This window comes from Medicago truncatula, chromosome 3, assembly GCF_003473485.1.
Source record: "Medicago truncatula cultivar Jemalong A17 chromosome 3, MtrunA17r5.0-ANR, whole genome shotgun sequence".
Lineage (NCBI taxonomy): Eukaryota > Viridiplantae > Streptophyta > Magnoliopsida > Fabales > Fabaceae > Medicago > Medicago truncatula.
This window is the reverse complement of record NC_053044.1, coordinates 54,671,429-54,742,672: the sequence shown is the minus strand read 5'-3', so window position 1 is coordinate 54,742,672 and position 71,244 is coordinate 54,671,429. Positions and strand designations below refer to the sequence as shown.

Sequence of the window (71,244 nt, the reverse complement as noted above, 5' to 3'; positions counted from 1 at the left end):
ATTGTGTGTGCAATCGGAAGGAAGGAAGCTTAAAAGAGATGTTGGACAGAGTTTGTCAATGACAGTTGTTGGTTGTTATAGATCATTATACTATACGGCTACTGCAAGTGTAGATATGATATGATGAAGTGAAATAAATGGAGTTTGTATATGATATATAATTAGCGAGCGTGTCTTATGCAATTGTATAAAGAAAAGTATATAGTGCGTGGTAGATTGGGATTGGGATAGAGACAGACTGTTGGGTTACTTCTCAGTGAAAAACCCCTAATATGCCAACATCTTTTTTCGTTTTGTTAATTTTCACATCATTTTCATATCTTCTTTTACCTCTTGCTTTTCTTGCACTACTACTTTCTTTTTCCACTTTCCAACACTCCAAAAACTCTCTCTATTGTGAGAGAAAAGATAAATATGTGACCCACATACACACTAATTCACGACGCGTGCCTTTTAAATAAATATTCATAGTGGACACATTCAAATATTATATTCTACACTAATTCACCAAGTAACATGATACAGCGCCATCTTATTTTTTTCACTATGTCACAGCGACTGTGAATGTGTGCCTTTGCATACATTGTTTTGGTTTCTTCATATCAAAATCTAATCTAATTTATGTACTACTTCTGCCCACGCTGTATTTAATTGTAAGGAAGTAATTAATAAATAAATTGTACTGGAATTTGTTCACGCTCCAAAATTATATCTGTTTTGTGGGTAAGGAAGGACACATTACAAGCATTAATAGAACTGGCAACAATATGTGTCAATTTACACTAACTATATCATGGGTTTAGTACATGTGTCAGAATATATACCTTAAACTGATGATGACGTGACTGTCATACATCACGTGAACTATACAGACAAGATGAGAACGTATATTTTTTGTTGTCTTCGGATTAAATATTTGCGCATGCTAGTGGAAAAAACAAAAAAAAAAATAGGAATTTATAGACTATAGTAATACATAAATCTCAGCAGTTAGGACTGTTTTTATTGTTTAGTTTAGCTTCACTTCCACCCTTGGAATAGACAAAACTAGTTTTCAATATGTAAATTTAATTTTGATATGTTTGGATATTTTTCTGGTATAGTTGATTTTAACTTGATGTTTTTGTCACTAAAAATTTACTTGTATCATATTGTGATTTCTTCAAAAATAATATATAATTCAAATTCAAAAATATATTTCATGTGTGTTTGATATCAAATTTACTATGATATCATGATTTTGTCAATATTATAAAGTATACCCTAATAGATTACCGTGATTTTATCAAACTCGTTACAAATCCAAAATAATTCGAATTCAAAATGCGATTTATTGAGCTGGCTTGATTTTACCAAACTCGTTACAAATCCAAAGTAATTGGAATTCAAAATACAACTTGTTGAGCTGATTTAATTTTACAAAACTCGTTACAAATCCAAAACAATTTGAATTCAAAGTGCAACTTATTGATTAAGTGCAAGTTTTGTTCTATTATGACTCAAAATTGAGTCTTTTGAGTTTGTGAGGAATCGTGACACGATTTCGTAATTATGTTTCGGTTTTTGAGGCAGAATGTGATGTTGCTACTGGAGGCAAATCGTGACACGATTTATGGACAAGATTTGTGTAACTTGGGTCGTACACAAAAATCGTGACAGGATTTTGACAATCGCGACACGATTTTGACAATATCAGGGCACTATATAAGCTTCACAATTTATTTTCGAGGTAGATTAATTTCAAGAGAGAGAAACTTCGGAAATCAAAGGAGGTAATTTTAGGGTTGAAGGTTTTTTTATCAAGGTTCTCTTGAGAGGTTCTCTCGGGTTAGAAAACATTTGTAAACACCTAAGATAAGTAAAAATCATCATTGAGTGTCTTGTTTATTGGTGAGATTAGGAAAATGATAGAAGTTAGGGTTTGTTCATTGTGAGCTTTTTAAAGTTAATTTCTTGTAACCATTTGTATTTCTTTGTAATAACTCATTGAGAGTGGATTTGAGAGATCAATCTCTCTCACAATGGGTAAACATTTCTTGATGTGTTTGTTTCTCTTCTCTCTTTATCTTTTACTTGTGGTTTTGTGTTTTTCATTTGATTCCTAGATTAGATCTAGGTTTGTTATTGTTGCTGCTGCTTGTGATTACTTTGATATTGGTTACCACTTTCCTTTGCTCCACACATCGTAGTATTATTGATGTGATTTTGAGTCCGAATTCACAACAAATTCTTTATTCATAAACGTGATCACTAATTTGGATTCTATGTATATAATACTAGTAATATACTAGTAGATGATATTGTTGAGAAATATATTCTCTCATAGTTACCGACCATAAAGAAAAGGGCTCGCCATTTTTTAACCCCGTAATTATGTCTTTGTCACCTAATTTTTTTTTTTTTTTTGCATGCTTACAGTTACATTCGCAGCATAATTAAGGTTCTTTGCATGCTTATGCGGGAGAAGTTAGGTTAATTCCTTTTCAACCACGTAGTCCACCCCGTATTATATACTCAATGGTATTGACAATTCTTCCTAGGTACCTCAAGCCATCTCATTAAACACAAAGTATGCAGCACGTAAGTACTTTGGCCAAGAAAGAAAAGAAAAATACTTCACACTTTATTAAGCTAGAAGACGTTCAAAGTTTAGTCGTGTTTGTTGTGGGATTCTCCTCCTTCTCATCAATAACCAGTCCTTAATTTCTAAGTAGAGACAGTTTAGGAGTACTACTTTATAAAAAAGGGAAATGTTGACGGATGCTTCTGGGACACTCTTTAAGCACTTTAAAAAGTAAGTTTTTAATGAAAAATTGTGTATTAAATGTATTGGAAATTATAATACTAAACTTTTTAAAAGAATAATTATTAAATTTAGAATGCTTAAAAAGTATTCCGCAGACACTCGTTAACAAGATCTTAAAAAAATCAACATAAATTAATAGATTCGTCAACACGCTGCCACCAATTGAGTCTAATAGTAAGACTCCGCATTAATTACTAGAGTAAAACACATGTACATTTGTATAGTTCAAATTTAAGTGTTTCATTGACTTTAGAAAAATCATCTTTAATTTATCTTGAGTTGGAGCCAACTTTAACTTGCTTTACAACTTAAATTACAAGGCAAATTTTATGGTACATCCAATATATTTGAGTGTACTAATACATCCGTTCTTTAAATTAATAGTTAAATGAGTTGTTTTTTGAAGAAAAAAAAATATTTTTTTATCATTTATAATTATAATAACTAAATCTTATTCATCAAAAGTGTCAACGAAATAAATATATTTTTTTTAAATTTTATCACTCATAATTGAGAACATTTATTATTTTTTACGATAATATGTAAAAAAAATTACTATGATTCTTATAAACAGTCAAATGATGTTTTTTCTTATGAAATGTTGTTCTATAAAATATAAATATTGACAATATAAAAAATGATCGTTAATTTATAAAATTAAGATACAAGAGTACCGCTCATATTGTGAGTTACCGTAGAATTTCCCAAATTACAAACATGAACACGCCTGTTTTTTCGTTCCTTGCCTCTTTTTTTTCGTTCAAACCTTGGCATTTTTTTACTAGTAATAGTACTAATAATAATATGATGTGATATAATTATAAATGTAAAAGGGGCGATTCCTTTTCTCAAAAATTTACTTAAGAACAAAAAAAGACTATGAAGTCAATGTAATCACCGAAATTGAATCTCCAAAGTCAATAAAAAAGTATACTGTCCCACCATGTTTGCATTTCCTTCTTTTATAAACTTGTCCACCATGAGTTAAAAAAGTTAACCCTATATTAATTAATGCAGAGTTGAAATAAAACAATATTTTGGCTTTTTAAACTTTAAAGAAGAGGGATCGTATTAGTGGCAGATCAATGGTAGTGATCGATGGTTTCTTCAACACCCCGCAATATTCTTAATTAGACAAGGGGTCTTAATTAGACAATGCCTCTTAAACAATGGGTCTTAATCATTTAATCAAAATCAATCCATAATCGACCCTCCTGAATCTGTTAGCAATATAGATTTTTTAATTAGTAACTAATATAGTTTAGGCAAAAAATAACAATGTTGATTAGCTTCTGAATCACAAAGTCATGCATGCATCTTCAAGTTTTTCATTTTCAAAACAAAAAAGAGAAACTAATAATAGTAGTATTGCTTTAGCTTTAGTTTGGATATAATGGAATCAATCAAGGTAATAAAGTAAATAAACAGCATAGCTTAAATTATAAGCACGCAATACAGGTATGTCCCATCAAGGGACACCACCAACCGCATCACAAAATCTCAACTTCTTCTTCTTTTCCATCGTATTATTATTGTGACGAAATGTATACTTACAGTTTTATATACTAGTACTGCTAGTATAAGGATTAAAGATGATACTACTATAGTATATCTGAAAATATACTACTGGTACTATAAGAATAAGAATATAGTATATGGAAATGAGCTGAATTTTCACTTTACAGATAAAATCTGATTATAAGGTGAGGGACCAGACACAAGGTGCGACACTATGTGAAATGGGACCACTGCCAACGTTACGCGTGTAGCCTCTTGTTACCACCTTTCGGCGTGTGCTGCCGCCGTTATGGGAATAAAGAGAAAAACATTCTCATCGCCCACCGTGCCACTTTCCCCTCTCCCTCTTGCTACTAATCTTCTCAATTCTCCCACTAAGCTTTACCAATTTTAATTTCTCATCATGTGCGTAAATGCCATGGATGTTAAAGAATCATCTCATATTGAATAGGAGGGTCCGATAATGTGTTTTATAGAATTTGAGTTAAGTTCAATTCTAACGATTATTAGATCAATCAATAAAAAGTTTACTCATTTTCTGCAACACAAATATAGTTTTTATTTATTTTAAAAACTACAACGTTTTTGTGAGAGAAAAAAAATAAAATGCGCATATAGAATTGTATGTAAATTTTATCCTAATTTTTAAATACATCTTCAAACGTTTGAGTTTGATTAATGAATATTCGTTCCATATTTTATTGTAGGTCACTTTAAAATATATATTTTTTTAACTCAGTTTACAATATTAAGACATCATTAATGATTTGATCATGTAATACTATTTATCATTCATTACTATATATTATTTTTACTCATTTAATCTCCTTTTCTCATGTTATTGATATGAGATAATTTTATAAAATCATTCAAATTTCTCTTTTCAATATAAAATTAACTACATTTCTTAATATATGAAAATGTCAAAATAACTTGTAATAAAATTCTGTTAAATTTTATCTTCTTTGCTATTATTACTTCAAAATGATGTATTGTTCTCAAATTAAAATTAATTAGCAATAACTTAGAATGTTGTGGCTGGTAATCAAACTAAAGAATAGGTTGGGAAGTTCAGTTACTCGTATAATTAACCTCTTGAGAAGAGAAAGCATGCATGGAATTCTTGTATACGGTAAACATGGAGGGCACAGCCACAGTAAAGAGTCGTTCCTTTACCCTACATCCTCAAACACGAGTAAAATAAAAGTTATTGGGGAACGGGAGTGCTCAGATAACATAACAAAAATGAAGAGATGCATACAACCAACTGGCGTGGGAGGACAACCAAGTCCCACATACATACATACGGCCCCAATTCTCTCAATCATCATCATTTTATTCATTTACATCCTCCCATTTTAACTCCTACTACTACTCTTCCCCCCAGAAATCGGTTCCTCCAACTTAATCAACATTATTTTCAAAGTATATGTTTGGCTGTGTCATATGTTTCAATATTAGTATTAAAAAAGTAAAAGTGCACTTTTCCCCCTTAAATTTAAAAAAGTTGTAATTTTGGCCTGAACAAAAATGATAATTTTGATCCCCTAAGATTTAGCTCATTTACAACTTTGATCATTTTAGTCAATTTTAACCTAGTCAGCGCATATGTGGTGGCAGGCCACGTGTGTAATTACTATTTTTTTTTAAATTAAAATGCCACATAATCATTTTCTAAATTAAAATAAATGAAAAAAAATAAAAAATTTGCAATATTTATGGGTTTTATTATTTTTCTGGGTTTTTATATCATCATCATCCACACACCAAATTTCATCTTCTCAATTTCACACTTTCACTTTCAAATTGCAGCAACCCAATTCTATTGCAGCCACACCCTTTTTCATTTCCACTACTATAACAACAATCATTACAACAGCAATCTTCATGAAGAAGAAAAAACCCTCCCTTTCTCTTCTCCACCGTCCCTTCATTTTCCACCACACCCCCAAATCCTCTCTTGTTTCTTCCTCGTTTTTGTTTTTATTTGTGTGTTTTTATTTTTGTTTGTTCCAACCGTTGGATCATTAGTGTTTTCGATTTGCACTTTGGTCGCTAAGACATATAGCCATGAATGCTACAGATCCAAGTTTCTGATACCCAGATTCAGCCATATTAGCAAACATAGATTCATCATAATCTCATGGGTGTTGAACATATTTGGTTATGAGATAGAAGAATAAAGAGGTGGGAAGATAAAGGAGTGAAAGGAAAGGTTACAAAGAGGACAAAGAATTTAAGAATCCAAGATGTTTTTGAAAAGAAGAATCCTCCATCCGCGATTCATGTTTATATCCTTTTATTGTTTTTAATTGTTTTCATTTTTTCTGATTTTTTTAATTTTTCTTTCATTTATTTTAATTTAGAAAATGATTATGTGGCATTTTAATTTTTAAAAAATTAGTAATTACACACGTAGCCTGCCACGTATGCGTTGACTAGGTCAACATTGATCAAAATGATCAAAGTTGCAAACGGGTTAAATCTTAGGGGGTCAAAATTGTCATTTTTGTTCATAGAGGACCAAAATTGCAACTTTTTCAAACTTAAGAGGGGGAAAGTGCACTTTAACCTATTAAAAATGCGATCATGCTAGTATTTTGGGCACCAGTTAAACAGTTAAAAATAAAAAGAAAAGACCAAATTAACATTAAAAAGAACATATTTTGGTTTCTCATAACTTTCTTTTGTTTGACATAATCAAGTTGAGACGTTTTCAACCAAAAATTAATATGTATTTCTTTCATAACTAAAATTTAAGGCTCCATAGGTTGTGGAAGTCTAGATACCTCATACCTCCACTAAATTCAACATCGTTGATTTGCAAATGTTTCATTCTTTTGTGTAGAGTTGAGATTGTTGTTTAACACTTTGGCTCTTTGTTTAGATAGGCTGGGGAGAAGGAGGTGAAGCTTGGCAACGGAGGCGGGGATTGTTTGCGTGGGAGGAGGAGGCGGTGGGGGAACTCTGTTTATTACTTCAAAATATGACTTTGCAGGTTGATAAGGAGGACAAATGGCTTTGGAATTTGGAATCGAGCAATGATTTCACAGTTCAGAGTGCTTATAAAATCCTGACTCATCATCACAATGTTGATACTACGGTTTCTACAGAGGCTCTTTGGCATAAGGATATTCCCTTGAAGGTTGTTCTTTTCGCTTAGCGGCTGTTCCGTGATAGGTTGCCAACTAAGGATAATTTGCTTCGTCATGGAGTTATAGCTTCTGATGATAGATTGTGCGTTGGTGGATGTGCCTCAGTGGAATCTTCTCCTCATTTATTTTTACAGTGTAATGTTTTTGGGGAAGTTTGGGACTTTATTCATCGTTGGTTGGGCGTCTGTTCGGTTCTCCCAAATGTGCCTGCAAATTACCTCAATCAGTTTGATTTTGTTGGCTGCGATTGTTCTAAGGTGCGACAATCTATTTTGCATCTTATTTGGTATGCTACTGCGTGAGAAATATGGAAAGAAAGAATTAACAGGTTATTCAATGGTAAAGAATGTTCTAATATATCATATTGCTGAAAAAGATTAAGTCTCTTTCTTATTCGTGGTTGAAGACGAAACTTCCTAATCTCTCTTTCAATACCATGGATGGTGGCTTAATCCATTCACTATGTTGGACATATGCTAATGTTATTTCTTTCTCTGTTTTCATTCACTATTTATTTGTTTCCCACTTTCTGTAAATATGTTTGTGATTCTAGTTCTTTTCCTGATACGCCTTGTATTAGGAAGAACTTTTTGATTGAGTGATGTATTTCATTTTAACCTCTTAAAAAAAAAACATTTTGGCTCTTTGTTTCTAACATACTTCATTCTTTCTTTACCAACATGGCGTAGCATGAGTTAAAATGAGTTAAATTTTACTTTTTTGTTTTGATTAACTAATTACTTTTTAAGATAAGCTAAGATCAAGCTAAAGTACGGTAAATCACAGTATCACATTTGACACACATCGAAGCTGTTTATAAGTACATCACATGTTTTAAGATGACGTGGTAACATTGTCTTTGTTGTTTGACACTTGCAAAAGTTATTTTTTTGGAGGGAACTTCTTAAAAATATCTTGAAAGTGTTCTCTTTGGGTACATAGTCTTAAGTTAAATACTAACACTATTAAAATGAAAGAAACAATTAAATCATTGTCACCGAAAAAAAGAGCATACAATAAAATTTTGCAAAGCAACCTCTTAGGGCTGGTTTTGATAAGAGTTATTTTAAGTTTGTTTAAAATAGTTTATGCAAATAAATAAACTTTTATATTAATTTATAACTTTTCATTAATGAAAATTGTTCTTCTAAAAAAAACTACTAGTTCTAATGTTGATGATTTGTCTCAAAGATAATTATATGTAGTTCTGAACGGAGTATGAGTAGAAGTACTTAGAGTTACTTGTCCGTCTCTTCGTATAATTATTTGCACATAAAGTATTTATAATCCGGATACATGTAACACGTTTTGCAATTTCTTTTTTACACCTCCGGTGTATACATACCGGATCTAATAACTTTTCTTATTCTGCAAATAACTACCAGAATGTTGATTATATATAAAAGAATGCAGTTTTTAAGGAAAGGTAAATTTGGTTATTTTAAGGAGCCTAAAGAGATATGAGAGGGTCTAAAAAGTATCTTTCTGATTAAAAATCCTAAAACGATAAATGGGCCAAGTAAAGCCCAATAAAAAATATATTTAAGTTCCAAAGGAGTCATAAAATAGAAAATTCTTTTTCCACCCTCCAGCCTTCTTCTCACATGTCCTCCATATTTATTTTTTTACATCTTTTTGGATTGTATAATCTTAATCAAGAAAACTAGAAACCCTCATCCATTCTAACACTTTTGGTCTTTGCCCTAAACTACTCTCACACCATCCAAAATCTGAACCACCCTATATTGTGTGATTCTAGTTTTTCGGTTTAAATTATCATATTTCAAGTTTTTTCAATTTGTTGGCATTTGAATTTTTGATAATTTTCATTGAGATATCAACATATGGTTGTTTATTTCACGCGCTATCCAAACTTCACCCATATCCTTGCTGGACAATTAGTTTCGGGGAACTTCTACGGTACACTTACAAAGTAAGGTGTACCGGTACTCCTGCTTCATAATTTTATAATTAACGATCATTTTTTATGTAATAAATAGCTATTTGTCAAAATTTATATTTTATAGAACATCATCTCATAAGAAAAAACATCATTTCATTGTTTATAAGAATTATAGTAATTGTTTTTACATATTATCATAAAAAATAATGAATGTTCTCGATTATGAGTAATAAAAATTCAAAAAAATAATTTTATTTTGTTGACATTTTTGATGAATGAGATTTAGTTATTATAATTATAAATGATAAAAAATAATATTTTGCTTCAAAAAACAACTTATTTAACTATTAATTTAAAGAATGTGTGTACCTGTACACTCAAATATATTGGGTGTATCGTAGAATTTGTTTTAGTTCCGACCTTTGTTCTCGGCTTGATTGTTTTATAATCTTGTTCGTTTGATTTTCATAAGCCTTCTCTACGACAAACAAACTTGTAAGAAGGTGCTAAGCCGTTTTTCTCTTATGTATATATTGTTTTCTTATTCCAAATCTAACTCCCCCTCCATAATCAATCCAAAACTTCCAAATATCCTTAATGTTATAAAAAATTACGCCATTGTTTTTTCCTTCCAATCTTCTTGCATTCATTTGGTATAAATAATTCTTCATTTTTCAAAATAATAATATATATTTGTATAATATTTATATATGAATAATAAAATCAATAATTTTTGTGTCTTTGACTACGTTTGAAATTAGTTGCGGAGATGAGGAAATCCTCTATTGAAAGCAAGAAACCCCGCAGGTCACGTGACAGTTAGGCACGTTATTATTCTTTCTTAGTATGGGATTCTAGGATTAGGATAGGATATGTCCGAAAAAACAATGAAAGAAAATGAACAAGCATTGATTCTCAACACGTGTCATTGACCACCGTCGTTTAGGCTTTTGACACGAGGGTAGCACTCACTCACACACGTGACACATGCAAGCTGACACTATATCCTTCCTTCACTTGACAATCACGTGCCCCTTGTGCCTCCGCCACTAAAATAAGGTTACAATGAAAATGACAATAATTCTACTACTATTGTTTAATTAGCATTATAGTCTAGGCTTATTTAATTTATGTCATAAAAATTCGATAAAGTTTTACGTCGGTTAATGAGACCTAACATAATTTTTTTAAAGGAGTGTTATTTAAACAACTAATTTAGTTGACAACTTATGTGACATTTATAATTTACAAAGAAAATATAGGTATTTGTACAAAAACTAAAGCAATAGAGAGATAAATTAAAAGATAATGTAAGTATGAGAGAGAAAATTGTCACAAAAGTTGTCATCAAATAGATGTTCAAATATCACTTCTCAATTTTTTATTCAATTGGGCATAACATCGACTATTCATATCACATATCCGGTAAAGACATGGTTTAATAAAGAAAAAAATTGAAGATTGATGAGTTAGATCAAAATATAATTTATGATATAATATTATAGTATAATTTAATCTATATATCAGATTCCTCTTAATAAAAATCGGGTGAAGACGATTTTCAAAGTGATGTAAGTTTAAAGGCAAATTTCAATTTTCGAATAATAAATTTAGAGAATTTTTAAAATTGCGAAATATTTTGTCAAAGAAAAATTAAGAAATTCCAAATACACCTATAAACTATGAACAAAAAATTTCTTTTTGTTTTGTAAAATAAATTTCAAATTAGTTCTTATAATTTTTTCAATCCAGACAAATTGTTTGCTATATGTTTCAAAATTTACGATTAAGTCTCCCTATAAATTTTCATATTTTCCTCCCTAAAATTTAAAATTACTCAAAAAAAAAAAAAACGTATCATCACTCAATTAAAATTTGCAAATTTCTCTATTTTTCATATTTCAAATTTGGTTCCTCAACTTTTTCAATATTCTTTACCTAAATCTTTTAATATTCTCATTTTGGAAACTATATTTACGCTTTGTTCCAAAACTTACTAATTTATAAAATAAGATTTGCTACAGTAGATCCACTCATTTTTATGAAAATTTTAACAATCAACACCTTTTTATTTGGACAAAAATATCCACGTTTTTGTTTTTTGGACCAAATAAAACTAAAGGACAAAAATGTAATTAACTTTTCTTTTTTATTTTATCTTTTTTTCACTATCCCTTCTTATCTCCCTCTTCTTCTTCTGAGTTCTTGTTGTAAGCTCTTTGTCTCACCACTTTTTCTACCTATAATCAATAATCCCTCATCTTAAATCATGTTTTCGATTTCAGTTTGACAGAGAAAGGAATCGCTGAAACTGTAAATCTCAAAAGCACAGAGAAATCATGTTGACAATGTCAATTTCAGATTTTAGTTTTCAATTCGGATTTCCACTGAAACCCTAATTCTTGTTCTTGGAAAGAGGTTTAATTCCGCTGAAATCCTTTGATTTTGGACAACATTGCTTTGGTTGAATTTTGAATCAATTTCGGTGCTGCATATCAACAAGAGAATTGCAGAAATCCTTTGATAGGGAAGCAAGGTTGATTTCAATAAAACAATTGTGCAGCATGTTAATTTACTTTTGCCTCTTCAATTAAACATTTGTGGCATATGAATTCACGTGAATGGAAGTAATTAAGCAAGGTTGAAGCACATCATCAATTCATGGATACAATTATAGTGGCAACAACAAAATACAGAGAGAGCAAAAGAGAAGTAAGAAAGAGAAGAGGAAGATACGAAGAGATAGTGGAAAGAAAGAAAAAAAAACATAAAAAAGAAAAGCTAATTACATTTTTTTCCTTTAGTTTTTATTGGTCAAAAAACAAAAACATGGGTATTCTTGTTCAAGTAAAAAGGTGTTGGTTGTTAAAATAGACCTTCATGAGAATGAGTAGGTCTATTGTAGCAAATCCTTTATAAAAATAGTCCAAAAAAGAAAAGAAATATATTGTTAATCTATAAGGGTAAAGTATTTTCTAATCAATGTATCCATTTTTTAGTCCTACAAAAAACAAAATAATATATTTTCAATCCCCAATGAGGAACTAAAAATAAATTGTTTTGTAATTTTTAGAGACAGAAAAGTGAGCACATAAATTAAACCAAAATTCAAGATACTTACAGGATTTAATAACTTATCGTATCATTTGGTTATTTTATGCTCTTGCCTCTTCTAAAACTATTAAAATCGGAATTTATTATTGGTTAATTTAATTTTTGTAAGAAACAAATGTTGAAACAAAATATGTTTAACAATAAATTTTAAGAGTTTTGATGATAACAATGTATTAAAAATTGTCAATTGGACATTGCTAATATTTGTTCAAGTATACAGGACCATAAACAAAGTTTGATGTTTTTAAAAGGTCTTGGAAGAACAAAAGAGAGCAAAAGAATTAACAAAAAGAGAAGCCTAAAGCATCTGAAAAAATCTGCCTTTGAAGTTAAAGATGCTCATGAAGTTAAAATGCTCTTGAAGACAAAAGTGCACCTGATGACGTCATTAGAAGCAAGTTTATCAGAAGCAAGTCTATCAGAAGCTATTTCATCAGAAGCTGTATATCACTAGAAACTGTAGTTCATCAGAAGATGCAACCTAAAGTTTCATATAGTTGTTTAATGGATTCAACCTCGTCTAAAGAAAGCGAAAGACTGAAGAAAAGTGGCAACGGTTCATTTGAAAGGAATTGAAGGCATTGGATGCTTATCCTTCAAAGAGCGTTGACAAAGTACGAAGTGTACGACCACTACCTCCACTACTCTGTTTTTGTCTACGCTACAAGACAAGAAAAACAGCTCTGCCCGCAGAAATGTTCCTTCAGAATAGGAATGGATTTGAACGTGATCCTTCATAGTACAACAACCAAATCAGGCAAAAGATCATTGGTGATTGATCAAGGTTTCACAACGACTCTATTGACGTGCTTAAAGATCTCAACGAATCTTTCACACCTCTATATAAAGGAGTGAAGACCTGAAGATAAAAGACACGAGACAACAAATTAAAAGCGCCAAAACTCTGCTAAATTTGTTTCACATAAAAGCACTTAGAATTTTTGTGTTCATTTGATATATCTTAGAAATTCTAAAGTCTAGAGAGTCTCTCATTTGCATTGTATTGTGAACACCACTGATTGTATATCAAGTGTTCAAACTCAAACAATTTTATGTGTAATTCTGTTTGAATAGAAGTCTCTTGCTTTAATGCTTGAGCATAGGAAGTCTCTTGCTTTAATGCTTGAGCATAGGAAGTCTCTTGCCTGTGTGCTTGAGCAAAGGAAGTCTCTTGCCTGCGTGCTTGAGCAATTTGAAATCTCATACTAGGTGTAGTATTGAGCAGTTGTAATCAGTTGTGATTAAACTTAGTGAAACTCTCCTTGGAAGTGCAAGGGGGAGAGGACTGACTTCCGTTTTGTGAAAGGAACCTGTATAATTGCTTGTGTCCTTCTTTCTTCTCTCTTCTCTGTTTTACTCCGCTGTGCATCCAATTCTGAAGTGTTATCACATCGAAAGCATCTTTCAACAGCTTCTGAAGTGACCTCAGAAGAAGATTTTATCTTGAGAAAAAGAAAACACAATTCAACCCCTCCTTCTTGTGTTTTTCTCACTTTCAATAAATTCATTAAAAATTCTGAAAATAATTACATTATAAAGTCGTTAAGAAGTAACATATTATTAGACCCGAAACATTGGAAACCGTCAAATACAGCTCATGTTCGTAGTTGCAATGACATTGAAATGTAGAAGTTTGAGTTCGAATATGAGATTTCCTACTTCTTTATATTTAAAGTGTGTGAATCTAATAATTAAAGAGCTCTTATACATAAACCACCTTAGGTGGCATACATCCTTTTACACCCACACATTTGTGACACGTGGCAAAAACATTGAAAGAAGAGATGAAAAAGGGTGATGATATGATGTAAAATTACTAAAATACCTCTAACACATGATGTGTACATAAGAGGTGTATGAAAAAGGGTGTCTACCTATCTTTTTCCTAATTAAATTAATTAAAAAAAAAAATACATTGAAAAAACTTCGGTCCATATTGTAAATTCACTTTGAAATTACCACTTCACGTACACTCCAATAATAAAGTAAATCCTCTTATGTTATCTTTTTATTTTTTTGAAACGGTCCTCGTAATTTATTTGAAATGAGATTTTATTCTCCCTATTTTAAACTGCGATTTTAAATTTTCTGATTTCACACATTCTTACAATTTTAGTTCAAGTATTGCTCGAACACTATTTAGATTTATTTCTATAAAGAATTTTTTTTTAGATATGTGGTCTCAATTCTCAAGTATTGCTCGAACACTATTTTTCCCCTTATTGCAGTTTTATCCGGCTCAATAAATTTATCATTTGTTGTCATAAAAGATATCCAGTTAAAAAATATATTACTCGAACATTTTTTTTTTGTCTAACATGTGCAATATTGCACATGTTAAGGTAACTAAAAATAGTAATTTTTCATTGAAAACCAACAATTATTGATTAAAAGCTACGTATTTAATATAAAAAACACAAACTTTAAACTTTTTAATTTGGCAAATTTGCACATGATAGAAAAACTTTTTTTGGATCAAGTACTCCAACACTTTATCCATTTTACATTTCAACAAAGGATAAAATTCATATTACTAGGCTTGCTTGCAAAGCAATTTGTTTCATGTCACAAAGACCATTGCATGACCCAATTCTCACTCTTCAACTTGTCGGTGATGACACATGAATAGAAAACACGATGCATTGATGCGTTTGCCCACACTCATATCACATGCGTGTGTTGATTTTATTTTCATGGTGATTTTTTATTTAAAGATTTAAATGTAATTTTAATTCATTAGTTTTATTCAAACAGTGTTTTTAATCCCCTGTTTTATTTTATTTTTGTTAAAAGAGAGGTTGTTAAGCCGAATTACAAAATAAAAATTACGACTAAAAAAAACATCAAATATATCCGGAATTCATAGGTCTCCAATAATCCTTCTTCATGCAAATATGCAACTGTCATAACAATTTTTTTGTTGTCTCTCTCATCAAGTTCAGCCATTTTTTCAAGCAGTTCCATTAGCAAGATACGCAACTGAAAGTGCACCTCCGTTCAAAATCCCCAAGTCGCCGTTACCATTTATCAGTAAGGAAAAAAAAAACCTGATGTAGAGAAGAAAGAAAAGGAAATTAGACGGCATGGTGGTCCAATGAATGATGAGTGTGAGGACTATTGGGAAAAACCCAAGTCCCACATCAGATAGATAAGACTCTTGAGAAGAGTATATAAAGAGGAGGCAATCCTCACCTTACAAGCCGGTTTTGTAAGGATGAGTTAGTCCTCACCTTACAAGCCGGTTTTGTAAGGATGAGTTAGGCCCCAAATTTCAACAAGGACTGAGGGCAAAATAATAGCAAGAGGTTGATGAAGTTGGAATTCTTTATATAGAAAAAAGGTAAAAAAAAAATATTGAAGTTGGAACATGTGGGTTTGTGAGTATGGAAGCAAAAACCGTTGGCAAAGAGATAGAGGTTGAAGACAATCAATTTCCATTTTTTTAAAAATAATAATGATGTGTCATATTTTTAGTGGTTGAGATTAAATATGACGTGTGGGGTGTGAAACCATGCAAGAATTTCTAAATATATATATATATATATATATATATATATATATATATATATATATATATATATATATATATTTCATCCCTTACAAATAAGTTCTCTCCAAATATATTGACAACTAAGTCCCTCAAAAGAAACATAAGGTGTACCTAACAGAAAGTAGAATAGAGTATCAAATACAAAATAAAACCGGGCAAAATTCGTCGTTACAAAGTAGCATAATCGATACAGATTGACATGTTTAACCACCAAGAGTGAAAATCAAAATCAAGTTTGTAAGTCTTCAGCCACCACCAACAATGAAGCTTGATACATACGAGTAACCGATATTGGGTGATTTGCTTATTGCTGAAAAATCTTGAATACGCTCTTTCCAAATGACCCAGATACATGTCAACCAGATCACTTGAAAACAAAATCGAATATCCTTTCTGAAGGCATGTGCGCCACCAAACTGAAGACATGATAACTAATATTCGCTGGAAGAACAATAACACACACACCTGACCAATGAAGAACTAGGTTCAAGGTACTGCTAAAGAAACCACACTCTATAAAAAGAAGATTCATCGTTTCTTCCCTACTGCAACCTCCCACACATAACAATGAGTCAGTAGGGGTAACTCCTCCCAAAAGTAAATTATAGTCGAAATTCTCTTGAGAATTATTTTTCACGCAAAGAGAGACACTTTAAGAGGTACAACTTTATTCCAAATTAAATCTGAATGCATTGTCAGTATTAAGTAAATTAGTTCTTTCGTCCTAAAATTGAGTTAGACTATATGTTGAAGAATGAAATCTCTACATTATTCTTAGTTATTTATATGAAATAACCAAATGTTTGACTACAAACTAAAGGAACATAATTGAACAAAATTTGTTTTTTGCGCCTTATATTCTCTCGTATGAATAAAAGAAAGATCCTCCAATTACTTTTAAAACAAAAAACAATTTTTCAATAAAGAATGGTCATTGTTTCGTTCCTTAAAGCATGATTCAATTGTTTTTAGGAAAAAAAAAACTTTAAAAATTGGGTCTGGTTGGTACAATAAAAATAAAGAAATAATTTTTCAAGAGCACGTAGGCCAACCCGTTCGGCCTCGCCATGACCTGCTTTTTTAGTGGACCACGTGGCACCTCACTAATAGACTGGGGGTTCAAAACTGCCAAAGAATCAAAACATAGGGGGTTGTTTTGTATTTAAATTAGTTAGGGGGTCATAACCGCAACTTTTGAAAAGATAGGAGTCCAAAAGTGCAATTAAGCCTAAAGTCTACACATTGTGCGTAAAAGTGAAATTATATTGGAGATCCATTTTAATATAATTTATTCTAAGATTTTTTCTTAAGGGAGATATGTGTGTGTATTTTAACATAAGATAAGAGAATGATGTAATTTAAACTCCTCTAAGAGAATGAGAGTATAATTTACTCTATTTTTTGAATTATGTCATATGTTTAACAAAATTACAAGCTGGTTAACACAAGACTTTAAAATTTTACCCTAGTATAAAAGAAAATACAATATACTACAATCTATACTATATATATTAGAAAAGAATAATATATGTAAAATATATAAATGATTGAACTTTTTGTATAAAAACTATTTTACACAATAGGTATATAAAATTTATGGTTCTTTTTAAGTTATTCTTGAAAACTGTGAGTAAATTTATCAAACAATCAATAAAAATTACATACATGAATAAATTTGCAAGAGAAAGGCTAAATAAAAGCGATGTCTAGGGTTTATGGAAGCGAAAATTATTCGGTTTTGGCATGCTACTTATTTGTTGCATCCAGTGGTGGTTCTAAGGCCAATTTTTTTGCAATTTTTTATGTAAATTCTCCTGAATTTTTTATATAAATCTTTATAAATTTGACAATTTCTTTAAATTTTTTATTATTTACTTGCAATTTCTTACGTAAACTTCTATAAATGTGTTGTAAATTTTTTTTGCCCAAATTTTATAATAATTATGGCTCCACCACTGGTTGCATCACAGCTAAAAAGACGACTAGTTGTGACACAAGTTATTAACCTCTCTTGAGTTGTATTATTTCAAGGGTGTGTCATGTATTGTGAAGTGTTGATTTTGTGATTGGTGTACTTGGATGGATGGGTGTAACTCCATTGGAGTATGTAATAAAGAATTTGTATCTGATATTTTAGCCCAATGTTTTTGAGCTAATTCATATATAGAAGATGAGTACAGTCTTCTCACGATGATGATGGGTTTGGAAGTTATTGATAAAATTATAATTGTTGAAATAAAATTATAAGTGGAATAAAAAATAGTTTGTGAATACCACTTATAAATTTATGGCTTAAATATGTTTTTGGTCCTTATAAATATACCAACTTTTCGTTTTAATCCCTCTAAAATTTTCCTTCAACTTTTAGTCCCTATAAAATTTTGAGTCACTACTTTTGGTCCCTATTTCAAAGTAAATTTTAGTATTTTTTTTAATGAAATTGTACATAAATGTGTAGAATATTGTAAAAACATTTCCAACAAAAAAAATTAGAATTTTTTAAGTAAACATAAATTATATATGAATTTTTAACCATAAATAATGTAAAAATTCATATTAAATTTATGTTTGGTTAAAAAGTTCTAATTTTTTTGGAGAGATTCTTATAATATTATTAATTTTTCTGGAAAATTTGATTCAAAAATATGAATTCTACATATGAGTTTGCTTTAAAAGAGGGACCAAAAGTGAAGATGGAAAAAATTTTAGGGACTAAAAGTTGAAGGAAAATTTTAGAGGGACTAAAACAAAAAGTTAATATATTTATAGGGAGCAATAACATATTTAACCCTAAATTAATTAATATGACTAATTTTCATTGGTTGTTGATTAACCATAATTCTTTAAAGATAATCTAGGTCTCACAAAAAATTAAACTCATTAATTGTATATTCTTTAAAGGGTTTATATTAGAAAATATTTGATTGGTCACAAGATTTGGACACAAAATTTGAACACACACACAAATGCATTTTTATTTAATTATTTAAAAAATACATATTATTTAATTATTTTCTTTTTTATCTATTTTTTATTTTTGTGAGTATCTTTTATATTAGCTCCGGTCAAAATTAAAAAGGTTCTATGTATTTTTTTTTTTTTGCTTTCGCACCGATTTCCGATCCATCAATAGTGAGCGACTAATCCAATTTGTGCGTATAAGTATTATATATGTTAGATGTACGGTAAGTATTATTTAGCTTCAAAATGTTACCGTACATTACAAAAGCAAAGAGAAGATTTGACCAAGTACAATTCAAGTATAGAAGAAGAAAGAAAAAGGGCAACAACGTAAAACTTGAATCACAAAAACTCTTTTTGTTTCTTTTAACTCAATTAAAGCGTCACTATCTATATTTTACACTTTTACTCAAAAACATAAAATCAATACTATTTTATTTTTTATTTTTTTCTTTCACCATTGCTTAGCCAAAAAAAGAGAGAGAAAAAGAAGTCCAATATAGATGTGTCTGATTGTCCCTTTTAAACGCAAACAAAACCTCATATGCTTTTCTCTCTCACAACTCCAAACCACAAACTTTGTCACACTTTGTTTCTACAACTTCTTCCTATACTTTCTCACTTCATTATTTTTTTTGCTTCAACTTCCAAACCTAACAACAACAACAACTTAACACAACCCATGGAAGCTCAAGAGTTTTTCCAATCCGACAACAATTCGAACACAAACAATGTAAACACTGCTGCTTCCGACCACTTCATCGTTGAAGATCTCTTTGATTTCTCTAATGAGGATGTTGCCATTGAGGACCCCACTTTCGAAGAATCTCCTCCTACCAACTCTAATGATTCTCCTCCTCTTGAAACCAACCCCACTTCCAATTTCTTCACCGACAATTCCTGCCAGAATTCTGCCGACGGCCCTTTCTCCGGCGAACTCTCCGTTCCGGTACGTCCATTTTATATATATAGGTGTCTCTAGTAATTATTATTATATACGTACGTACGTAGTTTTCTTTTTAACTCAACGTGTGTATAGTTAGGTAGCTTATTGATATTTATGTACAAACAATTGGCTTGTCTTTACTATCCTAAAATTTTATCTGTTCCATTGAATTTGAGGGAAACCTAAATAATACTTTCTCTATTTCACAATATCTGTTACATTTGTAAAAACAATTGTTCACAAAAATTGATAAGAGTATTCTCTCAAAAAAATTGATAAGAGTATATCAAACAGTTAATTTAGTAAAATCGATACCTGCTTTTCTTTAATATGTGTGAAACTAAAAAACGTGATAGTTATTTTGATATTGACTGATGTTATTACTCTCTCATCCTTATGAATTTTTGTCTAAAATGAATATTACTTTTAATTTTGTCACATATTCGATAACGTTAATTTGATGAATTATTATTCTTTTTTATCACTTATAATAGTCTTTTCTTTAGTCGTGGGAAATAAGAAAATGTGAGGTATGGGATAGAGGGAGTGAATTTTGAATTTCAAGGGTAGAATGTAAAGTAAAGTCAACGAGTAAACAGTTTAATTTTGAACTATTTAATTAGTTAGAAATAATATATTACAATGATTAAATGCACACTAAATTAAAATTAAAATTATTTATTTATTATTCAAAAATAAATTTACATTTTTTTAAATTATCATTTTATTTTATTCTTTTGAAATAGTGCTCTCTCTAAGTGTCACATTTATATTCATTTTTTTAAAATTGTACTCCCCCTATAATTTTATTTTTTTTTAACTTTAGTCAAATATCTATTTCAGTTAAGAAACTCTTAGTTATTATTGCAAATATAATTAAGTGCAATATTCCCTTCTCTAAACAAAAATTAATAATAAGTGCAATAAGATAATAAATAGTTAAGAAAATACTCTAGAAAAAAAAAATACAACATTGCATCAAAAGTAATAAAATTTATTTATAAAAAAATAAAATAAAGTAAGAATCAGTTAAACTTTTTCTTATGCTACACACCCACACAGCGAAATATGATAATTTTTATTTATAGTTCAGTCATTAGAAAATACATAACGTAATATGGAGTATAAAAAGAAAAACATATGTTGATATTTTCTTGTTAATTGACATATTTTAAAATTTTTATTTGTGAAACAGTATGATGATCTTGCGGAGCTAGAATGGGTGTCCAAATTTGCTGAGGAATCATTTTCAAGTGAGGACCTACATAAGCTACAGTTGATATCTGGTTTGAAGGCACCAAATAACGTAGCATCAAAACCCTATGAAGAATCCAACCCAACAGTACACTCTCAAGTGTCTGTCCCGGCGAAAGCCCGAAGTAAGCGATCTCGTGTGCCTCCGTGCAACTGGACTTCGCGCCTTCTAGTTCTCTCTCCAACCACGACCACCACCACCACCACCACCACATCTTCTCACTCTGACACCATGGCTCCACCAAAAAAGCCTTCTCCAAGAAAGAGAGACCCCAATGATGGAGGGGAGGGTCGCAAGTGCCTTCATTGCGCCACTGATAAAACTCCACAATGGCGCACTGGGCCATTAGGTCCAAAGACACTTTGCAATGCCTGTGGAGTCAGATACAAGTCGGGTCGACTCGTACCTGAGTATAGGCCTGCAGCAAGCCCAACATTTGTGTTGACCAAGCATTCCAACTCACATCGAAAGGTGCAAGAGCTCCGACGCCAGAAGGAGATGATGAGGGCCCAACAACACCAATTGTTGCAACTACAACATCATCACAGCATTATGTTTGAAGGACCATCCAACGGTGATGATTACTTGATTCATCAACACGTGGGACCCGATTTCACGCACCTCATCTAGTACGGTGCTTTGGTAGAGAATTAAACCTCCAACGCAGCTTTGAATATTAATTTTGTAGCTACAATTAATTTTACTTATATCTCTCCTACCATTTTTAGTTTATGACAGGTTAATTAATAATGTTTTTTCATTTTTCAAGAATACTTTTATTTTTCTTACGAGCTCACTGGCGAATAATATTGCGCAATGAATTGACTGACATATTATTATTAAAGTCACCTAAAAACGCTATATATTACTCCAAAAAAATATGACTTTATAGATTTCATTTTTATTTCTATTCTTATTAGTGAAATAGTATATTTATTGATTGAAAATGAAAATTAATTTTTTTGGAATAATATATTCTAATTTTCATATTGCTGCAGAGAAGTGGATATGTATTGGAATGAGATGAGATCGAAGATATTTATAAAAACATAAAACTGATAAAAATCACATAGAAGCATAAGCATGATGCAATGGGATTCATGCATCAATTCATGTTGCCTGCCGGAGAATTGGTACCAAAATCTACATATATATAGTTATGCTCCTAAGTAGTCAGCATAAATTTTTAAGTTTTATTATAGGTATATGTTCCTTTCCGATCTTATCTGTATTCTTTAAAAGACACTACCCTCATGCATCAAGTTGCAACTGTTGGAATTATTTTCGTGAGTACTATATTTCACAATATTTTGAAATATTTATTATGAAACCAATGCATAATAAATGTAACTAACAATTATTATTTTCCTTACATGTAAAATTGAATCCAAGGTATACATATTGAATATTTTGGATAATTTAGTACTAGTTTCAAAAGATCAGTAGTTTAAAAATATTAAGAGAAAATGACCCAACTGAAAATCAAATATGACATAGTTCTTTGGTCTTTAAAAAGAAAAAAATAAGAAATGGTTTTTTTACACAATATATAAGACTTGCTAGTATTAGACATAGCTCTAGAAAAAGAGTTTGCACCAAAAAATGAGTTAGTGATAGCACTTAAATATCCTACTTTTTTATGCATACGAAAGAATTTGTTATTGCTTTTCCCCGATGAAGCTAAGAATGCATGTGACAAGTGATATAAAAAGGAAAGTTGATCACAAACAACCATTTCTCAAGCCCCCACGTGATTGTAGTATTTCTAACTAATTAGGTGATTGAATTGAGTGACTATCCCGCAAAGGGAGAAATGGGGGATTTCAATTTGATTTCATTCATACATTTTATTATATTTAGTGTGTGTACGATGTCAGGCAACACAAATCCAGAGGATTAATATATCACTATTTAACGAATATTAACGTTATACTCCCAAGTTAATTTTATCATCATTGTGAAATTAATCATTTTAATATAAGCATCCAAATATGAATCTTCCGTCTTTTTCCTTTTTCTTTAGCTGGAAATTATATATTATAGCGTGTCTTACTCACTCAGTCTATACATATTATAAAAAGACACAAAAGGATACACAGAGAATAAAGGAAAAAGAAAAGGTAAGTGAGTTATTTAATAGTGTAACTTATAAAAAAATTGCAGAAGTATATTATTAAATTGATATATATGATACATTATTAGAGTGAGAGGAGGCTAGGATTGCGGTGGTCACATGACACTCTTCCATGACCTCGTGCAGTAGTCACTAGTCACTGGACAGTGTAGTGGGTATTATTACTGGACTATGATTTTTTATTTTATTTTATTTTATTTTTTATGAATTAATAAATGCTACATTACATATGATATTACCACCGCCCTATAGTTATTTGTTTTAAGGGCAATCACCAAAATTCTTTTGTATTCCATCACTTCCGGGGGCTTCAAATTGAGGGTCCTTATTTATTGTCTTTTTCCCTTGTGAAATATTCACATGATTTCTCTTGGATCATGAAGTATTTTCAAATTAAACATAGACGAAATGCAACTTGCCATTGGGACGGATGAGAGAGTACATATGAGAATTGGGATTACCACGTATAATAAGATAATAGCTTACTCGGATAAAGATTCTTTACAACGCATTTAAGTGAAAAATTAACTATTAAAGTCAGCTAATTTTGATTTAAGTAACAGCACTGTCTACATAGATTATAATACTCCACGTCTATGACAAATGATTTTTTTTTTTTTTTATGAATAAGAATTTAACTTGGTTACAACTCTAGGATATACCAAGCACTAACCAATATTATGTTAGTCCAAAAAAAAACCGAAATTATATTAATAATGTGCTATTTGAACAACTATTATACGACAAGAATATTCAACAACCAAGATACACGCCATAGTGTGGAAGTTGGTAATGGTAAGGAATCAAAGCAAGTAAAAATTTTATTAAAAAGCCAAAATGAAGGACCTAACGTATACAAATTCAGTGTAAGTTGTCTCGTTTGGTATTCATATATCATTTTCCATTGCCTTATAATATGACAATTGAATGAACTAATGTCCATATTGCATTCAAGTGTTTTCTATGTTCATGAAAAGTTTAAAGAAAATTGATTTTTTAACATTTATAACTTCACAATGACATAAGAAAATTACCCAAAAGTTCTCAGCGGTAGTTAACTACCGTTGAACAATCCGACAACTGTTAACGGTAGTTAACTACCGCTACATGCGTTCTGGGATTCAACCTCTTTTTCATCATTCAACCTCTTTTTCCATCATTCAATCAACCTCTTTTTTCAATATTCAACCTATTTTTTCTACATTTTTTCCTATAAAAACCCTCACATTCTCGCATTTTCTCACATTCTTTCCTCCTTACTCTCATTTCCTCACATTCTCTCCTCTTTACTCTCATTATTCCTCTTTCTTCTACAAAATGTTGGTTTGTCATCATTCGCCTTTCATTGAAATAGGCCTCTTTGAAAATTTGAAAATTTCAAGAGGTATCTTTGAATTAGTTTTACCCCAAGATTTAGGGTTTATGGTTTAGGGTTTAGGGTTTTACGGGACTGAATAATGCTATGCAAATGCTCGTGGGTAGTGCATGCATGTAGGTACCTAGATTTAGGCCCACAGCAAGTCCAACTTGACTATTACTTTTTCCACCCATCTTGTTTCTCTCGTGGGGATTATGTAATCCGAACCATATTGTTACGATATGTTATTTTATGTGTTTTCTTTGATGTCAAAGGTCTGTTTTGACCGTTATATAACCCCCACATAAGCTGCAAAGCAATTGTAGGTGTTATATGAACGGTAAAACAATGACCATGACACCACAAACACTCCTATTTTTTTTTTTAAGAAAATGTAATAAAAGAGGTGAAGTGAAGAATGAAGGAATTTGTTGAACATGCAAGCCTATTTATAGCCTAAAACAAGTCCTAGTTCATAAGTGCAGTTAAGGAGTTTGTGGTGCTAACCGTCCAAAAAACGCATTAAAACTCCACTAATCGGCCAAACATTTGGTGAAACGCACCGTCCAAAAATAATTGTGGTTTTCCGAATTATATAATCCGAAAATGACAAAAACATATTGGATTATATAATCCGAACAAAACCATAATGCCTACTTGGAGGGTTTTTTTAGAGAGATTTCAAGGAATATGACATAGAAAATATTAATAAATGCATAAAAAAACATAAACAACCAAATATTTTATGATGGTGTTCGTAGAGGTGCTTTTCAACTCGATCCAGCTGGCTATCCAACTGACATATTTATATCGGAATGCCAAGTAGATCGAGGTCATAAAAACCTTTTCGGATTCAGATCTGCAACATTACGACGAAAGACAAAGTGTTTCAAGAGGATTTTTTTGAGTTAGATCGTGCTGCATTGCCAACTTAGATATTTCTATCGCCAAGGCACCAAGATCTAGCTCACAACAAACATCTTGGTATTCAAATATATAGCAACATTTTTGACAACATGTTGAGCATTTTCATCATGTCGTTAAATAGTGCCCTATTTAAAACATCATGAGAAAGATCATCATCACAATGACAAAAAATTCATGGTTTCTTTGGTGTGTTTGTTTGTATTTTTGACAGCATGCTGAAGATCTTCATCACGCGGTTCAATAGAGAGTTATCTATTTGCGACCACGTGAGAAAGATCCTCAACTTAATGACAAAAATTTGCTTGGTTTTCTTTGGCGTGTTTGTGTGTTTTGCTGGAAATGAAGATGAAAACAGGAAATACTTATGTATAAAGGTCTCTTAATGTTGTGTGGACCACAGAAAATGTCGGTGCATTGTTGTCCATAGAAAAGAATCTTATGCTGAGAGATTTCGGATAACATAATCCGATTTGCACTTACACCATATAAAATTAATTTGAATTTGAATTATTTAACGTTTAAATGAACATTTTTAGCGTAAAGTAACACATAATGAAAATTTAGATAATATATATATATATATATATATATATATATATATATATTATTTAAAACTTAACAAAACAACTTAAAACCCGTAATTAAATAAAACAAAAAACACGTAATTAAATAATACATAGCACATCATCATGGACCATCTAAACTAATGTCTTTGTGTGGTGCGTCCATTAGCGTCCTGATCTCTAAGTAGTTCCTTGGTTGAATCAAACTTTGTCGAATATGTTCAACATATCTGACCAACGAAGCGTCCAACTCGATCGGACCTCTAGTACTAAACTGACCAAAGATGGAGAACATGGTTCTCAAGTCGTCGTCGTTCATGAGCTTCATCCGGGTGAACCGCACACTCCTGGATGAGTCGGTCGAAGGACGTCGATACTTAACACCATCCATCATCTGTGTGTCTCTGTAGTTGAGTTTGAGGTTGATTTGATTCAGCTGACTCTTCAACCCGGAGAGGGTGACATCATTGCAAATCCTGAACATATGGGATGGTTTTCCCCGTTGTAGTAAACCGCAGCTAGCTTGGTGACATCCTACGCGTTTCTAGAGGGCATTCGAGCCCTTAGAAATATATTGACAGTTTACAGCTCCCCAAGCACGAGTCTTGGGACAAGGCGAAATGATGAATCTCTAAGATCAATCATATAGGATGCTTTAGAACGTCCTATATGTTTCTAGATGTCTATTGAGGCGACGCCCTCTAGAGGACGTGTCTAAGGCCGTTTTTGGCCCTTATGGAGGGTGTTGTGCCCATAATTATATATTGACTGTCTAATATCATATATCTACCTATCATAATTTAGCTACTTTAAATAAATTTATTTTCTAAAAATAAATAGATGAAAAATATTTAAAATATCACCATCTGTTTGATATATTTATTTCGCCCTATTTTAACATTTTTTATATCTTAAACAACTAACAAAAAGTTTTTTCTTAGAGAACTACAAAAAGTGTTTCGTTATGAATGAAAATAGTAAAGGCATGACTTAAAAATAAAATGGATGATAAATTTCTTGCAAATGATTAGATTGTTTACTTTGAAATAGACATTTGTATGATACAAAGTCAATTATATAAATGAAAATGATTTTTTGAAACGTAATCAAATTGAGACAGGACAAAAAAAGTTGAAACATGTGTCAAAATCTGAACCAAAAGATTAAACTAATGGTAGATATTAAGCAAAGGAAAATTGCTGTATACACATGTTGTTTGGCTGAGAAACACATGTAAAAGACGAAAATGTCCCTTGACAGATATTGACAATTAACTGCATCATTAATGCATTATCCTTTAATTCGGCCGCAATTAATTTTTATTTACGATTTTGAGTTATGACCGGATATAGTGCATTACCTTAGCATTGATGGTATTTGATTTAGTCAATTTTTGTCATCACTAATACTAACACCAACCGTTAAACAAATATTCTCCTATAATTAATTCTTCAGTGATTACACGATGACAAAATTTTGTTTTTGATGAAGAACTTTAACGTAATTATTTCCGTCACACATATTATAAACAATTCTTCAATGAATACTAATAAAGGACTATCCTTGTAATTATATGTAATAATTTTTTTTTTCTTTCTATTTTATATCAAATACTGTTTACAAGGATTAAATCAAAAGTTGACTAAAGTATCAAAGTGCTGATTTTGTAATAAAGAAATGTATATATTTACAAGGAATGGTTAGGTGCGTACAAACTAATTACATATAAATGAAACACATAATGATAAAATATTCTCGAATAATTGAGAGATATGATCAACCAATTTTGATCATTTTGTTTGCAAAAATATTGCACCATCAATGACAAAAATATTACTCCATTATGAGGAAGATATGACTACTTTAACAAATTCTAAAGGAAAATGCATTAATGATGGAATAAATGCTCGGAATTGGATTTTGGAAGTTAACTGTCGAGGTTTTTCTTGGTAGTTAACTGCAGCCGGTTTTATTTTTCCTCGACAGTTAACTATTGAGGGATATTTTCATCTTTTACATGTCTTTCTCAGTCAAACCACTTATGTATACGGCAATTTTCTAAGCAAAGTCACATAACTTTTTCCTCAAAAAAATTACTGAATCCGGATCCGTCAAAATTGCAAATCAAGATAAATAAAGAAAAGTCAGAGAATAGAAAATAAATATAAAAAGTTAAAAGTTAAAGTGATGTCTGTCCATGATAGTGTATGTGACAGATCTTGATCTAATGGCAAATATTACTCATGAGAGACATGAGATGGTCTCCCATCCGCCTTCAATCAAAGCCTTTTTTTTCAACGTTTTAATTCAATTGTTCAGACTCCATTTTAAATTAGGCACATGTTAACTTGTTCCTTCAAAAGCACACGTTAAAAAACTCATTATAAAAATATATTCATCAAAAGTCGTGTATTAAACTTCTTAAAAATTAAAATGTTATATATTCCAATACAAAGTTATTTTTTTAAGTTCATTAACATGTGTCGTTAGAGTACAAGTTAACATGATCTTTAAAGTAAGTGTTAGCGAGGTTCATAGGTTCAACTTACAAGACATTAGGTTTTGTCCCTAACATCCAAAGGTCACGTACAGTCAGAAAAATCACAAAATATGGAAGAAAAAATAAAAGGGTTAATTAAGTTTTTGATCCCTATAAATATCTGCAGTTTTGTTTTTTAGTTAATATAAAAATAAATCACATTTTTTAGTCCTTGCAAAATTTTTTGTTGGTGTTATTAGTCCATGTTAAATTAAAATTTGTTTAATTATGTTTAAACTTCTAAATTTTTGAAAGATTTTTTACAGACATGTTCATAACATCGTAAGACACTCTTTTATAAAATCTTTTAGTTTTTTAACATGTAAAGAATTAAATAAGAATTTTTCTAAAAGCCAAATTTTCAAGATTATATTAATGAAAATTTAGACCTAATGATAAAATTTTAAGTTACTTTTTTGCGGAGGAACTTTGTATAATATTCTAAATAAGTATGTGAAAAATATGTTAAAAATTAAAAATTTTAAGCACAATTAAGTAAATTTTAATTTTACAAGGACTAAAAGTATGTGTTGGTCCCTGTTAAATTGAAATTTGTTTAATTATACTTAAACCTTTATATTTTTAAATGATTTTTAGTAGACATGTTAATAACATTGTACTAATCTCTTTTATAAAAAATTAGAATTTTTTAATATGTAATGAATTAAATATAATTTTTTTAAAACTACAAAAATTCAAGATAAAACTAACGAAAATTTGAACCTAAAAATAAAATTTTGAGCTAAGAGACTAAAAAATCATTAAAAAATTTAAAATTTTAGACATAATTAAACAAATTTTAATTTAACAGGGATTAAAAACACTAACAAAAAATTTTGTAGGAACTAAAAAATGTGATTTATTTTTATAGAGATTAAAAACAAATCTGCAAATATTTACAGGGACCAAAAACTTAATTAACCAAAAAAAAATAAGACGAGAAAGAACCATTAGTGTTCACTATTTTGAACTACGTATGGAGTATCTGTATATAAATGTCACCGTTCATTTATTTATTTCATTATTATGAACACCTAGGTATATTGAAAACAAAATTTAACCATAAAAAATCCGAAAGTATCATCCTTTCTTCAGCTTTTGCTCTTTCCGGTGTTAATGTGCATATTCTATAGACTGAAAATAGATCCCATTATTGCTTCATATAACAACAGCAATGGAATGGAGTAGACCAAATATAACAATATTTAATTTATACTCCCTCCGTTTTAAAGCTAAAAAAAATTTGTTTTAAAATAAATGTCATTTTCAGTATTCAATGTAATAATAACTTTCAATGGAGTGACTCAATTTATCAACTATTGGTTAGGTTTAAAAGTAATACTTTGAAAGTAGTGTGAAGAGTATCAGTGCCGCAATGCTACTCAATTTATCAACTCATAAATCAATGGAGTGACTTCAAGTGGAATATCTGGCATTTTGGAACATAAGAATTCTGTGTTGAAGCTTGTTCAAACTTCTTATTAACAGCTTCATTCTCCTCTAAGTTATTCTGAAGGAAAAACCAGGATCCACTCCTCATCTTGGCCTGAAGCAAAAAGGAATCAGTTAATTTTTTATTACTAATATAATTTTAAATGAATTGGTGATTGTAGAGCGATAATATTCTCTGCTTCAAAAAGGTTGAAGGTCTAAATCGAGGGTCAATGACAAAAGCATATATAGATAACAAAGCATTATGTAAAATCCAGTCACCGCTCTTCCAAATTTAGAAACATCTGCTACCTTGGCCTTCAGATTAGTTGGAAAACCTTCATCTGTAGAGATGATATTATCAGATGTCAATGTCAGTGATAGGTTCGAAAGATTCAAAGTAATTCTGGAGAAACATAGTTTTAACGTAAATGGTAATGAATTTTTATAACCTTTTTCCACTTGGGGTTGTAAGTTGTAACAGTAATAAACTTAATGCAAGTTTCATGTTAAGCGTACAGAAAAATAAAGTTTACTCAGATGGGAATCAAAATTCCATAAAATGCACTTACCTCGCCAAATCAGGAAGAGTTTTATTGAGGTATCTAGGGAAAGGTAATCCAGAGTATCTGAAACAATTACAAGAGAGAAAGATTTTGGCCTATATGGAAGAGGAAACTTGATATCAGCCACAGACACATTGCCTCGATCAACGGATTTGTGCTTTGCAATTACTATCGGCATCCTCTATATTATATGGTTCTCATCTTCCTTTTGCAATTTAGAGACCACATAACAAGTGTCTGTCTGGACCAACACAACATGCAAAACTTTATGAATGCTATCTCCGTATGCTTTCTGTACAACAGGAATTCCTTGTTGGACCTCTCCACTGCACAAATAATCACCTGCATCCAAAAGTTATCTTGTATTATTACAAAATATATGGAACCTACTTGAACGGCAAGCTAAATGCTACTAGATATAGCTAATTGTTGATGTATGTACAAACGAACAAAATGTTAATGACAGAGCGGAACAAAGGGAAGAAAACTACCTATAAGGTTAGATGAAGGAGAACAAATGTTAATTACACGCAACTTGTTTGGCAGTTTTATCAAATGTGGCATTAAGATGTGATTCTACATCCTACCCCTACCCTTATCCATTTTTATAAACATCTCAAAGCGGCCTCCCTTCCGCCCCCAACTCTGGTGGATTTTAAACATCCAAACAAAGAGAAAGAAACCAAACCTCTCATTAATTATGTTCATTTCTCAGTTTTCAAAGAATGTATGTAGGCAATGATTTGACAAAGCCCTGTCTTCCCATTTTCTAGATCTTAGTCTTTATTGAATCAATAATTGGGTACTTATCGTGATCATAAAAGTTACCATAATGAACCTAAAGATTTACTTTAGGGACAACAATTATTATGCTTTTACTCGAGATTTGGCCATTACAGTTGGTCAAAACCTCTCAATTTTCTCATTGTTAGTTTTAATATAAGTACAACACTACTCTTATATGCCACAAATATTTAAATGAAGAGGATATTAATTCTATAAAAGGGTAGCTCCCCTCAACAAAAAAAAAAAAAAAAAAGTAGCTGGAACCCTGAAAGGAGGCAGTGCTAGGTTCTACGAGTGCGATATTTTGCCAATTCAATCGTGGCAATGCTGAAAATATTATTCCAAAAAGGGAAATCCATGCAAGGTTGTGGACTTTGTTGTTTTGCATAATACTATTTATGCACTCACTTACAAGGCTGAGATATGTGTACTGAGCCTGAACTCCCCAAGTCTGAAACTTTTAGAACTGCAAAACACGCCCAATATACCTTAGTCTTGAAAATTTGCCATAAAAATTTGCCATAAATTGTTATTGCAAAGACAATTTTTTTATTAAATGGTTTTATCATTTTCCAAAATTTACTTGCAAAAAAAAATAGCAATTGCGTGAATCTATAAATTGAAATAAAAAGGTGATGAGGCAAAAACCATGGTCCCCAGAAATTGGAGTTCCAAAGTTAACCTGCATGACATAACACAATTAAAAAAATAAAATAAAATAAAACAATAAATGTTTTAAAAACTGGACCAAACCGGCCAGCTGAACGGTAGACATGAGAAGAAGAAAATCTTTGAAATCATATGAACATTGAACTGGGCACGGTTTTTGAAAACTGTGGTCACATTTTTTCACTGTTTTTTTCCCCTTCTTCTCTTTTAGAGATGTTTGTTTCTTTCGCAATCTCGTATCTACGATTACTCCACCACAAGCTCAAGTCATGTATTAGATTGTATTCTAGGAAAATTGTAGCGAGGTTGTGAAATATCCAATCGGCTTTTCAGAAACTCGAATCAGTGAGATTTTATTCATCAAGTCATGCTGATGATGTTTGAATTTTGAAACAATTAACAATGAAATGATCGGCCATTATAAAGAAATGATTACACTGTAACTAGAAGATGGAAATATTCTTCCAATTATATACCCATTATGACGGTCTGTTAATTTCGAAATAATTAACAAAAGCGCATCCTGACAAAGCAATGACTCTATAGTCCATCAATCACCAGCCTTCCAAATCTGTTATCGCGGTGTGCCAAGACCCATTTCTGAGGAAATTTTAAAAAGATAAATATTAAACAAAGCACATGACATGGTTAACATAGACAATAATACATGGCGCAACAAGACTGACTACAAAGTGAAATCGTGACAATGATTATATATAGTGACAACATGGTATTTCAAATGAACATGTAAAAAGATTGAATGTATTGAAAGCAAAAACATTTACCACCAAGCATGAAGTCGTAGTGAATTGAGCTGGAATATATAAAAAGCAGTGTTCTGTCTTTTGGTTTTTAGTAGAAAATTGAATTGAAACCACATATTTGCTTAACCACTTAGATGAAACAATTGAATTACAAAGCAAAACATAGAAATCATCATCTAGAAGAACATACAAAGAATGGATAGGTAATGTGTGCACTAATATATATACTTAGGGTTTAAAATATGAAAAGTAGATCACTACTTCCCCTATCCACATAGATTGAAAAAACAAAAAGTTATTGAATCAATTCTTTTCTGCATCAAATGTCGTGTATAACAAGTCTAAATAAGCACCATAATAATACACAAAGTAAACTGATTAGAGTGATTCTTTAGTGCCCACCATAAAAAAACAAACATTGATTAAAGTTTATACAACTTTTACATATCTTTATCCTATTATACAGACAACTCATACATAATGATTTACAACTCTTACATATTAAGGAAACTTTAAATGCAATGATATCTGTAGATGTCTAAAAAACAGTAGTTATTACGCTCCACAAGTGGTCTATTGCATCTATTTTCATCATTTCAGTATTTTTTTCATCAGAAAAATATCAGACTTCTGTATAAAAAAAAAAAAATCTTATGTAATGTAACTTAATTAGTTAAAGTATGAAATTATGTATTGTAATGATGTTTGTGAAATTAGTCGTTGGTAAAAGTAATCGTTGGTTAAACTAACCATTCATCAAATTAACGTAATTCAAATTTTGTAATATCTAATCAAATTATTCAAAACTTTAGGGATTGTGCCCCTAAAAAAAAGCTTTAGGGATTGTCTACTAAGGCTGTCTAAATAATAAATAGGAGAAATATGTATGTTTCCTTTCCTTAAAAACACTTACAGAAAATCCTTAACATTACTCTGCTTTTCCACTCTACGTTTCACAATCTATTTCAATTCTTTTGAAGCTTCACCAAACCCTTGCTTGACATTTGTATTCTAAATTCTCAATATTTAGGTAAAAATATAAATATAAAATATAACAAAACATAACCTTTATCTACTTAAAGGTCTAGCAATATTTATCTAAAAACATACTCTCAATTAGATCTCTTTGTTGTTGTTGTTATGAAGATCACATATAATCAAGATACGTTGAATTTAATATTTAAGTTCTTCTAGATTTATTGAACTTCAAATTACGTTTTTATAATTTTAAAGTTTTATAATAGAGTTCTTGTAGTTCAGAAGAAAAAAAATGGTAAAATTCTTTATCAAATCAAGTCTTCCCTATTTCCTATGCAAGGCCTTAAAAAATGACAGACATTCAAAATAATAAACACAGAGCACTAATTCATTAGGATTTAGGATTATTCTTCAATCATATTGTTAGAACTTTTTACGCCAAAAATTACAGAATTAGAAGGATCTATACGACACAGAAGAAACCATTACAATTTCTTATGCAAACCCAAGTTACATAAACAAAAAATGGAAGAAAACAGAGCATTAATAGAAATTAAAGAGTGTATTATTTTTGCAATAGGATGAAGATCCTATTGTCCACAGCTCTCTCCACCTGACAAACTGTAGGATTCGCCTAGATGCTTTTCTCTCTCCACCAGCATATTTATAACAGAATTTCCCTTACACAATGCCCATATCGTTTCTATCCTCTCACTCTCAGCCATGTGGATATTGGCATTATGACCTCTATTTCTAATAACATAAAATCTCCACACTATGGGTTCGGGCAACTGATGTATTTACTGTCCCTTTGAACTCGCCTTCTCATTTGGGTCCTGACAATTTTAAAGCTAAAAAATTGTCTTCTCAACACAAATTTCATTGATGCCAGTAATTCACACACACAGGGGAACTCCATATTTACTCTCTTTTGACTAACAGACTAAATCGTGGATTACAACAGCCCACAGACCACCCACCCACCCCTGACCTAAACTGTAACCTTACAAAAATGTATACTGCATCAAACTCTAAGTTACTAATAAATTAACTGCACAAGATGACAATGAGCTCAAAGTGTCATTTTGTTAGGATTAAATACACTTTCAGGAAAAGTGATTTATACACTGGCGATCAGTGTTGTCGAGGGCGGAGAGCCAAAACTCTGGCATACCAGAAGAGATATGGGCCCACCATATATGTGTATGGAGCCGTGTTGGCCATATTCTAAAGTCACACATATGAGTAGTTATGAATTGTGGAGTTACACAGACGGTGTATGAAAAATTGATCCCTATTTTGATTACCCTATTAATCACCAATAAACAACACTCAGCTCCGTGATAACTTCAATGTAGATTTAATTAACCTAATCGCAGAAATATAGCTAAGACTACCAAAATAAACTAAAAATAAAATGCAGAAAAACATGAGAATGAATGATGAAAAGTTGCAATATGCTTACAGATAGAAAAGGTGATAAAAAGTAGTATCTGTGGAAATGAATCAAACACCAGGGTTGGCACTGCAAAGCATACCCTGAGACAAAGATCTCGAACTTGTTGAATCGATTCCGAGGCAAGAAGTGAGCCGCGCAGATGAAACCGCCGAGTGCAAGGGAAGGAGTGACTGTACGCAACCTAGCTCCGCGACGGACCTGAACGGAGGAGAAGAGAAGAGTGAGAATTAACGTTACGTTAAAATGGAAGAAAAGGGTGGAAGAGGAGTTACCTGACGGTGACGGAAGTGCGAGTTTTGAGGAGAAAGGGTGAGAAGGAGGAAGAGGAGGATTTGGGTTTGTTGATGGTGGATTTGATCAGAGAGAATGCTGGTTGAGAAAATGATCTGTAACGAGAAGCCATTGAAGAACAAATCGGCGCCACCCCCCAAATTTTCGCACACCTAGGGTTTATACTTACCACACAATAGATAGTACAAAGGAAAGGGTTTTCCCGAGGTTTCAATATTTTAATTTTCCTTTTCATATACATTGTAAAAATTTACACCAAGTTAATCACAATCAATAAGATCATTTTTATGCCGACAGTACATATAAATTTAACCCATCATCGTATTTTTCTTTGTTATCTTAACCTTCCATTATTTAAAAAGGATGATAGTAATTTAGAGTCTTATAAAATATAAGTACGATCTCATCGGCATTTCTTTTAAGATTTAAATTCAACTTTATTCAAACGATTTATCGTAAATATGAGTGATGAACGATTATTCATAAACATGAGTGATGAACTCATTACCAACTTATATTGGTATGGTAAGATATTTTTAATATACATTTCTTACATTTTGTTCTAAAAAATCTTAGGATTTATCTGATTTTCTAATATTAAATTTTATTACTATCATTTATGTAATATTAGCTTAATTAGAGAAAACAATTGAATCTTATGTGTGATGTAATGATGTTATTCAAACTAATTGTTGGTCAAACTAACCTTTATTCAAACTAGCCATTATTTTGACTCTATATATGATCTTAATATATAAGAAGCTTTCCATACCCATCAATTGTGCAATATTGTCTCATCTTCTCATCAAATTCTCTCTAAACTTTAACACTCCAAAAATTCTTCAAATGGATTCTAGTGGTTCAGACAGGGATTCAAACCTCGATTGGGAAATCATTGCAGATATCATAAATGATGACTACGAAGAAGAACTACTGCACATGTTGTTGATGCAACAACAAGGTAACAATTCCACTGTGCATAGAAGTAAAAGAAAAAGAAAATCAAAAGCAAATGAAGCATCTTCTTCTAAAGAGGTACTTCAACGCAAGAAATTGATGAACAAACCAAAGTGAAGGCAAAAGAGTTGATCATGAAGGAGACTGAGTTCAAGTTGAAAGAGAATCAGTTGAAGATGAAGAAAAAGTTTGAGTTGAGGATGAAGAACTTGAAGGAGGAAGAATTAAAGATAAAGGAGAAAGAGCTTGATTTGAAGATTCTCTTCAAGGATACAACTGGCATGACAGACACGCAGCTTCAAGAATGTGAGATATCTTGTAACTTAATTAGAGAGAAACATAGAATTATGTAATGTAATAATGATGTCAATGAAATTAGTTATTGTTCAAAGTTGTTGTGTTGTCTCCGTCAAGAGGATTTTCACGCTTAATTGTGCAATATTGTCTCATTCTTTTATCAATTTATCTCAAAACTTAAACTTTCAAAAGAGCTTATACTTTGCTTGCACTGGCAAATCGCGCTGCCTTGTATAAGTAACAATATGTTTCACACAACAGATCCAAAAATAGAGTGCTCTATCGACCCCTAGTAAGCACTAAGCAGATACTAAAATTAATACAATCTGAATAGCGAGCCCAAACACAGACCATAGGTTAACAAAGCCTGGCTGATTTATCACGTTATGGCTTGTTTCTTGAATGCTGTCAAAGCAGAGACAACCTTCCAGTCACCGAATCCAGAATTGCTTTTGGCCCTGAAACAAATCCAAGAGAACATTCAAATGTTGTCATACATAAGTATTTTGATGTTCATGCACATGCTATTGGTTATACAAAGCAACACAAACCAACATAAAGCAAGTCAAGAACAAAGCAACACAAAGCTAACCAGGTCCAACAGCAAGAACAGTCTTTGATCCTGCTGAAACCTGAAGATGACAGATACTGGGTCAGAGAATAGATATATTATCAAAAAGAAAATAAGTAGATTTTATTGAATATCCTGTTAAAAATCTGGATCAATGGAACAATGGTGTCTTCTCCCGTGAGTTCAACAGCTTGATCTCGCCCACCCAAAACTAACTGACCAACTAATTGCCCTTTCTTTCGCTGCCCCTCTATTTGCAGCAAATTAACCAACGGTACGTAAATAACAGCAGCTAGCTAACCCCACTTCATTGCTTGGCCTATTTGATGGAAGCTTTCCTAATTAGGGCATGTTCCTAACAGAAGACAAAAATAGTCTCTAAAGAGTGTGAGGAGATGAAATTCAGTCCTTCAACATGCATTCCTAAGAAGTTGCAATTAGCAGTTTCACAGAGTTTATTACTATATTCTAACTATGTGATAGAGTTTTTAAGGAAGTACTGTTCTATATTTCTAGCCATATGTCAAGCATTACTACCTGTGTTCGTCCTGCATCAGAGACAACAAAAGTAGGGAGCCCAATACTCTCAGCTGCTTCCGTTAGCTTATTCCTGATCAAAATCCAGGTCAGAATTCAGGTCTCTGAACCAAAAGTGCATTTACAATACTGCTGAGCTAAAATCATCTGCTTACATTTCTTGTTGGTTCTTGCAAGTCACAACAATTTTGGGCTGGCCGCACTGTTCCCATTGTCTTAAAAGAGACCGATTACTGCAAAAGTATTCAGAAGTGGGGCTTATTACAGCCAATAAGGATAACTAACAACCAAAGAATATGTTGCCTGAATGAATTTCAATATTATTTTTTAGGCTTAATAGCAGTTTTAGCCCCCTAACTTTCCCAAAGTTGCGATTTTGGCCCCCTAAGAAAAAAAACTACAAAACCGCCCCCTAAGTTTTGCACCTGTGGCAGTTTTGGCCCCCAAGGCCAATTTTGACTCGGTCTACGCTGACGTGGCACCCTAAGTGAGGTGCCACGTGTTTTTTTTTTTTGCCATGGGGGGCCAAAACTGCTACAGTTGCAAAACTTAGGGGGCGGTTTTGTAATTTATTTTGTTAGGGGGCCAAAACTGCTATTAAGCCTATTTTTTAATGATACATAAGCATGACTATGAAGAATAGCAAAATGACTCGTGTAACTCGTGTTGAATAATCATTCATCATTTCATGTGCAATATAAAACTTCAAAACTAAACATTCCATCTTCCCATTTGCCTTGCCTTTGCTTTAGATGTAAAGAAAATTATTTCCTTCGCTATAGCAAATTTTGTACTCTGTATCATAGAGTGTTAGCAAGGATCACCCCCTCCCCCAAACTGGATTATATGAATAGTCATAACTCATAAGCAAAACTGTTATCGCACAGTACTTAACAATGTCTTTTGAAAGCTCACACTATAATGCAATCTTTTAACGGTTATGTTAAAATATATGTTCTTGTTTTATCAAGAAACCGATGTTGGTAGGTGGATTGGTAGGAAGAGCTGTTAATAAGTACCTTCGCATTAATTCAGCATACATGCCGGTGGCAGCATCTGCCATAAAAAAAAAAAACATATATCCATGTAAAGGCACAGGCTAGTATAGTAAAAAAGATGGAAAGTCCTAATAAAGTTTGTAATAGACAATTGAGATAAAGAACAGATCTAGAAACTGAACAATAGTTTCATTCATATCTTACGAGCACATTGAGACGCAATCTTTCCAGATTTCATCTTTAGGTCTTGCCTAACAACCAGAACCTGACACAAACATTTTACATTTGAAATCAGAAATTTCTCAACATCCAGTAAAAGAAGTTCATAGGGAATGCATGTTACACATATTTAACCCCCACTCCTCATAACATTTGTAAAACAGAACATTAGTTCAATTAAACTAGCTATTGAACAACATGCACAGATACAAAAAGTTTGATTTTCAACTTATTTTAAAAAAAATGGTAAAAAAAAAAAAAAAAAAAAACATGAAAAGAAGATTTATAAAACTATTCTTGAGCTTTGTTCAGTAGTTTTAGCTCTAATAGGCATCAACAATAAATGTTTATTCAAAGGTCCGTTTGTTGAAAATTAAACCATATGAACTCAATACATGAAATTAGACGATTATACAATAACAGATTGACAGAAACTTCAATGACTTGTTTATAACCTATGACAGATTGAAGACTTGCTAGGTATGAGTTGCAAGTTGGTATTGGACACTGACAACGACGCATTCAATTACTTCTATTTTATAAAATTATTACTGGCGTAAGTGTTGTGTTCGCTTCATAGTTTACAACAGGCAATGAATAAGTATATTTGCAGTTAATTAAAGCCGGACATGTGAGAAAGTGATGAAGATGAAATGAACAAACCATTTTAAGTTCTTGATCAGCACCATTACTTGAGACAGAGAGTTGGTTTTGAAGCTTGGTGGATGAGAAGATTTTGTTGGACAAGTGATTTCTAGTTGGCTTAGATAAATCAATCAACAAGCCACAAATGAAACCAATAACAAGACCTGGAATGAAATTCTCTGGCTTGAAACTTCCTGATAACCATTCCCCCTTTTGCTTTTGTTGCTGTTTCTGCAAATTCTCAAATCAAATACCATTCAATAAAATAATTGGGTTATCGTAAACATTGAATTGAGCGGAAAGGCTAATAATAATGCCCATTTGGATTTGGAACATGTTATTGAAGAATGAAAGACATAAACTAAGTAACCTGTTCGGTGGATTTTAGGTTGGACAACATTGCCTTGCGTTGAAATTAATTTTGAACTTGAACTCAACTGCTATGTTCTTATCCGTTGTGGTCACTCAAGCATGCCGCAAAACAAAACAAACAAATTGAGGAGGATTCATAAACTCGACATGCTTTCTACTGTTTATCTTTTTTTTAATAAGGTTTTTTGGTAATACATTTTTTGTTATTCTTTTAATACATTTTTTCTTGTTCTTTTTTCAGTCTAAAAAAATATCTTTTTAGGGGAAAAAACAATACAGTCAAAAACAATTACTGACTTTTAAGGTTTATCTTCCAACAATCAGTTTTGTTCCTATATGTATAATGAGTCACAGCTTGAAATGAAATACTAAAATAGTCGCTGATTCTGTATTCGATTAATCAAATTAGTCAATTATACTAAAAATTATTTTGACTAATATAGTGTGAAATTAATGATTATTTACAAAATTTAATACATTAAAGAATTATTATAAGTATTCGTTACACATAGGGGGCAAATTGACTTACGTTATTTAATTTCGAAAAGGGTGTAATTGAAATTTTGTTAATATCAGAGGGTAATTAACGAAACTTACAATTTCGAAAGAGTAATTGCCTATTTACTCGAATAGTTAGATTTAAATGTAAAGGGGTAAAATTTTATGTGTATGATCCACCATCTCTTCTAAATCTTTGACTTTTATGGTCAACTATGACTAACAATGAATCAAATTAACTCGAATATATTTTCAAATTTAATTCGACAATTAATTCGTGGAATGTGGTTCATGAACCTAATAAATTGAACTTAGATGAAAATTTGGTTCATGAGTTGACTCGAAATTGTATATAATTGATTGGAGAATGTCAATAAGTACCCTTGAAGCATTGGTTAATGTGTTAAAATTAGTAAGTTTGCATCAAAAAGTGGTATGATTATTACCAAGACAAAAATAAAAGCTTATATTTTCAAGATAAAATTTATATTAGTGGATTCCTTAACTATTGCCCTTAGGACACTAGTTAGCAAGACCTTAATTGATTTTATGTATTTAAATAATTTTTTAGTTTTTAACATTTTTATATTTATTAAGTAAATTAAATATGCCTCAATGAGTTTAATTCAATTGATGGAATATTGCATAACATATACAAAAATTGGAATTGAAGCTCAGACATTTCATTTAGAGCAATGATAACTGAACACAAAATTTCAAACACAATACAAACACCACCGTATAAAATACGTATAACTTTTTTCCTTTCTTTTTCTCTTTCCCTATTCTCTCCCTCCCATCCGTGTTGCTTCCTTTCACTCATCTCCCACCCAGCTAGCAACCACTGGTTCCTCTCTCCGGCACCGCCAACAATCTTCTCAGGTCCACCTCTCACCGACCTCCACGACAGTCATCACTGTCTCTCTACAACCACAACCTCATGAGCTTTCACCCTCATAACACTGTCGTCATCATTAGCGGCCACCATTTCAACCTCCTTTCAGATTTAGACCTCCACTGCCGCGACATCACCACCACCTCCTGTCGCTGTCTTTCTTTCTTTCCTTTCAGATCTTGCTTTCACATCGCTTTCTTTGATTCCATGCGTGTTGATATGATTCACGTTCATCGAGAGGGTGGTGATCGATGTTGATAACGATGGTGGTTGTAATAAGGACGGTGGTGGATAATGGTGGTAGTGAGGAGGATGTTGGAAGAATTGGGAAAGAAAACACACAGAGAAGAGAGAGGAAGAAGAGAGAAGAAAAAGATGGTTGTGGTGTATTTACAAAATTGCCCCTGTTTAAAGGGTGAAATATCCAAATTACCCATGCTGTCTTTATTGTGTTTGAAAGTTTGTGTCTACTTATCATTTCTGTTTCATTTATTCACCTTATTTTTAAATTATCTTAATTGGGATGGAACGTGTTTCCTTTCTATAAAAAACCTAGAAAGTGAGAACAAAAAAAATGAAGCCTTAAATTTTGATTAGGCTAAATTACATTTTTGGTCTGTTAACTATTTAATTAGTATCGCTTTGGTCCCTTAATTAAAATTTGATTTATTTTGGTATCTTCTCCCTCTCTTCTTCATCTTCATATCATCTCCATCAACCTTTAACAACAACAATCCCAGAAAAATTTCAGAAGAAAATGAAGAAACTCTAACGTTTTTGAATTAAAACTAACGGAAAAGACCAAAATGCGTAACATATATAAATTTAAGATAAAAGTTTTTCTTGAAGAAGAGATTTTTTTAAAAAACAAGATTAAATAGGATAAAAATTTGTCTTTTTTACTTATATTTTGGACAATGAAAATAAGTTTTTTTTGCTTATATTTTGAGACGGATGAATATTTTTTATTTATATTAAATGAGATTTTTTACAAATACAAGATTAAATAGGATAATAAGTTTCTTAACATGTGTCTTTAGGACACATGTTAGCATTTGCTTTATTTTTTTAATAGAAAAAAAATACTTAAATTATCTTAATCTAGTCTACGAATTCAACCAAATGTTTAAAAGAGTTTGTATACGTCTAACTCTATCCACCTCGGGCCCCCCCAATTCAGATTCAACGTTCTCCCTCCCCAATCCCATCATCTTCCAACGATTGAGAGCATGTTACATCACCTGTCCTTTATTTACCCACTCCTCCTTGGATAATGGGATAGTGGATACGCAAAGAGCAGTTCGAACTTTCATCTGCAAATTAAAGTCCCCTCCCTCCTTTTTATTCTCCAAAAAGAAGAAAAGATTGACTTCCCTGGTTATCACCCAAGGGGCAAAAGCCATATATTGTAAGTCTTCTTGTTCCAATGCAACAAGTCTTCTGTAAATTAAATTGAAGAGTGGAGCACAAGCTCCAAATAGATAAGAAAAATTAACCTTTGCGTGTATTTTAGGGGTCTTGCTATATAATAAAGCGTGCTACATGGTTTACCACTCACTATTCCTCAAAGGATCCAAGTTTGCAAGTTAAGTTAATGAAATTCCCTTCCCTTCGTCATACCCATTCTTTGTAATTCCTTCACGTATCCACAAAGAATCCCAAACCACGATTCATAATAACATATTCTTATCCAAAAAACTATATTCTTCACACAAAACCGTTCCTCATTCTTTGGAAATGGAGTCTGTTGCCTCCAATTCCAATTCAACAACACCAAATAACAACAACAATAATAACCGTCCCCGTCCCTATCGTTTCAAACACAGCCAACCAATATCAGACAGAATAGTAAGAGCCCTCCGTCACGGTCTCCGTCTCCTCCACCGTTCCGGCTCCACCTTCTTCATCTTCGGCGCAACCGGTAACGTCTACACAGTAACCTTATCTTCCACACCCTCGTGCACGTGCCCGGACCGGACAACACCATGCAAACACATCCTCTTCGTTATGATTCGAGTATTAGGCGTTTCACAAAACGACGCTTGTGTCCGTAGAAAAAACCTTCGACCATGTCATCTTCAACGCTTGTTAAACATGCCAACGTTGCAAGAAGCAGTTGCAGGGTTTACATTACGACAGAGGTTTCATCAGATGTTCTTTGAAGGAGGGTCGAAGAAGGAGAATATAGAGATGGAAGATGGTACCACGTGTCCAGTTTGTCTTGAAGAGATGGAGAAGGAAGAGAGGTTGGTGGCTTGTGGAACATGTAAGAATGTTATTCATGAAGAGTGTTTGACGAGATGGAAGAGAAGTAGTGGACGAAGATCGGCTAGTTGTGTGATTTGTAGGGCAAGGTGGAGGGATAGAAATGAACAAGATAAGTATGTTAATCTATCTGCTTATATTAGTGAGGAAGATATGTTGGCACAACCTTATGGGGACATTTGCACTAGTTAGCATAGATTGCAAATTCATCTCTTATTTAGTTTATCATTATTGTTGTTGTTAATTGTTCATATTTATTTTAAGTGGTTGCTTAGTGTTTCATGTGAAAGACAAATTAAATTTAGCAGACACTGCATTGTTGGATTGTTCATAAGTTTATGTTAATTTGTATATAGCAAGTATGTTTATGTAAACTTGTTTTCAATGTCTAGCTCTGGTCACAAAATTATCTCTGATTTTGCTGCCAATTTGTTTTTCTTTTGGTGCAATTTGTTTGATAGAGTTATTCAAGCTCTACAACGCCAAATTAGGGTTTTAAGTGATGGATACATCCTACACGAGCCACACTAAGAGCATCCACAATTGAGACCCTCAAATTGAAGGTCTTAAACAGATCTCACTTGTACACATCACTTTTTATTATTTTATAATAGCAGTACTCCTTCCGTCCCAATTTATAAGCAAAAAAACACAAATTCACATTTATTAAGAAAATAAAAACATAGTAGTTTGAGGTATAATTTTTTGTGTTCTTCTTGGAATAAGTTTCATAGAAAGATGTATAAACAATTCTTATTGGTTAATGATTATGGAGAGAATAGAAAGGGGAACAAATTGAATGCAATTTGCATTTAATTTTAATTTAGAAAAGATTATTTTCTTGAAATAATATAAAAGTTGGTCTTTTTTTGCTTATATTTTGAGACATAAAAATGATATTTTTTTTCTTATAATTTGAGACGGAGGGAGTACCTAAGAGCATCTCCAATGAGAGAACTTATTTTGGTTGCTTAACTTGTTTTTTCTGAATCCAAATTGCCACATTGCATGTAAGCAACTTATAAGTAATCTCAATCAATTTTACTCCAATGGTGATTAACAATAAGCAACCCTATCATTGACCCCACAAATTTGTATTTTTTTTATCATGACTTAATTTTGATTTAAATTTAAATTTACATATTTTTATTAATAGGTAAAAAATCATAAATATTTAAAAATGATACATACGTACAGAAATATAATAATAAAAAATTCATTAAGAATTAATGGAACCAATCGACACAATTTTGTAATAAAATAATTAAAAAACATGTTGAGAAACATGACATCCATGAAAATAGAGAGAAAAAGCTTATAAATTATTGTATTGATAATAGTTGAAATGATACAAGAATAAAAGAGATTAGTACAAATGAGTCAACCATGTGACTTATATAGTAACTACACTAGCGTCCTAATTAACTATATCATTATTCTTAATAGCCTCCCTCAAACTCAAGGTAAGAGAACTCTTAACTTGAGTTTGAACTACAAAGCTTAACAGCAAACAGAAGAAATAAAGTGCAGAAGTATATGACAAGTTGAGGTGCATAGCTCCTAGAAGCCGTTGACCAACTTTTGGGTCCTCGCAAGCTTCCTACAACGTCTCCGCAACATCCATATGCCAAAAGAAAACTCAAATATTCAGCAGGATAGTATCAACAACTATTCCAAAATAGGGCAGTGCCAATGATATGTAAATCCAATAAACCACTAGTAAACTAGAAAGGCCAACAACAATTGCAGAACCTTGTGCTACCGAAGTCCCTCCAACAAAGTAGATGTGTAAGCAATGCTTCACCAAGCCAAATCCAAACAATATCTGAACTCAAGTAGTAACTAATCAAAGCCATAAGGCAAAACACTTAACCATTGAGCAGAAGCCAAAACTCGAGGCTTAACCACTTTACAGAAGCTAAAATCAATAAAGCCAACAAAGGGCATAATGCTTAACCACCATAGGGCAGAAGCGAGAGAGAATATGAAGAGTGCTTAACCACCATAGGGCAGAAGCTAGAAAGAAAATATGAAGAGTGCACCATAGGGTAGAAGCTAACAAAAATGCTTAACCATCTATGATAGAAGCATCATGCTTAACCATCATAGACAGAAGCTCAACTATAAATGCTTAACCATCCATAACAGAAGCATCATGCTTAACCATCATAGACAGAAGTTAAAAACAACAAGCTTAACCACCTAACAAAGGCAGAAGCAATCATCAACAAAATATCAATGCTTAACCATCAATGGAAGAAGTGTCACCCTTAACAACCATTGACAGAAGCTAAAAACAAGCCAAAAAGGCTAATCACCATTGGACTAAAATCACCAGAGTATGAAGTGAAATGTGTCTTCAACCCATAGACACCAATCAGTAACAACAAACCACCAAATTAAACCGACGAAGCACTAGAGGTATTCCACTTGATTGGGAGCAACTAATGTGGTGACACCATCAGAGATAAAGCACCAAAACAAGTGCTGTGAACATTTACATAACTAGAACAAAAAAATTCCTGAAGCTTCACTGTGTAGTCTATCTCACACCACTTTCCCAATAATGTTTTTCGCAAAACTTCAACTCTGTAACTCTGCTATAGCTATATATTGGCCGCAACAAAACCTCATTCAAATAAAACCAACCTATATTGTGAAGGAATAAGCACCAATATGTAAGTCTTCTTTATCCATATACTAGCACTTGCTGTAGCAAAACCAACCACAACCATCATAAAATCCAACTAAAAAATGCCTTCTATCTTCATATGAGAATATTGCTTGCAGACAAACCAAGAACTCTTCTATAAACATGCAGCAGGTGCACAACCCCAACAATACTGGCGATTTTCAATTACCATAAGCCTTGCTTGCAATTACCAGTGAATAAATCTTTTGAATCATCAATTTTCAATCATGTAACCTCCACACAAAGCATATGTATGCAGAGCCAAGTCACCGTCGATGTCGTCGAACTCTGAACTCAAAGTAACATCCAAGGATTCCAAGATTCAAAATGCAAACAATCTGACTCCCTTCAAAGCGAAACCCAAAGCACCATAACCATATCAAACTCTGAGAATCAATTTGCGATTATGGAATGAAGATAAAAAAAAACTGGAATAGAAAAGAAAATAAATTGAATTGAAAGATCCGAAGCGAGAAAAATCAAAAGCGAAAGTAACTAGAAAATACATCACTGGTTCATCAAAAAATTGGATTCTAATGAAAGAACCGAACAAGAAATGAGAGAGATTGAACCGAATCCAGAAATTGAATGATTGATTCAATCAAAAAGAAGAAGAACAAAACAAAAACCCTAAGATTTGGGGAAAACATGAATTACGATAAAACAGGATCGAAAATCGAACGAGAATTGTATTCCGAATAACAAAAATTAGAAACAGAATTTGAACCCTAGAAGTTGGGATTAAGAAGATGAAGAGAACAAATCGCGATGAAAACAAAATCGCAAAATGGAATTGATCGAAACAGAAAGAAAAGAATGAAAATCAAGAACAAATGTGGAAGAAAGCGAACTGAATCGAAGAACAAAGGAGGAATCGATGTTCTCTCGAGAATTAGAAAAAGGAAAATGACGAAAATGAAGTGAGAAAAGGGGAAAAATCAGAATGAGGAAGAAAAGGAAAATAGCACGAGAAAAACAAACTTTCCCGAGAAAATGCAGCGGAAAAAATTGTTCAAGGTGGATACCAATCATGCTCTGATACCATGTTGAGAAACATGACATCCATGAAAATAGAGAGAAAAAGCTTAGAAATTATTGTATTGATAATAGTTAAAATGATACAAAAATAAAAGAGATTAGTATAATGAGTCAACCATATAAGTTATATAGTAACTACACTAGTGTCCTAATTAACTATATCATTATTCTTAATAAAACATTCATTTTGATGGTTCCATTGATTTTCAACCCACCCACACTTTCTTCTTGTATCTAGAACTCTCCACTCTGTTTTTCTTTCCTCACCCAAATCCAGCGATACAACAATCACCATTGATTTTCTGAATTCCATTGTTATAGGTTAATCTGTTTTGTTCCCTCTGGTCCGTGATTTTCTGTTCAGATTTCAGCCATATTTTATTGTTTTTTTTTAATGAGAAGCAACACACTTTTTGCATTGCTTAAATAAGCAAATGACTGAAAATTAAGCAATCAAACTACCTGTATTTGCTCCAATGCTGAAAAAGTTAAGAGACGGAACTTATGCATCCACCTGGGTAGTAAGCAACCAGCGTTGGAGATGCTTTAACAGGTACTCAGTCACTTCAATAGAGATCTTCTAACAAAAAATTTAAATGAGTTCCACTACTAACTTTTAATCATTTAAATTTCACCACTAACATATTATTTTAATAAAAAAGTGTGTGGGGATCACTTAAAGATGGAGGGTCTTAAGTTAGACCCCAAGTCTTACAAGATCCCCAAAAAAAATTCCCACAATGGGAGTACTTGTTAGGTACTAGGTCTTAAATGGTGAAGACCTCATCATTGTAGATGCTCTAATTTTTTCTTTAGGCAATACATGCATACCATTGGCGTATGAGGATTGAGGACCCTGAGCTGGGTCGCAATGTTTTTTTAAAGACTACGATCTTTTTTGACAACTTTTGTGACAATTTTTCTCTTGTACTGACATTATGTTTTTACTTTCTCTCTCTATTACTATTTTTGTGTCAATACCATTTTTTCTTTGTAAATTTATGGATGTATAAAAAGTTGTCATAAAAATGATTGTTCAAATATCATAACTCTAAAATTATATATATATATATATATATATATATATATATATATATATATATATATATATATATATATATATACCGTTAAATTTGATAGAGGAGTGCTATATCTAGGGAATTTATAATTCACAAGGTTTTCAAGATGTATTGAGTGAAAATTTGACAATTTCATTCCCACTTAAAATCCAGAATTCACGGCAATCATGTAAGGACTAAGGAGTGGTGATATTTAGACCATTTACAATGGCTTGTTGAATGCCATATTCAACATGTTGAGACCATTGGAGGAGGCTATTGAATATGAGGGAAGATGAGAGAGGTGTTGAAAAGGTTCAACATGTTGAAAGCCTGGTCTGCAGTGACACGTGACTTGTTACGATTGGCTGCTTGGATTTTTATTTTCTTAATAATTTGGACTCAATTATTTCATAGCAAATAAAAAAAAAATATTTTTTTTTTACCAAAATTCGTGATTTTTTTTCCTCTACAAATAGAAACTTGGATCATTTGATTTGGACACAGAAAAAAAAAATCAAATTTTTCACTCTCTTAATCTTATTATTAGCATTTCTTTTGAAGTTTTAGTCTTTGTTTAGTAAAATGGATCCCAATAATAATCAATTCAACACCCAAAATTCTTCTGATTACTCATTTAGCTACCAAAATCCCTACAATTATCAACAACCAAATCAATTTCCCAACCAACATCTTCAAAACCCAAATCAATTTTAAGTTATACTTAAATAATTACTTGTGTGTTGTATGCTTAGTTTGTTGTCTTCCATTTTAAGTTATTTGTGTGTCGCGTGTTTAGTTTGTTGTCTTGCATTTTAAGTTATTTGTGTGTCGCATTTTAAGTTAAGAAAATAAAAATAAATTATTTTACAAAATTTTGTTTTTCCAAAAAAAAAAAAATAGTTGATTGTATTATTTTAATTTAATTATAATCGATAATTTTAGTTAATTATAAAAATAAAAATATAAAATTAAATAAGAATAAGAAATAAAAGGTGGTAGGGTAGAGTGTTGAATGAAAAAACTATTGGAGAGGTAAAAATTGAATGGGTGTTGAATTATGATAGAGAAAATGACGTGGAGTGTTGAAAATTGAAAAAATAGATGTTAAAGAGTATTGAAATTTTTTTCCCATTATACATGGTCTTAACTGAATCTGCACTTAGCGTAATGAATTTGTGAACTATTTATCGCTGTACATAGCATTTTTCAATTTGATATTTGTACTGCAACTTTTAACCATAGGCTAGAAAGAGTGGATTACTTGAGATGAATGCAACCAGTTTTTTTTTTTGAAAAATGCTTAATTGTGCGAAAAATAATTCGCAGTGTAAAGCACGAATGACTAAACATGCCTATATTCTATTGTCTCTTTTTTAGATTTATTTGATCCCATAGTGCTTAATATTAATTAAACTCTTAAAAGATAATCTCTACAAAAAAAGTGACGGTAGAACTTGCTGAAGCGTACGTTGCAAGTAAAACAATAGTCGGCCCTAATTTTTTAATGAGAGAAACTCTGTCTTCTCTCTAAGTTTTCTTCCTCTTTTACTCATCGAGGAGGGATGATTTTATGTCAATTTTTGACCTAGAATCACCCTCTGCATCTTTTTTCCCCTTTTTTTCAATCCAAATAAGTGATTTTCACATACATCAAGTTTTTCTTTCGTGATTTCGTCGTTTTAGTGCGACGTTGTGTTGTTTGTCGTCTTATGAGGTGTTGTTTGATTTCGCATCTTTTGTTGTGCGGTGTTCGTTTGGTTTGTATTGAAAGATCAGCTTCTGACAATCACAAATTCAATCAATGATTTGGGCGTCAACGTTGCAGATCCAGAAGCATGGGTATTCTGGTGATTTAGATTTCATCATATTATTTGTAGGCATTTTGCCGTTGTATGCTATTAACTTGGGTGTTGTGAGTTTGTTCGCAGATTCACCATATACGTTTTTAGTGATATTAATCATGTTCATGGCAACCAATTGGTTTACCAAGTCTTGAAAGTCACTCAAGTGCTCGACAACTGATCTTCCCTCCCGATACTTTAAATTCACCAAATTTTTAATAGCGAAAGTTTTGTTTTGTGCGATCTTTCTTTGATACATCTTTTTGATGTTCTTCCACAGAGTCTGGGCATTTGTCTCTATGACCACATGGTGGAATACACTAAGATCCACCCGCTGCCTGATGAGACTGACAGCCTTCCGATGAGACTTTTTCCAGTCTTCATTTGTCACCTTATATGGCTTAGTGTCTCCCTTTTCTACAGGATCATACATATCCTTGCAGTAAAGTATATCCTCCATTTTTGGCTTCCAAATGGAGTAGTTTGTAGAAGTGAGTTTAATCATTGTACCAGTGTTACCAATGTTCTCTTCCATTTAATTTACACTATAATCTCGAGCTCCAACTGGAGCTCCGATACCACTTGTTGGGATCGACGAGCTTAATGCAAGTGTAAATTAAAATTTCAAAATCCAAAACAGATTGGATCTTGCAGCGCAGCGGTAGCTAGGGTTGGGAATAGGCCAGGCCGGCCTACAGGGGCCTACGACCTGGCCTGTTTTGGCCTGGCCTGGCCTGGACTGTTTAGTAGATAAGCCTAGGCTTAGGCCTTTTAGAAAGTCTGTTTAGTTAAATAGGCCAAACTTAGGCTTCAAAAAAAGACTGTTAAGCCTAATAGGCCGGCCTATTAATACTTATTTATTAAAAAATATTTTTTTATATTAAAATAATTGCATATATTAAAAATATAAACATCTTTTTCTCTATCTATTAGTCCCTTAATATGCTTTGTTGTTATAGGCTTTTATGTAGGCTTTAATCTAGTTGAAATTTACTTCTAGTGAAATAGGCTTTTAAGTAGGCTTTAAGACATGTTTAACCTATTTAGTAGGCCAAATGAACTATTTGATGGCCTTAATGTGAAGTAGGCTTTCAGGCCAGTCCAGGCTTTTAAATAGGCCAGGCCAGGCCTAGAAAAACGGCCTATGATAGGCCATAGGCCAGGCTCAGGCTTGTGATTTATTTCGTAGGCCAGGCTCAGGCCTATCAAAGCCTGGCCTAGCCTGGCCTATTCCCACCCCTAGCGGTAGCGATAAAAATGAACACCAATATTTAACGTGGAAAACCCTCTAATACCGAGATACAATATAGTGTTTCCCGTGAGACCCACTCCTATTCGAATGCAATTGTTTTATAGCACCTAGAAGTTATAGAGATGATTCCCACCCGGTGTATTTTATCCACACTCTCTGGATTTACTCAATACTCTATTTTTCCTCACACACACTTCTACACACACAGAAGCTTTGTATTTTCACTTATGCTTTGATGCTGAAGCTTTGTATTTCTTTAAGCTTCAGATGATTTCCTTCATTGACATTGCCTCTATTTATAGATGAAATGAGGAAATGTGAATCCTGTAACACCCTCCTTGAATTATTTGATTATTTGATTATTTTTATTGAGTTAGGATATATTTATATAATTTATGTGATTTTAAATAATATTGGTTGATTTTGTGGTGTGTAGTATTTATTTATATAATTTATTTAATATAAATAGAATAATATGAGTAATGGAATTATTTAGGAGGTTGAGGAATAATTAGAAATTAATAGTAATAAGGGAGGTTTTTATGAAAATAGAGAGGTTATAGTTTTAGGGAGTTAAGGAAAGAAAAGGTCAGAAAACTGTTTAACGTGAAAACAAGTTGGGAAGGAGAAAAGCTAAGGCAAGGAGAGAAGACCAAGAGAGAAGAACTAGAGAATCGATTGCTGTGTTTTCTTTGTCTTCGCAATTCTAAGGTAAGGGTGAGATTATCTTCCAATAATCATAATATGTAATTTCTGAAAATTAATCAATTGAATTGTTCATGAGAATAAAATTGGGAATTAGGGTTGATGCTAATTTGAAAGGGATGGTGCAAGAATCAGGTTTAATGTGTTTAGTTTAGTGTTTAGAATGATTTCTTAATCTATAATGTTGTTGTGATCAGAATTATGAGGAGATTAGAATTTGTTGGATAATTGGAGAAGTTTTGTTTGATTGCTAGAATGATCTGAATTGTTGTTGTTGATGCATGTTTTATGTTTATTTAGATGCCTAATTGCATAATGAACCTATAAACAATCTTTGGAAACATGTTGGGCATTGGGAGATCAAAATTGGGAGTTTTGGGGTGAAAAATGGTTTAAACCCGTGAAAAATTATGCAGAAACGATGACTGTTCGCTTAAGCGAGCCGGAAGCGAGCTGTAAGCGAACAGCTACTGTAAGTAGTTCGCTTAAGCGAAGACTCATTCGCTTAAGCGAAGTGCCTTTGACAGCATTTCTTATTTTGCGTTCTTGTGTCTTTTTCATACGTTTCTGTCTTGAATTGGCCTTTGGTGTAAACATGAAAGTTGTAGATAATTTTGTTAGCTTTCCAATGGATTTGGTTTGACTCTAAAATGATTTTTGGTTTAGGATTTATGATGAAAATACTCCAAGTAGGTCTTAGGGAAATTTTATGAAAATTCAGCAAAACATTTTCCAAGTTAATCCAAAACTGGTGGGATAATTCCAAGGCTCAAAACTAGAAGTAATATGAGTGTAATTAAGGTGTTTAAGAGTATTTAACCCATGTTGTGAGTTGACCCTTGGGGTAGGAATGGAGGTTGATTATAGTACTGTTGATGTTGAGTGAGTCAGATATAATATGATTTGATGTTGTTAGTAATGAGATATATTTGTATATGCATTATGTGGATTATATAAGATGTTTAAGTTGATATTGATTATCATTTGATATTGTTATATCTTGAGATGTTTATGTGCTGCCTATGTTGCCGTTGTCGAGTTTAGTGAATTTAGAGATGATTAATTGTGTATTTTCTGGAATCGTTGGATCAATTATGATGAATTATTGTTGACTGTGATGTATATTTATATTTAAATAAATTATACATGTTGCTGAATTCTTTTCAAAGGTTGAAGTATTATTAATTGGATTGTCGAGGTGAAGTCATATTTACATATATGCATTGATGAGTAGTGGTTGTCGTTGATGTTGTTGAGTTGTATGTAGATATACACAAGTGGAGTCAGTTGCATTAAAGGGTGTGAGTCATATAAGTACATATGCATTTGTCGTTGAGTTGTATGCAGATATACACAAGTGGAGTCAGTTGCATAAGCATAAAAACGATGAGGACTTCGGTCCTGGAACGCTTTGTCGTTCAAAACGATGGAACACGATGTTGTTCAAAACGATGTTAACGATGAGGACTCATGTCCTGATAAAAGAATGCTTTAACCATTCTATAACGATGAGGGCTTCGGCTCTGATATGGTACCACATGCATAGTTGCATTTGTTGAGGAGTCTTAGTGGAGTTGTCATGTCTTGCATGAGTCTTAGCGGTGGTGTCGAGTTGTTGCATGAGTCGTTGTTATTGGTTTTAATTACCATTTGTTGTTGATGTTGTTAATGATGATATACTTATATATTGATGAATTATTACGATGACAGGGTGTAAGATTAAATTGAAGAGTTAGATATCTATTATTGATGATATTGTTGATTATGAAATATATACATATATTGGATAATTGTAGTTATCGTCGTTGTTGGTTGAATTAGTAAGTGTTACTAAAGATTAAGAAGTAAGAACATTATTGTTAAATATATGTAGTTGTTTATATTGTTATGATGTGATGATTATGTTGTGTCGTTTATATTATTATGAGAAGATGTTTATGATATTGATTACGATGTTATGATGACTGTTTATGGTGTTGAATATGAGGTTGTTATGATGTTACATGATGATGATTATGTATGTTGTGATGATGATTATGTGATGTTATTTATGAGTTGTTAAATGTACTTGATGATTGTTATGTTAAGTTGATAAGTTGTCTTTTATTCATGAATTGCTAATGGAATGTTTGATGAATAATTATTATTATGAAATGATGATGTTACGTATAGTTGCTAAGTTGTCCTCTATTCATGAGTTGTTAATAAGGTGCTTGGTGGAGAATGTTAATACGAATTAATGATGTTGTTATGTGTATATGAACTATGAATATGATGTTGTTACGTTGTTTATGTCATTGATTATGAAGTTGTCATGTTGTATATGAATTATGAGTATGATGTTATATGATTGTGATTAAGATGTTGATTATGAAGTTAAATGATGATGTTATGATGATTGTTTATGATATCGGGTTATGACTGTTGATATGATGAGTACATGATATGGTTTAGGAGTCGTTAAAAGAATTATTATTACTAATTGATGGAGTTTAAGTTGTTAGATGCATTTGATGAATTTTATATTATTATTATTGATTGTGAATCTCACCCCTTCTGCTTGAAAATGTTGCTCTTCGTATGAGTAACTTGCAGGTGATCGAGAGTAGGTTGCTGTGTTTTTGCTGTCGTGAGTGGCTATCCCTCACTGAGTCGTTTAGGTGCTCTGATACGTAACGGGATGGGAACTTAGTTGCATGCTTTTCTATTCCTTACGTATTGTTTATAAATTTATATGATTAAGTTGTTAATTGTATTTTTATGGATGTTTTGATGAGGCCTTCGTGCCAAGGCTTTTTATATTAATGAATTTAATCCGCTGCAAAGTTTGAATTAATATGTTGAAGGATAAATTAGTTAATTAACTTATTTATGATTTTATGAAGTGTAGCATTCCGTTTACATGTTGAATACTCTGATTAATTAAATGAAATTTTTAAGTCGGGAAAACGGGGTGTTACAAATCCAATTCTCCTTTGTCAAATGTTGCAGCAAGCTAAATGTGAATTCCACATAGTCTGCACCGCAAAAAATTTCACCTCATGCATGGTAGAAAACTATTTGCAATTACTTGTAGTAATTGTTTTTGGCCAGAAACAATAGCCACACGTGGTGGGGCCAACAAAGATGTCAGAGTGGAGACCTTGGATGTGGGATATTATATGTTTGTTTGATATTTTGATTATAATATAAGAAATATATAGGCTACGTGAAATTCATAAACATGAAAAAAAAAAAAAATTATACATCGACACCCTTTTTCCTTGTACCATCCATACACACCTCTTATGTGACATTTATTTAATTATTTATTTATTTTATAAACTAAAAAAGAAAAACAACACAACATTCTCTCTCTTCTTCAACAAAAATCCAGCAACCCACTTCTCTCTCTTCTCTTCTCTCCTCTCCACCGCCAGTGAACAACAACTGAGAATAAAGCATAAACATGGTGAACACGAACACCGCCAGCGGCGGTGGTAGTGGTGTCGGAGACGGCGGAGGAAAAGAACAACAACTGATACAAACAATAACCACAGTATTAACAAAAACCAAAAACGAAAACCCACAGAATCTTCAACAATTCATTCCACACTTAACACTCCCAATCATAATCTCAATCCTTTCATACAAACCTCTTCACTGTCAACCAAAAACCCTAGTTTCCTTCTTCAAATGGTTCCAAACCAAACATTCCTCTCTCATCAATTCCCCTAAACCCCTTCTCACTCTCCTTCCTCCTCTCCTCTCTCGTCGCAAATTCTCCGACGTTAAATCCCTTCAACTCAATTTCATCTCCTCTGATCACCCTCATCATTCTCTTCATGCCCACCTCCTTCGCGCCAATCACATGTCACGGCGGCGACGATAAGAAGAGGGAGCAACTCCGTTTTTCACAAGTTAGAAGTGAGAGAACGAAGAGAGAGAATAGAGGGGAAAAGAGAAACTTGCAGAGTACTTTACACAATTGCTCGTTATTGTTTGACAGTCTTTGGTATTATTTTACATTAAAATGTGACATGTGTAGAAAGTGGTACACCACGTAAGGGTGTTCACGTATCACCATTCAAAAAAATAAAATAAACCACATGTTTTAACTATTCGTGCTCACTTCATGCGTATATACGTCGCACCATTTAACATTATTGTTTTTTTTTTTTATAAGAAATAAATGCAACCAGCTATTAACCCTGTATTACTAATGAAGAAACTTTCATGGGTCATTGAATCAGCATCCTTTGACACAAGGGGGGTAAGTCACTTGCACAAAATCTCAAATGGTTCATAATAGAGACACGGCAAATTAAAACATTCATAACTTTACCAATCGAGGTATTTCAATATTGTCCGATATCCTTTTTTTTCCAATTTTTTTTTTTACGAATATTGTTTTTTATATAGAAGTGCGCTTTTTTGGAATTGGAGTAATGTTATATCTCTAGAAAAATAACATCAAGAGTCTTCAAGCATAAAGAACAGCCAACCACAATGCACTATTTGCCACAATTCAAAAAGGTATGACTGAAAAATAGAAAGTGAACAAATAAATCATGCAATTAAAATTTATCAACTTGCGTCTTGAAAAAATTTTGATGCTATTTTTTTTAGAGAAATAACATTTTCCTTTGAAACTACATACAATTTGTTGTTGATGAAATTGGACAATCAAGTACACATTTGTGTGGCAAATTATACGTCTATTACACCAATTTGAGCAACTTACACCTGACTCTATATATATTGCCGTTTATTTAAAACTACCAAAATTATAATTTTTTTATTTTCATCTTATTAAAAACTGATTTTTTTTTATAAAAATGTCACTACTTTATATAATAAAAACAGTGAGATTCTTTGGTGCGTTTGATTTGCTAAAAATAAAGACAGAACAGAACAACTCTAATTGTCCAGTGTTTAATTTGTAAAACTGTTTCAGGTACAGGACAAACTGGAGGCAAAGGACAGGACAAAAACTCATATTTTTGTCCCTCACCAAACCACAACACAATTTTTTGTCCTAAGTACAAGTTGTCTAAAATACAAAAATAGCATTTTGTCCCCAAAAAATCGTATAAAACAAAAAATTACTCAATACCATAAAATTTTTTTATCCTATTATGTTGTACTATTCTATCTGGTACGGTTCTATTATGTTGGAGAGTTCTATCTTGCAAACCAAACACACCTGGTGATAATACTACTACTAGACTAGTGGCAAATATTGTCTGTTTGTGGTTGTGTGTTCTCGCGGGAGGCAATGGAAGACGCCGGAAGTTATCCAAATCCCGACAACCCATCGCACAAAATCGTTGACGTCGCTGCTGGTGAATCACACACTCTTCTTCTTACTGGTAACTCTATTCAATTTTTTCTCAATCTGAATACACAAAAAACGTGGAAATTGAATCCTCACACTGCTTATTTGCAAAGTAAATATCTCTGTTATGAATCATATGATTGTTTGAGGGTTTAATTTTGTGTAGAAGATGGCAGTGTATACTGTTGGGGTAGAGGAATGTTTGGACGGCTTGGTAATGGTTCTCAAAAAGATGAACTTTTCCCAAAAAAACTCAACTTTGGAAACCCTAATGGAACTCAAGACAGTGTTAAAATAGTGGGTATTGCTGCTGGTTCTTATCACACTCTTGCTCTTGCAGGTTCACTAACACTTCACACCTTTCTAATTTTCTCTTTCAATTTTACAACTGCATTACCTCATCAAGGTGTAATTTTTATTTTCATTGTTATTCTTGTTGCATATTGATAAGGCTAATGCCAATTCATAAATTGTCACATATAGTTGGAAATTTGTTATATTTGTGTTGCCAAACGCGGATTGCGCAAAATAGTAATTTGTTCAAATTATGATGTGCAATAGTACTGCTATAGAGCAACTATGGCCACTACTCGACAACATTTTGTACTAAATAGCGTATCACGAAACAATAACGATTTGATCAAACTCTGCTACGCTATAACGCTATGGTTCCGCTACACCCGATATTTAATAACATTGTGTTAGATATATTTGGAGTTTGATAATGATAGTTAAAAGTTGGTTAGTATTTGTTGCAACTAAGTTAAGATTTGTTGGTTTAAGTTACGATCACTATATAAAGTATGTCCTACTCCTACACTGATTATAATCAACTTTTCTCATTTTATCAATTTCAAATAATCAAACTTTGTTGGGCTCTATCATGCTTCTCAACAGACAAAGAATACTAGAAACATGTTCTTTGTTATCGCTTAAATCTCATGAGTCAATGTGACATTTGACCTTATGATAGAGCCCATATGCTTTAATATTAACATAACATTTTTTATCAAGTATTGGCAGACCCCAGCTTATTATTATTGGTTATATTTTAACAACTAACTGAGGGTGCGTTTGTTTCAACTTAAAAAAATAAATAAATAGATTTTGGGTTAAAAGAATCTAGAGATTATTCTTTTAGATTTTAAAAAAAATCTGAAGCTGTTTCTGTTTGTTTACTATCATAAAAATCATTTTTTTTAAGACTGAAGCTCTTACACTTGAGTTCCTCGTTTTTAGAAAAAAAAATAGATTTTAGAAAAGCTACTTGGAATAGCTTTTCATTTCGAGGCTAAAAATGATTTTTTTAACAAAATGGATTTTTTAAAAATCTGAAACCAACACTAAAAAAATAAAAAAAGTTATTTTTTGGTTATAAAATAGATTTTTTTTCTTCAAAAAAATCCCAAACAAACTGGCTCTGAAATGCCTGTAAGGATACTTTTGGAGCAGGAATGTTGGTTAAGTCAATTCTTTGAAAATAAGAAAAAGGGGATAATATTGTTATGCAACTATTAAACAAATTTTCTACAATTTCTCAATTACAGCACAAGTGCAATGAAGTGAATGGAGACATATGTTCAGATTTTTACTAAAGAATCTTTTTAGTCTCAGAGCAAGACTTAGACTTTGATAACCAGAGAGGGATTTGAATGTCATTTTCCCTCGATGGGAACTCAAGCCAAAGTTGTGTAATTCTTGCTAACCATATTTATTAACTTCGTTATGATCAATATGCTGGTTCATTTATTTGGTAACCCCGTCTAATTCTATTTGTGTTTTTACAGAAGATGGATCTGTTTGGTGCTGGGGTTACAATATATGTATCCTTAATATGCTTGGAGTCTTTTGATTGAGTTCAACTACTGATTGTTTTCACTTCTATTAATTTGTTGACTGTATATTATACACTCGTATCTGCGTCCTTGACTACTTTATGGATGGTCAACTTGGTCTTTGTGAAGAGGAGGACTCGCATGATTCCTTAGTTCCTTGCTTACTTAGCAGGTTTCTTGAGTTGCAACCGCACAATTCTTCAACAGACCCATCTGAAGCAGAAGACAAAGCATCACTAGAGGTATAACATGACTTGCACTAGTTTTGTCCTAAAACTTATACGCCAAGGTGACTGCATTGTTAAGGTATTTTCATCTGTTCATTATTCTCAGATGTGTACTGTCAAAGCAGGAGGAATGATGTCTCTGGCTATTGATAATCGCGGAACCCTATGGATGTGGGGAAACATCCCACAAGAAAGCAAAGAAAGTGGGATATCTCTTGTAAGCAGTTTCACTCCAACGCCAGTCTGGGATTTTCACGGTCGAACTGTTGTCAAGGTTGCATGTGGAAACGAGCATGTCGTAGCTCTGGTTAATGCTATAGACTCACACGAGGATGAAGATCTACTATGCTACTCTTGGGGTTATAACAGCCATGGCCAATTAGGTTTGGGGGATAGGCAGAGCAGGCTGCATCCAGAAGTTGTAAAAATACTCGACGAGGAGTCTCCTTGGACAATTTATGAGGTAGCATGTGGTGCCTTTCACACTGCTTTGCTTGCTCACAAAAAGAAACCTGACGCCACATTAGAAAGCATGTGCTGGACCTTTGGCCTTGGTGAGAATGGCCAACTTGGACACGGAACAACGCAAAGCACTTTATTTCCTACTCCTGTTAAAGAATTGCCACAAAGCATACACCTTATTTCTGTTGACTGTGGCTTGTTTCATACAAGTGTTGTGTCCTCAACTGGGGATGTGTGGTCATGGGGAATGGAGAAGGGTCTTGGCTTATGTCCTGATGCTAATCGTGCTGAAACAAATTCTGGTGGTGACGCCCTCTCTCCTCTTCTCATCTCATGCAATTTACATCAACCCATTTTTCCAGGTCCCGTTAAAGTTGCATGTGGGGCAGCACATACTGTTGTTGTTGCTCAGGAGGGACATAAGGTTTGGTCTTGGGGTAGGGGGAGGAGTGGAGTTCTTGGGAATGGAAAAGAAATGGATAGTTACACTCCCACCATTGTTCCGTGGCCTCCAACAATTGAGGGCCTCGAAGAAGAGGAATTAAATAGCTCTGATGGGCAAGATAAGGTCGCAGAAAAAAAACCCGAAATAATAGCAGAAACAGATGAGAAATTATCCACGGCGTTGAATGAGCTGAAGCTGCTTCAAACAAAGCTATCTATAATGGAGAAATATGCTAGTATACTTCATGGTTCAATTTTTGGAAAACCATTTAATGAGCAAGATATCCCTGTTTCATTGGGGAATTCTGGTTCAATGGATATTGCAAAAGAATGGGAGAACATGTTAGAGGCAGCAGATGATAGGAAGCTAGTTACGATGGAAATGTTTTACCGTGACATGCTTACCGGTGTGAAAGATAAATTAATGAAGAGAAAGATCAAAGAAATTATAAAGGAGTGTCTCGAATCTTCAGAGGTAATTAAATAATTAGTATGATAGAAACAAAACACATGTTATGAACACAAGATTTCACATTCAAAGCAGTGAAGTTATTTGATCTTTCCATTTTGTGTAAATGGTCTGCTCATTTGTCCCTTAACTTGATCAATCTTTCTGAGCACTATGTATTACACTATTATGACTTTGGATTATGAGATATTATTTTGCTTCATTCATTACTGTCATTTTCAAAAATAAAAAAGGGTAAGTGACTATTTCTAAGTTATCAGAATTTGTTTTTGTATTTGATTAATCATGAGTTCAGAATTAATATAAACAAGGATTTGTTTTACATTTGTATTATCATAATAGTAGTTCAGAATTTCAATTCTCATTTTTGTTTTTTGGGAAAATTACAACCACCTCCCCTAAGGTTTAGTTAAATGTCACACACCTCCCCTCTAGTTTCAAAAATACAATAACCTCCCTTCAAGTTAGCTCTGTTTAGTTCCAAACAAATCCTTTTAAAAATCTGATATATTTTCATAGCAACCTAATTTTCTCAACCAATTAAGAATTCAACAAATTTGTTCAATGATGGCAATATTCAGTTCTGCGGCGGTCGGTGGATGTGTACTTGGCCTTCAACTTGTTTTGGATTTTATAGCAACTATTCTTAATGCTTATATTGATTTCTTCCTATTTTGTCATCTTCGTTCCCTAGTTCTCTTGACACTGGAGTACTTCTTTTTGTTCAACATCCCTTATCATTTTCTCCAATCGCAAGTTTATAGTTGAAAACATGTTTTATGTTCCAATTAATTTGTTGAGTAAATATGTTTTAAGTGAGGGATTACAAATGGAGGTGACAATGTGTAGAACAAAAATAATAGGTCACTCAATGGAGAAATTGACGCAATTGTTCAATATTGGAATTTAGAATCACTAATTTGAATATTGTGAATTACTAATAAGTTCCGTCAATGTGTTGTGAATTACTTACTAGTAGGTGTTGTCAATGTATTGTCAGTGGTGCAGAAGAATGGCTTCAACAATGTAATCAGTTTTTTTTTTTTTTTTTTTTACTTTAACAGAGAAAACAAACAGTGTTAGAAGAAGAGGGAGGTTTTTGTTTATTTAAATAGAACTTAGGGGAGGTTAATGTCTATTTTAAAATTAGAGGGGGTGTTTGTGCCATTTAAAGAGACTTGAAGGGAGGTAGTTGCAATTTCCCCTTGTTTTTTTATCTGAAAGCTCATAAACTTCAACACACCTTTAGTGGAAGGAATATGAACAAATTCTATATCAAGAAGAGCAAACTTGGTTTCAGAAATCTAGATCATAGAGGTTGTCTAAACATATTTGCTCCTAATTTTTCCTCATTTGCCTTGTTGGTCGATAAAAGTGTTATTGCCTTTTTTTACGAAACAAAAGAATTTAGAAAAAAAAACATTAAAATTACTTTCTATATAGAATCAATGTTTTTGTCAAAAAAAAAAAAATAGAATCATTGTTGTACTATCTTCTGCTGTTTTTTATTTTTAATGGTGTATATATATATATATATATTGTACAAGATACATCTGAAGAACCGTCCAAAGGACGTTCAAAACCCCATGAAGCCACCACTAACTCAACAAAAGAGCCAGACGGCAGCAACCACGGGAGCCACGAAAAGAGAAATCACCACGGGAGCCACCACTATCTTCTGCTGTTTAATATACATTTTTTAAGTTTAGCACCTAAAAAAATTCATGTGGGTAAGAATTACTGAGAATGAAACTTGTTTTTTGCCATTATTGTTTTGGTTAATTTACGTTTTGCCCATTTGTTTTGATTCATCTTTTACAATAATAATCGTTTAGGTTGGAATTAGTTCATGTAAAAAGAATTAAAATCAATTTATAAAGATTATTTTTAATTATAGACAAATACTTTTCCCTTGTTGCAATTAGATTTTATGCAAAATATTATTGAAACCAAAATCAAAATAATAAAAACTAAAAGCTACTTTTCTTATGCTTTTGGTTTGCCTCTACTATTTTAGATAATAAATCCAAATTTGACCTATTGTATGAATAAAACGTTATATAAACATTTTTATTAAAAATTATTTAAAACTAATCTAATATTCATGTAGCAAAAATATTTTTTTTACATTTTTAAGTATCTTCAGCAAATGGTGCAGCTCAGCTCATTCTTTAGCAAGGACGACAACATTTAGTGTTAATGCCAATTATTTTTTTATCCACCACTTTATATTTTCTAGTGGATTTTGGAGGAAATGAATTGACCTTTTATCCTTCAAAAAAACATACTGTATTATTTTCTAATATTTAATTTATTTTTCAGTTATTGCAACAATTTACATCCACACTAGGTTAGAATTAAGAACACTTTTCGTTATGTTCTTATATATCATCAAAATATATATTAAACTGCAATAATAATTCAAAAAAATTATTATTCTCTTGCCTTTTGATGTACTAAAGACCATTTAATTTCACTGGTTCTCTTTCAAAGGACTTTTTTAAACACGGTATAAAATCTTCAAAAAGTTAATGTTGCCTCCAGAATACATACCCCTAGCCTAGAGTCAATAGCGAAATCTAGGCTAAGATTTCAATATGTTGAAAAAAGGAAAAATATATCCTTTTCCCCTTCATTCAAGGAGACAACACCACAGTCGGCAAAACATAAAGGTAAGTGTGAGTTTTACATTTGCAAATCACATTTCCTATTAAACTATGATTAATCAATCGATGACGTAAAAGAGAAGTTGCTTGCTTGCTATGGCCAGGCTAGATAATAATTAGTGGTTGGCGTATTCCATCAAACCAAAGCAGCCAAAGGTGGTCCAAGTTGTATACACATGGCACATCTCATCCCTCCCCACCCAAACGTCACTCTCATCATTCGCAATGAGAAACTTCATTATTAAATGTCCAAACACTTCACTTAAGACTAAAGATATGTATATGTAGATGTATATAACATAATAATACGACACAATAATGACAAGAGTACTGAATTGGCATATACACAAATGTTTAAAATCCCGGCTTTTGCATGTATACTGATAAATAAATAATGACATATATACTTTTTCAATCAACCAATAGGCTATACATACAATGCCTGTATAACTGCAGTTCATACTAGTGATAAATAAGGGACAACACAATCCAGAGGAATTCAACAAAAGAATAATGATAACATAGATATCATTTTTATATTCTATATATAAAAATAAAATAAAAAAATCTCAAGGTAAAAGGATGAAAAAGAGAAGCTAAACATAGAATAAACCACAGAGACATCTCTAATCTTCCAAAAATTAATGAATCGAAAATAATAGTTAACCACCTTTTTGCAATTAGGCTTGTGTCATACTCATGCCCAACATTTATTCTTGCCTCACTTCGGACTCGAAAGAAAATGCCAGTAGCACCAAGCCCTTGGCCAATGTTCTCAGTGTAGTGAAAAACAGCCATGTCCGGTAGTAAAGCTTGATCAACAATGCAGATAAATTACCTGCTGGGCAAGGTCGTACTAAATACAGGAAGAACCAGACATTTGGCAGAATGCATCTCCCAGCTTGCCATTCCAATAACTGGTTCTCAATGTTGTTAAAGTTTCTTAGGGAGATCATATGTCTTTTTAAGAAACTTTGAAGCTGCTTCATCATTTCTATAGCATAAAACACGTAATAATGTATTTGGATCAGATGGACCCCACTGTCCGGAAGTTGGAGGTAATGGAATTCTAGACCTGGCGGAAGATTTATATGTCTCAACTGTTATCCGTCTAAACTGCTCAATGAGGCTCTCTGTATCGGTCCTGAAAAGGGGAAGGATAGACCTCAGGGTAGTTGCAAACCTGTCTATTATTTCAGAAGGCAAGCCGTCCCCATTTGCCCAAAACAGCTCCTTTAGAACTTTGAAATCATCCTCTATGATCTGTGAATCTTTCCGGGAAAAAGCCCGAGAGGGGCCTCCAGCAAGCAATACAAACAAGAATCCATCAAAGGAAGCTCTCATTATTTCTGTAATAATGCGTGTGCGAATTTTTTCATGAACATTGTCTGAAATGAACATTAAGTTTCGCTCAAGTTCCTGAAGAAACGGATCAACCCTGGAAGATGAGGGATCTCCGACATACAAACTATCCCATAAAACATGGCTTAGATCATGGAAGACAATTCTATATGCTACAGCCTCGCAGAGCTGCTGAATTCCTTCAAGACACGCGGCTGGAGATAGTTCAAACTTACTAGCTAATCCGTTTGAAAAATCTTCTTCTCGGGCAGATTCTGAGTTCCGTAAAAGAGTAATTATTCTTTTTTCCAGAACATCAAATTCACCCAGGATCCACTGCAAAGTATTTATGCGAACACAGAGTTGTGGTATCCCAAAAGAGCTATCCCCATTTGTTGCAACCTGCGAGTTTCTCTTCTGAGAATTTGGAGATTTATCTTTTTTCTTCCCAAACCCTTGAAATTTTGAGCCAATAGTGCATCTCGTCAGTGCCGGCATTGTTGGAATAAATGTATTTCGAGATCCTGAATATTGGAATAAAAAACAACAGTTACTAAAGACACCACATATACAGTTATCAAAGATACCATATATAAGAGCTAAACTATTCGATTTCAACATCATTTACCACAGCCAGATTTAGCTTTGGCCACATAATATTGAAGGCATCTATCGACGCCATGCATCACTTCAGGAAGCAATGCAGGATGCATTGGTATTGGAAGCTGAAAGAATGCATCCAGAGTTTCATTTATGATTCGCAGAACTTCAACAGAAGATGGAGCGTATCCTTCCTGATTTGCTTGTGGACTCCAAAGCTAGGATATCACAGTAAACTATGTTAGTTCCACATGAAGGCAATCAATCAACGTGAATGACCAGAATACACAGAAATTAATCACATACACAGCTATAAACATGTTATCCCTAATCAACTAAAAGAATATTGAGATGTAAAGAGTAACCCACAGTTTGCAATGACTTAATGTCTGTTTGTAGTCTTATGTTCTCTTGAGTTGGATTCTATTATAATATATATCCCTAACATTTTTTCAAGTAAAAAAGTCATAATGAATATCATCAATGGGCAACAAAAGAGAAGATGATGAATGCAAACCTCTTGCTGCAGATTTCTATCAACCCAGTCTTTCAGTCTGTCTATTCTAGTCTTGGTCCATATTTTCACGAGATTCGCAATTGCACCTTCTGCTTCGTAAGGAGGCATTTCGCGGATTATTGCTTTGCCACCATCATCACTGTCCACTGAATCCTCAACAGCTATCTGCACAAGGTCTTTCTCCAACTGGTCTGCAGCTCTTAACACTTGAACAGCATCAGGGGTCAATTCTGTGATACCTGAAATGAATTGCTTCAACTCGTTTCCATAGCATGCATGGAGGGTAGCCACAGCAAGACCAGCTGCTAAAGGATGCCATCTCTTGAGTATTGGACTGAACACTAGCTTTTCATTAACTGCCAAGCTGCCTACATCCTTTGCAAGAATGGCAAGGAGGGGGAGAGCATTTGGCTGGTTTCTTGATGCCCTCCTGCTTGAGTCTGCTTTCTCCATTATCTATGCAGTAGCAAAACAAGCATATTTCAACACGTGCAACTTTTAGAAGATATATAGAGAGACAGATAAATGAAGAATTCAACACAAAAGCTACAGTCATAAATGTAATTGAGATTATAATATATTACCCATAAATAACATGCTATTGCATGGATGCACCTAGGTTTGTTCATGATCAAACTAACCGTTACTTGCACAACTCAACAACCTGATAAAGCTTGTTTGCCTTATAAACCAAGAAATTTAATTGGCATGTAAATATGGAATGTCTAGTTTTCCCACTTGCAAAGTCACCCAAAATTCTAGTTTGTATAGCAAAATAATTTCACACAGCCTTTATATAAAATCTGTGCATGCATCATATTGCGAACAGCTAATCAGAATGCTAAGAGATGTTTAAAGGCCAAAGTTAAAAACAAATTCCAATTCTCTCACATTAAGCACTATTACCATCGCAGGAGATGATAAACCTCGAGTTTGTCACCTTTTACTAAAGAATAATTAAAGCAATGACAGACTATATAAACTTGCCTGGGCAAAAGCAGTACGTAGAGATGACCTGATGTACGTTTCAATTCTTTCTCGGGCAACATTGACTTCATTTCTTCTCCTCCGACGATATTCATTAGATATATCCTCAAGCAATATCTTAGCCGCTGCTACCCCTAAAGAGACAATGCCCTCCATAGTTTCAACATTTCCACGATCAAAAGTTTCATGGTATGCAAGAAGCCTTTTCTCTGCCCATCCCAGTATCGAAGTCAATGTAGAACTCAAAATTTTGGAATACTCGGAATCTTTGGTTGTCTTTGCATCTTTTGCAACTTCAGCTAGCTGGCCATCAGCATCAGACAGAAGCTCCAAATCCATCTGGCCAGTGGCAACAAATCGATGAAATAAAACCCAAGTAAAACAGAGATTATGATACGTCTGGTTCAATCCAAGTATTCCCCAGGTCTTCTTGATTTGTTCCATTAGCTCATCAAAATCTTCAATAATTGACGATTCATCATTAACATCAAAGCAAGATTGTAGAAGCATTTCATAAATCCGGAGATTCAGAGGAATCCCATCTGCCCAGTGACATGAATCAGTGAGAGATCCATCATACGACCTATTTGCAAGAGACATGACAGAACTACGAAGAACCTGCATGGACTCATTATTCTTCCCGGTTTCGATGGGCCTATCCAAAGCAGCATGAATAATCTGCCGCAGCCGCTGCGCAGCAGAGTTGGATTTATCCAAAGGTATGTAAGGATGCAAAATTAGACCAGCCTCCAGAACCTTGAGAGTTCTCTTCTGCCATTCATTGTATTCTTGTTGATCAGTAAAATCCGAAGCCTTGAGTTGCTGCATTAGCTCAAGTGGAACCACCACAGACTCAATCCTTCTTCCAACCTGCAATTTAGTTCACAAGTTAACAAAAAGCATAGCCATGTTCAACTAAAAATTAAAAGCTTGAACAATTTCTTCCCCTTTTCAATTCCAAGGTGAATCTAGTGTAGTCAGTCATCATCTACCAATAAACATTTGCACACACAAGGAATAATTAAGTGTGTGTTTGGTTTTGCGGTGAGAAAAATTGATTTTGAGTGAATTTATTATGGCTAAAAGTGAGTTGAATGTAAAGTAATTCATGCTTGGATACATTCATGTAAAAGCGGGTTAAACAACAAATTTGAGTGCAAAAATCAATTCTAGAATCAAAAGCTGTGATTTTTAGCTTCAAGTTTGTGTCAATTGTGGAGGCAAAATCAATTCTACAACGACCAAACATGTCAAAATCAGTTATGTCAAAATCAATTCTACACCTCTAGAATTAATTTCGGCTACTCAAAAAGTGGAACCAAACATACACTTACTTACACAATACACTTAACAACAACTTATCGAAAACCTTATGGAATGAATATAGTCAATTACATTTCAACAAACACTATGGAATGAATATAGTCAATTACATTTCAACAAACACTATCATTGGATTAAAGTGCTACACACTATTCAGCTCACAAAATTGAAAGAATCCAAAAGCAGATCAAAAAAGCACTCAGCGGAATCCAATAATTGAATATTGAATTTTCAAACTAAAACCAAATAAAAACGAAAAAGCATCAATAAAATCTGGATCAAACACCACACTGTACATGCATTGGAATAAGGAAAAAGTGATTTTTAAGCGACCTGTCCAGCAGAAATTCTGAGCAACGCACGTCTGACACGCGAATCCATAGCTTCAGAAACCCTCATCTGATTCCTCATAAGCTCCCCAACCGTTAACGGTCGTTTTAGTTTCCCCTGACCCGAACCGGAAGCAGAGGCAGAACCAGAACCAGAACCAGGACTCTTCTTGGAACCAGAACCAGGAGATTTCAAACCAAAAGCCTTCTTAACCTTACTAGCAGCCGTGGAAGTTAAAGATCTCTGAATAGCAAGCGGCGAGTTCTGATTCGGTGAGTCAGAATGACTATTGTTGTTGTTGGAAGAGGAGTTAGCAATTGATGAACTGAGAGGTTTGCCAGAAGAGGTACGACATGCGGCGACGAAGATCTCGTAGGCGGTTAAGGTGAGGTATTCATTGGAGAGGTTGGTGGAAAGTTGACCGAGTGGGGAAGGAAGATCGTCGGCGGTTGGCGGTGGTGGCATTATCTTTAACGAGGGTGGTGATGGTGTTGTTGAATCTCTTCTTTTGGAATGGCCTAAAGATAGGTCTCTAAAGAGTTGAGCAGCCATTGAAGAAGAAGAAGAAGAAGAAAGAGTCAAGAAGAGTATGGATGGATGGACTAGTAGCTCTAGCTAGTTGCTGCTACCATAACATCGATCGGATACAGATACAATTACAGATAGAGACACTGCTTATTCCCCCTTTCTTTATTATCCCTCTTTTACTTTTTCAACTTTCTTTTTTTATTTATTCATTATTAAAATATCCTAAATATATTTCTTTCAATTTATTCATCCATCTTTGACTTTCACATATTCAAATTTCAAATTTCAATTTTTGGTATCTAATAATAAATTTATTTCATCCTTCAAAAATATTTCCCTAAAACAAAATAAAAAGATTATTATAAACTAGCATTTAGACGGGGCTCCATGTGTATCTCTCCGATCCTTTTTTTTTTTTTTAAGACCAATCCTCTTATTGCGTTATACATATGAATAATAGTTTTTATGAAATTTTTATTAAAATTATAGATATAAATAATACTCCCTCCGTCCCTAATTATAAGACCCTTTTGAGAATTTTTTTGTCCCTTTTTATAAAATCCATTTGTTATTTCCAACTACATTAATTATTTCTTTACATACATGCCCCTATTTTATTATACATCTTTTTCTTCAATCAGCAATAAGTAGCATATGGAAAACGTAAACTAACTCTCTCTCTTAAGGATAAAATTGTAAAAACAATAGTGATTACAAACAACTTTAATACAAATATCCGCTTTCTTAATTCCCATGATTTTAGCAAAAGGGTCTTATAATTAGGGACAGAGGGAGTAGATATTTTACATTTTTATTTCGTAACAAATTATACTTATCTTTTTCAATGATACCAACAATATAACAAATACAATATCTTTAAAAAATATTTTTGAATGACATCAACAAAATGATATTCTTATAGTAAAATTTGTTTAACTGTATAGTTGGAATGAGAAAAAGTTAACCCAAACGACATATATATTTTTATTTTTTTTTATAAATAGTATAAAATATAGATATCAACAATAATTTTGTTCAAATAGTAAGAGATTTGAGTCTCGTGGTCACCAATTCAATCTTGATTGAGAGTTGAGAAAGAATTCACCTTATGTATCTCACGTGTTCTTATAGTGTGTCTAGGTTAGTGATAATAAGCTAATATCGTGTCACTAAACACTTTTAATGTGGTTTTTGATAAGCTAGTGGTTGGAGAATTTGACCAACGCACGTCTTGAACATGACTTTATGTTTTTCCAAACACTATCTTGGAGTGAGTTTGATATTCATAACATAGAAACTAAAGTTTTAAAAGAAGATATGTTTACATAATGACTTGTTTGGTGGTCAGGATAGAAGACAAGATATGATAATTGTATTGCATCTTGTCTTAATTTAGTGTTTAATAAGACTATATAATTTGACCCGTTCATAAAAAGATCATATAATATGATAAATTGTTCATGTGAGTTTAACTTAGTTGGTATGAACAATGCATTGGTCAGGGTTCAAACCATGAACATCCCACTTATTCACCTTAAAAAGATTAATTAATAGCCTAGTGGTTGCTTGACCAAAATAGTTATATATGATAAATTAGTTGTGAAAATTTTCTTGCATCTCAAGTTAAAATAGTTACGTTGAATATGAATTCGGTCAGAAACCAACAAAATACGATAGGAAAAT

General features: G+C 32.6%; 7 protein-coding genes across 11 annotated transcripts; 3 read left to right on the top strand and 4 right to left on the bottom strand.

The window, feature by feature from the left end:
- The first annotated feature begins 19,520 nt into the window (after positions 1-19,520).
- LOC11432019 (GATA transcription factor 9) lies at positions 19,521-21,979 on the top strand. Its single transcript, XM_003603578.4, has 2 exons — positions 19,521-19,956; positions 21,149-21,979. Exons 1-2 carry the CDS (start codon positions 19,552-19,554, stop codon positions 21,836-21,838), a joined length of 1,095 nt encoding a protein of 364 aa, XP_003603626.2. The 5' UTR covers positions 19,521-19,551; the 3' UTR covers positions 21,839-21,979.
- Positions 21,980-29,988: 8,009 nt separating this feature from the next.
- Positions 29,989-31,939, bottom strand: LOC11431552 (probable pectin methylesterase CGR2). The gene is made up of 4 exons (XM_003603575.4): positions 31,924-31,939; positions 30,732-31,067; positions 30,442-30,503; positions 29,989-30,274 (listed from the first exon to the last, which is right to left on the bottom strand). Exons 2-4 carry the CDS (start codon positions 30,901-30,903, stop codon positions 30,131-30,133), a joined length of 378 nt encoding a protein of 125 aa, XP_003603623.2. The 5' UTR covers positions 30,904-31,067; positions 31,924-31,939; the 3' UTR covers positions 29,989-30,130.
- Positions 31,940-32,506: 567 nt separating this feature from the next.
- On the bottom strand, positions 32,507-35,901 carry LOC11432508 (protein NONRESPONDING TO OXYLIPINS 2, mitochondrial). Of its 2 annotated transcripts, none has more exons than XM_013606583.3 (3): positions 35,654-35,901; positions 35,461-35,579; positions 32,507-32,780 (listed from the first exon to the last, which is right to left on the bottom strand). In XM_013606583.3, the coding sequence occupies exons 1-3, from the start codon at positions 35,782-35,784 to the stop codon at positions 32,755-32,757; spliced, it is 276 nt and encodes a 91-aa protein (XP_013462037.1). In that variant the 5' UTR covers positions 35,785-35,901; the 3' UTR covers positions 32,507-32,754. The 2 variants fall into 2 exon arrangements, with proteins under 2 accessions (XP_013462037.1, XP_003603622.1); XM_003603574.4 differs by having other exon boundaries at positions 35,388-35,579; positions 35,654-35,899.
- Positions 35,902-37,056: 1,155 nt separating this feature from the next.
- Positions 37,057-40,453, bottom strand: LOC11425883 (peptidyl-tRNA hydrolase 2, mitochondrial). 3 transcript variants are annotated; one of them, XR_003009984.2, is made up of 8 exons: positions 40,267-40,451; positions 39,915-40,127; positions 39,237-39,297; positions 39,054-39,090; positions 38,190-38,267; positions 38,035-38,107; positions 37,519-37,852; positions 37,057-37,384 (listed from the first exon to the last, which is right to left on the bottom strand). XR_003009984.2 is itself a non-coding variant. In XM_024778009.2 (8 exons), the coding sequence occupies exons 1-8, from the start codon at positions 40,294-40,296 to the stop codon at positions 37,335-37,337; spliced, it is 576 nt and encodes a 191-aa protein (XP_024633777.1). In that variant the 5' UTR covers positions 40,297-40,453; the 3' UTR covers positions 37,057-37,334. The 3 variants fall into 3 exon arrangements, 2 of the variants coding, with proteins under 2 accessions (XP_024633777.1, XP_003603619.1); XM_024778009.2 differs by having other exon boundaries at positions 37,519-37,558; positions 39,915-40,121; positions 40,267-40,453; XM_003603571.4 differs by having other exon boundaries at positions 37,519-37,558; positions 40,267-40,450.
- A 2,384-nt stretch (positions 40,454-42,837) lies between these two features.
- Positions 42,838-44,363, top strand: LOC11423390 (mitogen-activated protein kinase kinase kinase 1). Its single transcript, XM_039832140.1, has 2 exons — positions 42,838-44,141; positions 44,226-44,363. Exon 1 carries the CDS (start codon positions 43,399-43,401, stop codon positions 44,116-44,118), a length of 720 nt encoding a protein of 239 aa, XP_039688074.1. The 5' UTR covers positions 42,838-43,398; the 3' UTR covers positions 44,119-44,141; positions 44,226-44,363.
- A 13,325-nt stretch (positions 44,364-57,688) lies between these two features.
- LOC11426805 (ultraviolet-B receptor UVR8) lies at positions 57,689-61,531 on the top strand. 2 transcript variants are annotated; one of them, XM_024779761.2, is made up of 5 exons: positions 57,689-57,866; positions 58,002-58,172; positions 59,620-59,655; positions 59,773-59,909; positions 60,001-61,475. In XM_024779761.2, the coding sequence occupies exons 1-5, from the start codon at positions 57,773-57,775 to the stop codon at positions 61,285-61,287; spliced, it is 1,725 nt and encodes a 574-aa protein (XP_024635529.1). In that variant the 5' UTR covers positions 57,689-57,772; the 3' UTR covers positions 61,288-61,475. The 2 variants fall into 2 exon arrangements, with proteins under 2 accessions (XP_024635529.1, XP_013462033.2); XM_013606579.3 differs by having other exon boundaries at positions 57,691-57,866; positions 57,999-58,172; positions 60,001-61,531.
- Positions 61,532-64,286: 2,755 nt separating this feature from the next.
- On the bottom strand, positions 64,287-69,709 carry LOC11433559 (protein unc-13 homolog). The gene is made up of 5 exons (XM_003603565.4): positions 69,037-69,709; positions 67,381-68,250; positions 66,394-66,849; positions 65,905-66,094; positions 64,287-65,800 (listed from the first exon to the last, which is right to left on the bottom strand). Exons 1-5 carry the CDS (start codon positions 69,583-69,585, stop codon positions 64,869-64,871), a joined length of 2,997 nt encoding a protein of 998 aa, XP_003603613.1. The 5' UTR covers positions 69,586-69,709; the 3' UTR covers positions 64,287-64,868.
- Between the last annotated feature and the right edge of the window lie 1,535 nt (positions 69,710-71,244).

Bases quoted from the DNA above. Each gene is read 5' to 3' on its own strand.
- LOC11432019 (XM_003603578.4), top strand. From the start codon at position 19,552: ATGCTTTTCTCTCTCACAACTCCAAACCACAAACTTTGTCACACTTTG. The intron at 19,957-21,148 runs GTACGTCCATTT...TTTGTGAAACAG, and splicing joins CCGGCGAACTCTCCGTTCCG to TATGATGATCTTGCGGAGCT.
- LOC11431552 (XM_003603575.4), bottom strand. From the start codon at position 30,903: ATGCCGATAGTAATTGCAAAGCACAAATCCGTTGATCGAGGCAATGTG. The intron at 30,504-30,731 runs GTAAGTGCATTT...TCATCTCTACAG, and splicing joins ACTCTTCCTGATTTGGCGAG to ATGAAGGTTTTCCAACTAAT. The intron at 30,275-30,441 runs GTGACTGGATTT...TTTTTGCTTCAG, and splicing joins TTTCTAAATTTGGAAGAGCG to GCCAAGATGAGGAGTGGATC.
- LOC11432508 (XM_003603574.4), bottom strand. From the start codon at position 35,784: ATGGCTTCTCGTTACAGATCATTTTCTCAACCAGCATTCTCTCTGATC. The intron at 35,580-35,653 runs GTAACTCCTCTT...TCCTCCGTTCAG, and splicing joins CGCACTTCCGTCACCGTCAG to GTCCGTCGCGGAGCTAGGTT.
- LOC11425883 (XM_003603571.4), bottom strand. From the start codon at position 40,296: ATGTTGTCCAACCTAAAATCCACCGAACAG. The intron at 40,128-40,266 runs GTTACTTAGTTT...GAGAATTTGCAG, and splicing joins ACCTAAAATCCACCGAACAG to AAACAGCAACAAAAGCAAAA. The intron at 39,091-39,236 runs GTAAGATATGAA...TTTTTATGGCAG, and splicing joins GATTGCGTCTCAATGTGCTC to ATGCTGCCACCGGCATGTAT.
- LOC11423390 (XM_039832140.1), top strand. From the start codon at position 43,399: ATGGAGTCTGTTGCCTCCAATTCCAATTCAACAACACCAAATAACAAC.
- LOC11426805 (XM_013606579.3), top strand. From the start codon at position 57,773: ATGGAAGACGCCGGAAGTTATCCAAATCCCGACAACCCATCGCACAAA. The intron at 59,656-59,772 runs GTATCCTTAATA...ACTACTTTATGG, and splicing joins GTGCTGGGGTTACAATATAT to ATGGTCAACTTGGTCTTTGT. The intron at 59,910-60,000 runs GTATAACATGAC...CATTATTCTCAG, and splicing joins AAGACAAAGCATCACTAGAG to ATGTGTACTGTCAAAGCAGG.
- LOC11433559 (XM_003603565.4), bottom strand. From the start codon at position 69,585: ATGGCTGCTCAACTCTTTAGAGACCTATCTTTAGGCCATTCCAAAAGA. The intron at 66,095-66,393 runs GTTTGCATTCAT...GTGATATCCTAG, and splicing joins ATAGAAATCTGCAGCAAGAG to CTTTGGAGTCCACAAGCAAA. The intron at 65,801-65,904 runs GTAAATGATGTT...TCCAATATTCAG, and splicing joins CAAAGCTAAATCTGGCTGTG to GATCTCGAAATACATTTATT.